At 41.1% G+C, this 72,089-nt stretch overlaps 1 protein-coding gene and 1 pseudogene across 1 annotated transcript; one reads left to right on the top strand and one right to left on the bottom strand.

Annotated features, from left to right (window-relative positions):
• Window positions 1-21,473: 21,473 nt before the first annotated feature.
• LOC102020854 lies at window positions 21,474-24,147 on the bottom strand (annotated as a pseudogene).
• Window positions 24,148-24,269: 122 nt separating this feature from the next.
• Vapb (VAMP (vesicle-associated membrane protein)-associated protein B and C) lies at window positions 24,270-48,695 on the top strand. Its single transcript, XM_013518235.1, has 6 exons — window positions 24,270-24,306; window positions 26,353-26,571; window positions 40,081-40,184; window positions 43,460-43,540; window positions 45,495-45,671; window positions 47,274-48,695. Exons 1-6 carry the CDS (start codon window positions 24,270-24,272, stop codon window positions 47,430-47,432), a joined length of 777 nt encoding a protein of 258 aa, XP_013373689.1. The 3' UTR covers window positions 47,433-48,695.
• Window positions 48,696-72,089: the final 23,394 nt, after the last annotated feature.

Genomic DNA, 72,089 nt, shown 5'->3' with positions numbered 1-72,089 from the left:
CCTGGAGTCACCCCCGGCGCCGCCCCGACCCTTCAGGGCCCTCCCTTGCTCTTCACAAAGTTTTAGGTCAGGTGTCACCCGTCCAGCAGCCCTGCTGTGACTCCCCAGCCCGTCGTGGGCACCTGCCGTCCTTCCCTAGCACATCACTGTTTCGCGGTCACCGTGGCACTGCTCGCTCCACGAAGTCACGGAGTTTCGACGCTAGAAGAGAAGCACACTGAGGACAGGATCCTGTCCATCGGCTGTTAAAAGCCCAGGACATGCGAGGAGCCTGATACGTTGAGCGACTTCATGATCGGAACCTCCTATTTTGGATGTTGTGTTTTGTGTTTTCTTATCCTATCTTGTCTCCTAAGATTTGCTGGGTCTCACTTAACTTTTCTTCTAGCTTCTTCGTGCTACTCTTAGGTCTGTGCAGTTGGGGGAGGCCACCCGGTCCTGGGATACTTTGTATCCTCAGAGCTGCTTGGAGCTAGAGCCAGAGATAACCGCAACAAATGTGTAAATGCGAAGTCAGGGCTCTGATGTTTTTCTCCTGCATTTATCATCTTTGTAATTTGTATCTTTGAGTCCTCTCACAAGCATATGTATGTGCAAATATGATAGACGTATATGTATTGAATATATGTATACATGTATGTATATTATACTATTTTTTCCTTTGCCATCGAAATGTAAGGGCCATGAAGCAACAGGGGCCCCGTCCAGCTTGGTCATTCCTTCTTTTTGTACGTGTTGAGTAAGTGAAGTGAACGGCGGAGAGTTGTAGAGCTCACCTAATGGGGAAGAAACAAACCAGTGAAGAGGATCACTGCAGGTAGTGGGAAGTGCTGGGAAGGAAATAAATAAAATGGACTGACTTGATGGCAATACACTTTAGTTTGCAGAGCCGGGTCACCACTGTTACTGCCTGCGTGGTGGCTCATGGTGGGTGCTTACTTAATTTCTGTGGAATGTCTGCTGGCCAGAGGAGCGCCAGTTTATTTGTATTGTGGATAAATAATATAGGGTAATAGCCTAAAGTTACCCAATTAGCAGATAATAACATGTGAAGTCAGACTTACTATCCATGATATTGTGACTCCGGGGAAATATTCCAAAGAGCTGTGGCTGTCGCTTTGACTCCTAGGTCATCAGTGTGAAATGATTCTGAGTATCTTAAGAAACCAGTGGGTTTCCAGTTAAAAACAAAATAGGACCAAAAAAATCCACAGAAGTTTAGTTTTGTGATCATACAGAGGGTGCTGCTCCTGATGGTTTGACCTAAGAGTTTTTTACTTTATAGTGGTGTGAAAGTAATGTGCGTTCAGCTGAAGCTATTTTGAATTTTGTTCTTTTTCCTGGTTTGCATTATGTAGTACGATCCTTCCTCTCACGCTGTGAGCTGGAGCTCCCAGTCAACCACAGTAATAAGGAGGAACAACTGACAATGTGCACAGTATTGTTTTGACTTTATTTTGGTTGTTGTGTTTTCGTATCCCATCTTGTCTACAAAATGTCCATCTATGTGTGATATGTGAGATATTCAACACATATTTAAAATGATGGTATTGTACAGTAGGCTTTGTGTTAAATGATTTCATGCAATGGTAGCCTAATGTATTTTGCCATACATTTCTTTTTTCTTTTTTTGGTACCGGAATTGAACTCAGGACCTTGTGCTTGTGAGGCAGGCGCTGGCGCTGCAGGCGCTTGCACCACTGATTATCTCCCTGGCCCGATATTCTGAGCATGTTTAAGTTAGATAAGACTATGCTATGATATTTGGTAGGTTCAGTATATTAAATGCATTTTGTACTTAGGATGTTTTCTGGATATAACCCTGTTGTAAATCAAGGAACATCAGTACTTGAGCTTGTGTAATCTCTGGGGCTAATTCTGGAGGAACAAGGCTGGGAAAGAAATCCAAGTAGCTAGGACCTGTAATCCCAGCACTCGGGAGGCTGAGGCAGGAGGATCTTTGGAAGTTCAAGACCAGCCTGGGCTACAAAGTGAGCCGCCAGCCTGAACTGCATAGGAGACCCTATCTCAAAAAAGACCAAAATAAATAAACAAATAAATAAAGTAAATGTAAGCCAGGTGTGCTGGCACAGGCCTGTAATCCCAGCACTTGGGAGGCTGAGGCAGGAGGATTGCCACAAATTCGAGGCTAGCCTGGGCTATATAGTTAGTTCAGAGGCAGCCTGAACTATACAGCAAGACCTTGTCTCAAAAAACAACAACAAAATAATAATAATAAAAAATAAGGTGAATGTAGTGAGCATAGTTTTCACTGGAGTTGTCTTGAAGTTCTGTTATCCAGGAAGATTGGTTTGGCTTTTCCCATGAATTGTCTCATTGATTCATTTAGTCCATAAACATTTACTAAGTACTTGCTCCATGTGTCAGATATCAGGAGAAGCCAAGTCATATCAGTTGTACTCCCACATTTTTCCTTAACCTGCTCCCTAGTACTTTGATGTGTAGGGAAAATTCAGACAGAAAAACTGGTCAGGACATTGCAGTGGTGTAAGGTAATCCAGAGGGCTTCAGGAACACCGTGGAGGTCAGCTTTTGAAAGAGGTGTCATCTGAGCTGAGTCACATAGGTCAAATGGAAGCAGGCTAAAATGAGAAATGGGTGGGGAGCATATCAGGCAGAAGTTGCATGCGCAGGCCACAAAGCTAGGATGCCTGCTTCTTTGGAATGCTACCATAGTTCTGAAGAGCAGCGAAGAGCATTTGCTTATGTTAGCTCAGTTTTTTTTCTTTTTGTGTTTTTTTTTTTTTTTTTCCAGTACCAGGAATCGAACTCATGACCTTGCACTTGCCAGGCAGGCGCTGTGCTGCTGAGCTAAATCCCCAGCCCTGAGCATTTGCTTATGGACAGGAGTGAGACCTTCGAAGGTCCTTTGTGCCTTGACCTGCCAGTGCCCAAGTTAAAGTTGTGTCGCTTCTCCTTAAACAGTCTTTTCTTGGATTTATTTCTCTGGGACTCCAAGGCCCAATACACAGTCTTCTAAAATGTGTTATTATAAAAATAAAATAAAATAAAATAAAATAAAATGTGTTATTATGGAGGAGACACTAACTTGAGAAAATTCAAGTTTTTGTTCCAGTTTTTTCACTTCAAGATGTTTGACCTTAGGCTATCACTTCATTCCCCAGAATCTGTAGTCAGACTTTAGTTAATGGAGCTGTCTATTTTGCCTTCTGTAGAAAGTTTTGTTTTTGTTTAGGAAGGAGATATTAGGGCCATTCAGCTGCTTTGTAAACACATATAGTTCTAAACAGAGGTTGATGGTTATATTTATTTGTTTTTTTTTTTTTTTTCCGGTACCGGGAATTGAACTCACGACCTTGCACTTGCCAGGCAGGCGCTGTGCCGCTGAGCTAAATCCCCAGCCCCTGATGGTTATATTTAGATAGCTGGTTTATCACTGTAGTTTCTTTACCCAAAAGGTATGGCAGTGTGATCACTGTAGCCTTGGCTTGGCCAAAGTAGTGACGGTCCAAGTTATTTGCTAGAGAAATGGTCCAGACTTGGTTGTGTCAAATTATTGAACATTGTTTATTTATTGAGGCAGACCTTACTTACCGTGTAACCCAGGCTACCCTTGAATTTATACTCCTAGCTTTGAGGACTGTGATCACAGGCTTATGCCACCATGTCTGGTGCTGTTGCTCGTAACTTTAGAAGTGATGTATGTAGGCATGCATAAACGATCTTTATCTTTAGTTCACTTTTATTTGTTTATTTATTTATTTTTTGTCTTTTTGAGACCGGGTCTCACTGCGCAGTTCAGGCTGGCCTTGAGCTCACTTTGTAGCCCAGGCTGGTCTCAAACTTGAGAGAATCCTTCTGCCTCAACCTCCGGAGTGCTGGGATTAGAGGCATGCGCCACCGTGCCCGGCTTTAGTTCATTTTTATGAGGTATTTTGTTTGTTGGTTTGTTTTAAGCTGAATGTTGAAGAAATACAACTAGAATAAAGATTTGGTATCTTGGTTTGCTGTGTAAAAACAGTTCACTTCAATGGTGAGAACTGACACATTAAACGTATCTCTTCCAGGTTTTTAGGTTAACACCGTGGTTTCTGGTGATTCCTCTGGAGGAATCAAACTTCTGAACTTACTTTGCTTAAAAATGTAATAATTACCAATCTTTCAGAGGAAAAAATTAACCAGCCTAAGATGATGGCATGGGGTTATATATGGTCATGTTCTTCATGATCTTGGAAATTTTTGTGGTGTATTAAATTTACAGGCTATATGACCTTGTTAAGTTTTATAGAAAGTGCAGGGTTCTTTTCTGTTAAATATCAAAAGGAAAGGATGGTGATTTCCTGAAAGAAGCATGGCATAGTGGGCTTTGTCTAGATTTAATGTCGATCTTCTTGAGATCTTTTTAAGAAGTTGACAAAGGTAAAAGCTCTTTGAAACCAGAGGACCATTCTGAGCAAGAAAATGGACTTAGAAACCTGTGGAGTGTGTTTTGAAACCAGGACCTTTGCACTGAGCTACACCCCCAGCTCCCTCTTCCTTTTGTTTTTTAATTTTGAGACAGTCTCACTAAGTTGCCCAGTCTAAGTTGTCTTTATTTTGAGACCCTATGTCCAAATAAAAGTAATAAAAAGAGCTGGGGAGGTAGCTCAGGGCAAAGTCTGTGGGTCCAGTTACCAGTATTGGAAAAGAAAGAAAGAAAAAGTGGTAGTCTTAGCTCGACCTGGTTGCACATGCCTGTAATCCCAGCTACTTGGAAGGCAGAGATGGAGGGATAGCAAGTTTGAGCTCAGCCTGGGAAACGAGCGAGAACTTTTCTTGGGTTCAGTGCCTAAGGTCGCCCACCCAAAAAAAGTCTTAGTCTTGCCCTTTGTCATTAGGGATAGCACCGTTGGATTGGGGTAGTTGATTACCACTTTGGGGGAAAATAGGAGCTTAGGCTGTAGAAGCGATAAGTAAGTATAGAGGCCCTTTTATGTGAGGAAAGTGGAAATAGAAGCATTGGCTTGGCCCTTCAAGTTGTTGTGTGTTTTAAGATTGTGTAGGAAATTTAAAAACTCTAAAACCTTGTGGGTAGAGTCCATTCGGTGTAGTAATTATCTTTCAGATGCTAAGTACAGGGGCTGGGGATTAGCTCAGCGGCACAGCGCCTGCCTGGCAAGCGCAAGGTCGGGAGTTCGATCCCCGGTACCGGAAAAAAACAAACTAAAAAACCAAACAAACAGATGCTAAGTACAACATTAATTCTTTAGCTTTAGGATAGCACTGAACATTTCATGATTACACAGAGCAGACTGCATTTTACTGCGCAACAAAATGTCACCAGCGTGCTTAAGATTCTTTATGGTAGTGGTTTAAATCCATCCTGAATATATTATCTTCATTTATTTAATTATTAACCAGCTGGCTTATCAAAAGTAAGTAGCACTAAATTTACAAAGCTTCAGTTAAACTTAAATCTTCATAAATAGTATTATTTACTTCTGAAATCTTGTTCATAGGAGAAAAGTGGAACTAGACATTAACTTCCTTTATCCACTATGCACTTCCTTTCCTTCACAGTTAGCTGTTGGGGGTGTGTGTACAGTTCTCAGCTACGTGCTTGTATTTGGAAAGTGGTGATGTTTTCTTGATGTGAGTGGTTATAACATGTATCACTGTTATCTTCATAATTACCTACTAGCTTTTCATCTGAGTGTTGATTTATTAAAATAATTAGTCTGAATTGATGCTTATTAAAGAGCTGGACTCTTAAACATTATTAACACTATCTTTTATTTATTAGAATTACATAGTGTCTTTCTTTCAAATGCTCAAGGCAAAATACTGAGCACTTTGACCCGGCAAAATTACCACTAAATAGTTGAAAATTAGGGGAGGAGTCGAAGGAGTAAATTATATTGGTTATCATGCAGATACTGTCCCAGGCTCCAGTTCTAAAACCTGAAACTTGAATTTTTACATGAAGAATTATCTCCACTGGGTGTGGTGGCACAGTCCTGTAATCCCAGCACTCAGGAGGCTGAGGCAGGAGGATCTTTGCACGTTTGAGACCAGCCTGGGCTACAAAATGAGCTCAAGGCCAGCCTGAACTGCATAGCGAGACCCTGTCTCAAAAAGATATAAATAAATATAAAAGAATTATCTCCAAGGTTGCTTCATATATCTCCCATTTGTTGAAAAATTTGCCGTCTAAAAGATAACTACCATTTGGAAGAAATAAATACAGCTTTCAGCAAAATGACAAGAAAGATGAACACAAGGAGTACTGAGTTCCATTAGTCAAAACAAGGTTGCCATAGACTGTACTGTTTTTAATAAAATAAGAGCCTCTGCACCATTATTTTTCTCTGGGAATTGTTAAAAACAAAGTCTCATTATGGTTTTCAGGCTGGCCTCCTTGTTTTCTGTCATTTTAGGCCTCTTTCAGGCTGTCATCAGCATATCATGTCCAGGATTGCTTTGGCCCTTGCTCAGTGAGTATGTGCCTTCTTTGCAGTTTTTACCTAACAGACCTGGGCAGCTAACTTTACAGAAACAAGAGCTGTTTAGAAAGCTTTGTTATGGAAACAAAGTTGCTGAACTTGACAGTCATTTTAAGATTATTTTTAAAAATAACAGTATGGCAAAATAGTGTCTGTAGACTATCCATTTTCAAAATGTCAAGTGCATTCTTTTACAGAAGCTGTCCATGTCTAGGAACAACACCTTGTGGGTGCTTTAGGGTTTTTTCTCCTTGCATAGGGTGAAAGTAGGGTTGAGAGAATGCCATAATCCAATATCCTGTATGAATTGCCCCAAACTGTAAAGCAGTAGAAATACTTTTCTAGAGTTCGCCTTCATCCTGTCGGAAGGGTTGTCGTGTTTTGATTAGCAGGTAGTGTTTCATCAGGCCTTTGGTGTGTGTGTGCGTCTTGTGGACACCTCAGCTGTCCTAGTGGGGCACACTGTGCTGCGTGCAGGTGTTTGAGTCGGTCTGCTGTTGGCATCTCATGGGCTCGGACAGTCTTTGCTTATCTGGGAGCAGGGTGGGGGAGGTGAATATTTGGAGGGAGACATAGACTGAGACTGCTGTTGTTTTGTGTGATTGCGCTTGAAGCCAGTGGACTCTATTCCTGGATCATTTACCTAGATTTTTTGGTGCTTGAGATATGCTTTAGAAACTTCAGAACATCATGGTCCTCAAGTTGCCTTTAAGGGTGCAGAGGTGCTCAGAGAATAATGGTGAAGTGAACTTAGGGACCTGGTAGCAGAGGGCATATTTGTAAGGTGTGAAGTAAGGGACGTCCTCCACCCTGAGTTGGGTCTGGAATTAAAAATAGTGATGAACACACATTTTACTATACGAAGGTAAAGAAAGGTAAGGAAATAATATTTCTGGAAGATAAATGATTCTTTTCCAAAAGATAGTGTACAAAGTTTAGAGACTGTGGGGCTAGATGCTTTATTTTACTATATTCTTTATCTTACTATTTAATGTATGTAACATCTTGTGAGATGATGACTCAATAACTATCTTGTTTCACAACAATGATGGTGTTGCAGGTATCAAACCTGAGTTCTCCATTACCAAGGCCCTTGTACTTTTCTGTATATTGCTGTTTTTGTTTTTTTTTTTTTTTAACCACAACTAGTTCTTTAGAGTTAACTCATAAAGGGGTTCATTTTTGAGAGAGAGAGGCAGATAACTTATAATTATTAAGGAAGTATTAATGACTATCAGGTTAATTTCTTAAGAACACCAGTTGAGTTGCCAGGCATGGTAGTAGGTGTCTACAGCTGTCTGGGAGGTTGAGGCAAGAGGATCATAAATTCAATCCTAGGCGTGGCAATTTAGTGACTCAGTGAGACCCTGTCTCAAAATAAAAAAAGGGCTGGGGATGTAGTCCAGTGCCAAGGTCTAGATTTCAAATTTCCTCTGGGGGTAAAGGGTGTTAATTCAGTTAATTTATGAAGAATATCTTCCCAAAAATGCTTCAGACATCATACTACAGTGATATGTGCACACCCATGTTTATAGCAGCACATTTCATAATAGCTAAATCCTGAAAGCATGCTAAATACCCATCAGTAGACAACTGGCTAAAGATGTGGTACCACTACATAATGGAATATGTACTTACTACTTGGGTATAAAGAAGGACAAATTCGAGACAGTCCTAGCAAAATAGATGCACCTGGAAAATATAATGCTGAGTGAAATAAATCAGACAGTAAGTTTAAGTAACTTATGGTATCTCTCATTTGAATAAGGCAAAGTTTAAAAAAAGCATGAAAGACTGATAGGAGATAGGGCTGAATTTCTTGTAAATGGGAAAGGTTCCAGGAATAAGGAAGTATAGAGACCAGGAATAAAGGGAAAGGGAAAAGGGGAAATAAGTAGAATAAAGACATGTCATATACAGCAACCTAATAACTTCAATGAATGTAAACACTACATGTCATAAACATCAGCTAAGATTAATAATACCAATGAGAATGTAAATGGGGAAAGGGTATTTAGAGGAGGAGGGAGGGAAGCGGGAGAGGATTGCAAAAAAGAAACAAGGCCAGGCATGGTGGCACCCACTTGTAAGCCTGTAATCTCAGCATTCGGGAGGCTAAGGCAGGAGGATCATTGCAGGTTCAAGACCAGCCTGGGCTACAGATTGATCTCAAGGCCAGCCGGAACTGCATAGTGAGACCCTGTCTCAAAAAAAAAAAAAAAAAAAAAAAAAGAGGAAAAGAAGCTGTGTTATGTACATGCTCCTACTCCCCAAGGTGATTGTAAACAGCATGTACTACAAACATGTACTAATAAAAAAAATTAAAAGAATTACTCTTTGAATTTTTTTTACTATGCTATAAAAAAACTGATGACTCCAAAGCATGCTTTGATTTATTTTGTGAATATTAATTCACTTTTACACCAGATTTTGATGATGTTTTATGATTCTGTGTATGTAGAAACCCTCACTTTGTGAATAACCTGTGGCTCTGCTGCACATTCCTGGGAAGTCACGGCAAAGCTTGTGTGTGATAGAGATTTTATAGATGCACAGATTTCTGAAGTGGAATTAGAGGAAATATAAAAATTCTTATTAAGATAGGAATGTTTAAAATGCATGGTCTATAGGGGCTGCTTTAAACTTTACAAGGAGATCTATTAAGCCCTTAGCCCTGTGTGCTTCTGACAGGCCACTGCCTTGGGCAGAGAAGTTAACACATACCTAGGGACTTCTCTCAATGTGGCAAAAGGTAGGTGTAAGGTGACGAGAAGTGCTGTTTTGTTCTGGAGGAGGCCTACCTTAGGAAGCCATCATTTCTCAGAATGATTGCATCATAAGCATAGAACTAGCTCAGGATGGATTTAGTGACCCACATGCCTGCAGTGATCGTGTGCACAATAGATGACTGTCCGAAGGGGAGATACTTGGGTTTTCTCACTTGGCACAACCAAGCTTTCCAGGTTTTCTTTGTGAACAGCTAACTCGCTGGGGTTTGACCCAGGGTCGTACCATGCGCTGAAAGCTTCCTGTGAGCCAGGCTTTAGTGTGGGCTGGGAGCCTGTACGTGCTTATTTATTTAATTCTTGCGGCATCTAGGAAGAGGGTACAGTTGTGATCCCAAAGTTCTTGACCCCAGGCCGTGAAGCAGAAATAGGGGTGGAGTTGGAATTTGAATTGAGATCTTTCTGACTGCACAACTGCGTTCTTTTCTTATCTTATGCTAGCTGTATTGCTGTATTTCCTTCTTTAAAGGACAAGCTGGGAGTGGACTGCCCGTGGCTTTCTTATTTGTGTGTTGTCAGGAAGATGGAAGGACAACTGGAAATCAGAGTAGGAATAGAGAAACGGGATAGAAAAAAGCAGAGGTACTAAATTGTAATTGTCTCCTTGGCACCTCTAACATGAAGTGCATAGTTGCTCTGGACATGATGATTGCAGCCATCTTTTGCTCAGCATGGTTGCACATACCTTTGACCCCAGCTACTTGGGAGGCTGAGGCAGAAGGAGTGCAAATTTGAGAACTGCCTCGGCAACGTAGCGTGACTCTGGGGCTGTAGCTCTGGTAGAGCAAGGCCCTGGATTCAATCTCAGTATCATCCCCCAAACCCCCAAAAGAAACAATTTTTCTACCAGTTCTGTGTGTTTTAAGAATTTATATCCTAAATTGAGGTACTTACTTGTGGTGAAAATTGTGTGCTAATACTACTAACTGAACCTTCCCTTTCGCCATTCCATTCCCTACTCTTAAGCCCTTTATTTCTTTATATATGTCACTCAGTGTTTTATTCCTGGGTGAATTGGGTAGTCTTTTAGCCTTTTAGTTGCCTCATTCAGTATTTTTAGCACAGTAGAAAATGGGAAGGAATAGAGTGGTACCTGCTGGGAAGTCAGTGTTCCTAGCGTCCTCTCTGAGTTACCAGGTGAGAAGATAGAGGTTCAGGACTTGGCTGGGTGTTCATTGGTGTACAGTCTCTCAGCCTCCAGGGCCTGAGTGTCTTAGAGTTAGAGCTGTCTTTCCTATCTTACTGTCACTCAGAGGCACTTAGCTAACTTCCTTTATGTCATTTCCTACTCTGTAGTATATAGAGGCTTGAAGTCAACATCTGTTGGTTTCTTGTAGCTCCAAGCTTGAGAATTTGAGATTAAACTTTAACTGAAGAACGTGGAAAGCCTCTTGAGGACCGAAAATGGGACTCTGGTTTCTCTCCGTACTTGGCACTACTGAGCTCCCGAATGTTTAGTATTCATTAAATATTGATCCTTCAGTTCATGTTCACAGACTAACTACTTCCGATCTTTCTTGAGCATTCTTGTAAATACTGATTCAGTTTTTTCCACATCACCTTATATTGTGTGAATTATGTATCTCTTGTATATTTTGCTTTACTTTCTGTTTGCTTCATTTACTTGCTGCCTTACCTCGCCTGTTAGAAATAAGCTTCGGTAGATTTTTGTTTCACTGTTTGCAGTAGTGCCTGGTGGAATATATTCTTACCTTACTGTTGTTTTCTTTTCCTAGTATTGTAAAGCAGGGATACATCCTGGACTTGGTCATCTTTTTGGTGTTTGGTGTGTTCATTGAAATAGAAACATATACGAGAATAGTAAGAGGAATTTGCTGGGAAATAAAAAAGATTTGTCCTTGTGGAGGCTTATTTGAATTCTCATTCTGTTGCTTGAATTGATTTCTTGAAGTATAGATGTATTCTGATGGACTTCTCTGAAAAATCTAAATCTATGCCTTTGACCTTTGTAAACCCAACACTGCTTTTCTGTGGGTGATAGTCATGGCTCACTCTTGAGAGACTCCCTCAGTTAGAACTTCATGTGATTTGAGTGCCTCCTAATTTCCCTCCAGCCTCATGCAGCACAGCAGAGGTGGAAGAGATCAGAATCTTCTAAAAGACCCAGCAAATCCTGATCAGCATTTGGGTCTTTTTACTTTATTTTATAATTATTTTTAAATTACTGCTTTTGTTGCCAGTCTCCTTCAAAGCAAGATTGTTTCTTTTCTTTCTTTACATATGTGTCACTGAGTACAGTGCTTAGCAATTAGTCATATTCAGTAAACATCGTAAAATCTCTTTTGCCTTTGAAAATATAAAACTGCTTCCTAGCTTATATTTGCCCCCTTTAGCTCTTCACTTTCTTCTTGTTCTACAAGCCTTTGGAGAGAGCACTCAGTGTCTCTGTGTTCTTAACATTCATTTACTCCTGAAATTGCCGAAGAGCCCAATTATTTCCTCATCACATCTTGTTGTGTGTGTGTGTTTTTATGTAGTGTCATGTGTGTGCTCTGTAGGATTTACCATCCTTATTGCCACTCTTACCTAGACCCTTCCTAGTCACTCTACTTTTTCCTGTGCTGTGTGACCAGTTTTGCCCACTGTCATGCAGTCCTGTCTATGATGCTCAGGGTTATAGTCCCTCTTTACTCCCAATCTCTCTCTCCTCTGTCCTTCCTCCTGTCTTCTCCCTGGACACCTCTGTCAGTACCTTTGGCTTCTGATACACTTACGTGTGACCCAGGCCTGAGCCAAGCCCCTGCATAGGGCCATAGGTTCTTTAAATACCGCATTTCACAAGCTGAACTTACCACTCACTTTCCTTCTTTATCTCTTCCTCCTGCTGTCTCATTCGATGTGCACCCACCTTCCTGTGCTTGTATGACACTATATATTTTCTCTCAGGTGGTGTTTAATATAGCCCCCCTGTTAAGAGTGTTAAGTCTGGGGTCAAACAGCTTGGGTATGAATTCTAGGTGTGCCACCTCAAAGTCATGTTACTTTCAATAAGGTATTTAATCTCTCTGTGCCTCAGATTCTTCACTCTGGGCAAAATAAAAAAACACATATAAAATAAAATAAAATGCTTAGAATAAGCCTACACTGTTAAATGTTAGCAGACTGTCACACTTGATTTTTTTTTTTTTTTTTTTGGCAATGCCATACATTGGCTTCCATTTACTGTACTTTGATACATCTTTTTCCCATGGTGATTTAGAGGATCTTCAAGCCAGTGTAAATATTTCATAGATATCTGGCCATTTGGGTATACATGTACATAAAACTTCCCATTTTTCTGCAGTAAAAACACCGAATGTGAGGATTAAAGGTCTGACACAACTGACTAGGTATAATGAGAATCTATACCAAGAATTTGTTGCTCTGAGGTGAAGGCACCAAATACCTGTTCACTTAAGAAAACTGTCCTTACAGTTCAGGACCCGTTTTTATCTTTAAGCAGGCCTACGGCACCTTAGCTGCTAATTAGGTACTGAAAAACAGCTACATTCTCAGCTTCTGCCACAAATTCATAGGGAATGGACTCCAGCAACCCAGGCTTATTCCCCTTGGTTCTCACAAAGTGTGCTTCTCTGGATGGGCAGGCTGGTGCTTCATTTAAAACCTAGTTACCTTTCTGTTTGGCTTTCTTTTTTTTCTGATCATTTTCTTCGGCATGTTTCAGGAAGCAGTCTCAACTTTTAGAGTACTTAATATGCACATAATTCTCTTGGCAAGTATCTTGCCCATAACTTGCTTGTTCACAGCAATGCCAGCAGCATGCTGGGTAGCATTGTAGACTTCCAGCTTTGGCATGGTAAGAGTTGCATGGCATTCCTTTTTGAACAGTACTTATTCCTTTGATGTCTACAATAACACCCTTTTTGTTGATTGGCATATATGTGACCGAAGGCATAACCCTGTATTTTCTAAAAGGCCTAAAAGAGCACATACCATGTTCCTCCCTTCTTCTCCTTTGTCTTTGTCATTTTGGCAAATTACTGGAATATGGTGGTGGTTCCAGCTGAAAGGCACATTTGATTTTTAAAGATAGAATCAACACAGAGTCTCAATCCCCGAGTTTGCTTTTATTAGTTCTAGATGGGCCCTGGAATGGTTGTGTAAATAGATTTACTGTTGTCTTCCCAGTGTTCTAGGTAGCTGCAGCAGTGCCCTGCTTTCCCTCTGGTCTGGGAGCCTTGCACAGAACCTGGAGCACCCCTACCCCCACCCACCTTTTCCAGTACTGGGCCCAGGATCTGTGCATTGAGCTACATCCCTAGCCATTCTTCCGTTTTTTATTTTGAGACAGGGTCTCACCAAGTGTCTTAAATTGCCCGGGTTAGGCTCAAAAGTGTGATTCTCTTCCATCAGCCTGCTAGAGTGCTGGGATTACAGGTGGGTGGCTGCAAGCTTGCATTTGTTATGAATACTTGAGAGGTTCAGGTGAGAAAACAGAAAATCTTTATTGAGCCCATCTTCTAGTTAGGAACATAGACTCTGAAGAAAAGTGGAAAATTTATATAATATGGTATCAGGTAAAGATAGGTGGTACACCAAAAAGGGGGTAGATTTGGGAGTGGGTTCTGCTTTATTTTTTTGTAGTGCTAGGGATTGAACCCAGTTCCTTGAACATGTTGGGCAGACACCCTACCACTGAGCTATACTCTCAGCCACTGGGATCTGTTTTAAACAGGGTGATGGCGAAGCTACCCCCTCAAGGTGATACTTGAATTTAGTGTGGGACCTGTATAAAGTGCATTGCAAACCCTGCAGCCCTTTGGGGGAAGAGCATTCCAGAAGGGTAATTAAGTGCCCTAGGTGGTGATGAGCTTGGTGTGTTCAAGAAGCTGGATGTGGTGGTGCACTCAGGACACTGAGGCAGGGGGCCAGCCTGAGATTCACAGTGATTTCATAGTGAGACTCTGGACCCTGCTTTAAAAAAAGAAGACAACAACAACAACAACCAAAAAAAACCTAGGGAAAAAGAAAAGCAGCAAGGTCACTGTGCCTGCACGGGAGTCATGGAAGTGCACACTGGGAGCTTAGCTCCAAGAAGAGGGCAGAAGTCCGAAGAGGGCAGGAGTCCTGCTGGTAGGCAGGACATGAAAGGGACTTTGAATTGTGTTGTGACAAGGTAAGCTCTGGGTGATTCTGTGCAGGAGCCCATTTTTAAAACAATATGGCTGTTGTGGGGAGAGTTGGCTGCATATGGGAGATCTGTGGTTGGTGGTATGTATGGAAGCCATATGGCTCGTCAGATGATCTAGGCTAAGGATATGAGAGACTTCGATGTGGACCCAGGTAGTGGCAGTGGCAGTGGCAGTGGTGAGAGGTAGGTGCTCCAATTCTAAGTCTGGTTTGAAGGCAGAGCTCGCAGAACCTGCTGATGGCTTAAGTGGAGGAAGAGAGGAAGCTAAGGTAACTAACTACTTTTGGCCCAAGCAGTTGGTTGAGTGGTGATACCTTGTACTGAAATGAGAAGCAGTGGCTTGGGGAGGAGTGTGTCTCACACAGACTCTGGACATGATGATGACACACCTGGGGAGAGATGTAAAATGGGCAGTTGAGTGTAGAGCTTAGGACCAGGCTGGGCCAGACTATAGATATAAATTTGGAAATCATCGTTTTCTTGTTAGACTATAGTATAAGGAGGAATTATTTCTTCTCACTGAAGGGTAGGTAAGATTTTTCCAAGAGAGAAGGCATTTGAGCAAAACTTTAAAAGATGAGCATAACTTCCAAAGTTAGAGAAAGGGGAAAGTAGAAGGTATTTTTCATCCAAGTCTCATCCCTTTAGTCCCCTGGGCCTCTTGTTGAGCTTGCTTAAGAAGCTGCTGACCCAGTTGATAATCTCTTTTCTAGCCATTTAGGTTCTCTGTTGAAAAGGAAACCAGACCAGATTACGTACTCATGGATAAACCACATTCTGCCATTTCTCATTGTTCACAATTGAAAATTCCAGTTAGACTGGAGAGGTACAGATTGCTAAATGTGTTCTCTACTTGTCTGTGTATCTGTTGTGGGTTGGGCAGTGCTCATTTTTATGTGAGACTTTTTGTGGGTTGTCACACTTTGGGGGAGGTTTTGAGGCTGACAGTATGCACTTGAACTGTTAATTTGTAACTCAGTAGAGGTAAAACAGCAGCTACAATCCTGAGAATAGTTTATCTTTTTATTTATTTTCATAGATTTTGAACCATTAATTTGAGATAGATCCACACCTGCAATTTTGACAAAAGCTTTTTATTTAGAGTAAAATTACTAAGATGTTTGTTAGTCGATGGAATAAAGATTGTACTTCTTTTTTTGTTTTTTTTTCCGGTACCAGGAAATGGACTCACAACCTCGTGCTTGCCAGGCAGGCGCTGTGCCGCTGAGCTAAATCCCCAGCCCCTGATTGTACATTTATTGATTGATTGATACTGGGAATCAAACTCAGGATGTTGCGCTTGCCAGGCAGGCACATTTGCCACTGAGCTGTATCCCCAGCCCCTAAAGATTATACATTTAAAAAAACTTCAGTTTATTGAATAATTTCAGATCCTTTTGGAATGGATGCATAGAATTCATCTGTGAATAATCAGCTATGGACTATAGTGTGTCGTAGTGCTAGATATAGGTAGAATGTATGAAGCTTCTGCTCTTATATGATGCTTATAGCCATTTTTCTATTTAGAAATATCTAGTATAAAGGAAAGCAGTATTTATCTTTAGATGAATGAAGATTTTTAATTTTCAAGTTCATAAAATAGCTTTTGTCAAAGTTGTAGGTGTGGGTCTGTCTTAAATTGAGATCCCTGCTTTGCTAAACTTGTTTTAAGTGATAACCTTGACTTTTATAGATAACATGGAAATGACCCTGTAAGTTTATTGTTTTGCAACTGTCCTCAAGTCAGGATGCCAATATTTTTGTACATACGGGGCATTCTGGGCAAGGAGAATTTTGTTTTTTTGTTTTTTTGTTTTTTTGTTTTTTTGTTTTTTTTTTTCAGAAGAAAATCATCAATCTCACATAAATGAAAGGTACTTTTCTTATTTGGAAGAAATTTAATGTAGAAATGTGCAGATAATGTGATAACCCCAATACAGAGTAAATGTTAATAATGTGTTGTGCTTCATGTCTACCTATTCATACTCCTTGCTTTTTCTTACTCCCTAGAAGAGTTTAATGTGAACTATTTCCGTTTTTCTAAATGACTTAATGAAGTGTCACTATGTATTAACATGTCTTTGAGACCCATTAATTGTTGAAATACAGATTGGGTTCATTCTTTTACACTATTGTGGTATATTCCTTCAGAAAGATTTGGCATGTTTATTATAAATAAGTTCCTTATATATTCTGAATGCTAGTAAGTTACTTATCTGTTACATAAACTGTAAATATATTTGTGTCCCAAGCTACTCTGCTGGTCTAATATCATGTCTTTTTCAGGTAGCTTTTCCAAATTTGATTTTAGTCTTCTCTAAGTAATCTGTTGAACTCTTAACACTACAGTATTGCTTTGCAGTCTGGTTTTCCCACCTGCGGAGGTGGTTTAATTTCTGCTCTGAAGGAGCTGGGAAACAGTGAATTGAGGAAGCAGCCTGCAGGGTTGGTGTATTCTGTTCAGTCAGGCTGCTCTAGCTGGTTTGGTGGTGTCATCAATAAGAGTTGTGGTGTTGATTCCCTTTGCTATAATAATGGGTGTGATGCTTCTCAGCAGCCAGGTAGCTCGTGGGGATATGGGAAAGTTACTTTATTAATTTAGAACACTTTGCATGCTAAGATTTCTTTAGGAAAATTTTGTGTATGTAGGGTTATGTATATGTGTTTATTTCAAAATAAGAGCTGCACAATAAGGCTTTCTGCTGAAATATTGGAATACAATGTGCTTCATTAAAAACACATTGGTTGCAAAGCTTCATTTTTGTTTCCAAGGCATTGATTTAATGTGTGAGCTAACAATTTCAATCAAGAAAATAGATTTTTAAAAAAAACTCAACTTCTCCAATTCCATACTCTTGATTTATGGTTATTTAAGAGCTCATCCTCTTTGAGTATCTAGTACTGTGCTATCTTTCAGTTTTTAGGAAAGGGGCAGTTTTAAAAATCATTAAATAATTATGATGAAAACATCATCAACACAAGTGAACATTTTTTTTTTTCTTTTTTTCTTTTTGAGACAGGGTCTTGTTATGCAGTTCAGGCTGACCTTGAGCTCATTTTGTAACCCAGGCTGGTCTTGAACTCACAATGACCCTTCTGCCTCAGCCTCCTGAGTGCTGGGATTACAGGCCTGCATCACCATGCCTAGCACAAGTGAACATTTTAATGCCTTCAACCTGTATATGGACAGGACAAACTTAAAATGACTTCAAATTTGAGTTTTAAAGGAGGCATCTGTTTACAGGACATGCAGCAGCATCAGAGAAGAATTACTCTGAAGTCTTGCTGTTAGTGCAGCCCATGTGTTACACACTCTCTGCATGTTGCCCTGTGTAGACTGGGTATAAGGATGAGTAGGTAGACATAGCCCCCCTCACTTGCAGACAGGGAAGAAACACAAAGTGTGTTGTGTGCAGAAGGTGAGAGGAAGGATAATGCTTAAAAGTGAATGGAGTTGTCTCAGTATCCTTCACCCAGTCTGGATGCCTATAGGAAGAATAAAGCCTCAAGTACAGTAGATAGAAGCATGGCATGGCCATTCCCTTCTTTAGCAGATATATTGAGAATCTGTTCTATGCCTAGAAGTGTTCTAGGTGTTGATGATAATTTGTAAACAAGAAAAACAAAAATGTGTTCATAGTTTCCATTCTAGAAGAGGAAGTCTTACATAAACAAAGGAAGTAATGTGGGAATTGGTGCCTTGCAGATGGGTAGGGAAAGCAGAAAGCAATAGAATACATTTAATGAAAACAGCAAGTTTTACTTTAGAGGGTCCACATTTCCCTATTTTAATATACTTTTCCCATGTAACAGGGTCTTATTGTATTGCAACCTCAAGCACAATTTTATTGTCCAAGCAAAATCCATCAAAAATCACAGGCTTCTGGAGACAGATTATTACTTTCCCAGAAGGTAATCTTTTTAGAATTGAAGTCAAATACGATACCTTGTTTTTTGGAGGGATTGTGAAAAGGAGAGATACTGTATATTTATGAGTATAAAATAATGTAGCTCTTTTTATGCAGAATGAAAAAAGCTGTTATGAAGCTAATAACTTTAATTTTAGGTCTGGAAAGCTGAGACCTGATAGATTATGTATCAAACTGGCATATAACTTTTTTGGTGGCACATACAGTGTGAGTTTCAAAGTACTGGACTTACATCAGGAGATAAATTATAAAGGAGGGTATCTTTAACACCAGAATTCCATGAACTCCAGAAAAGAAAGAAAAGCAATCTCTTTGCAAAACAGAGCATCTTTATTCCTTCTTTCACGTCAGTTCACACATAGTTTTTCAAAATCTCAGAATGGCAGGGGTGCTACCAAAAGTAAATATAAGCCCTAAACACCCCCTTTCTTCCTTTCTTCCTTTCGTTCATTCCAGGAACTGAACTCAGGACCTTGTGTTGGCTAAGCAGGTGCTTATGCCACTGAGCTATATCCCTAACCCACAAATAATTTTCATAGAACATGGGTAGTCTACATTAGGATTCTATCTTGATGTCATATGGGTTTGGACCACTGCATGATGACGTATCCACCATTACAGTACCAGAATATTTTCATTATCCAGAAAACTCTGTGTCCTCCTTTTGCTATCCCCCATCAACCTCTGATCTTTTTACAGTGCCCATAGCTTTGCTTTTTCCAGCTGTCATATAGTGAAGTCATACAGTGTGTCGCTTTTTCAGATGATTTCTTTCATATAGGAATATGCATTTAAAATTCCTCTGTGTCTTTTCATGGCTTGATAGCTTATTTCCTTTTTGTTCTAAATGCTAATTCATTGTTTGGATGTATCAGTTGGTTTTATCTACCTACTGAAGGACATTTTGTTTGCTTCCAAGGTTTGGCAGTTATGAATAAAGCTGCTATACACATCTGTGTGCAGGTTTTTGTGTGGACATAAGTTTTCAACTCATTTGGGTAAGTACCAAGGAAAGTGATTACTGGCTTGTATGGTGAGAATATGTTGAATTTTATAGGAAACTGCCAGGCCATCTTTTAAAGTGGCTGTACCATTTTACGTTCCTGTTAGCAGTAAATGAAAATTCCTGTTGCTCCACAACTTTTCCAGCCTTTATTGTTGTCAGAGCTTTAGATTTTGGCTATTCTAATAAGTGCATAGTTGTATTTCATTTTTTTAAACTTGCAACTTTCTAGTGACATGTGATAAAAACATCTTTTCATGTGCTTATTTGCCTTCTATACATCTTCGATGAGAAATCTGTGCAGATCCTGTAGCCACTTTTAAATCATGTTGTTCATTTTCTTATCGTTGAGTTTTAAGAACTTTATGTATTTTGGTTGATGGATCTTTTTCACATATGTCTTCTGCAAGTATTTCCCCCTAGTCTGTGGCTTGCTTGTCCTTTCATCCTCTTGACCTTGCCTCTGTAATCCCCTGGACACTGTTGCAGCAGATGTTTTAAAAAATTTTTTTAATGAAGTCCAGTTCATCATTTATTTCTTTTGTAAATTATGATTTTGTTGTTGTATCTAAAGTTTTATAGATTATATTTTAGGAGTTTTATAGTTTAGTATTATAAATACATTAGAAATGAATCTGTGAGTTAAAAATAAAATTATATATTTACTCATTAAAACACTGAATCCTGTAATTTAATAAATAGTTGGTACGGTTTCTGGAATCCTAACAGAATCCCAACTCTGGGGGTTCCAGTGGATCAGGTTCAGCCACCCCACAGGCCACTTGAAAAGAGGAGTAGTTGTCAAGGCAGGAAAGGAATTTATTATCAAAGTGGGAAGAAAAACAGCAGTGTAGTGACTTAAAATCTGTTTCTCCCAGGTACCAACAGCAAGCAGTCAGGTTGCTGGTTTTCTTTTCTTTTTTTCTTTTTTTGGTATCAGGAATCAAACTCAGGACCTCCTGCTTGCCAGACATGTGCTGCACTGCTGAGCTGTATCCCTGGGCTAGTTGGGTTATATAGGGGAGGAATTGGACCAAAGATTGGAAGCTTGCGTAAATGGTATCTTAGTCAGACTATGGTCTACCTTGTTATCTTAGGATAGTCAAGCAGGGCTTCGTTGGTGGTAAGAAAATTGCTACTGTCTAGGTGTAGTTTCTGCTCTAGTCACAAGATGTTTGTGGAGTCCAGGGTGACTGCAGGTGAGAATAAATCAAGGAAAGAACAATTCAGAAAGGCAAGATGGAGTTAGCCAAGTCAAAGCTTGGCTATAAGTCAATATGATGTGCTTGAGTCATACAGGTAGGAAAGGGCCAGGCTGAGTTTTGAGTTTACTGGGAGCTTTCACTCTTTCCTTTTATAGTTGGTAGGCACAAACTCTTTAAGTTATTCTTTCATAAAGATGATACTTACAGTTCCTAAAAGGATGAGTTTTGTGTTAGTCATGTGTCTCTGAATGATTACAGACAAGAAGTGCTTAAACCATGCACATACCAGGAAAATACTAAGGAGTTAACGGAATACTTTTTCCACAGAATCCTGTTAGATTTCCTGATTGATACATTTATCTAGTCATTTTTAAAATAATACTCAACACCCAGAACCTGTCCTCTTAGGGTTGAGAAGTTTGCTGGATTGTGGCCATCTTCTTTGGTCTTTAAGTCACCACTTTATAACTTTTAAGGTTCCATTTTTGTAACTGAGACATAATCTTTTCTCCTTTTGCTTTTAATAGTATGCACATTTCTGTATATCATTACTGTAATACTGTGTATTATTACTCAAATTGCTTTTTAAAACAGGTCAGCTCTAGGGCTTCCTACTTTCTTAAGAAATATACTTTAAAAGGACAAAAAGCCAAGCAGTAGGGCCTGAGGTAAGGTGGAAGAACTAGTTTATGCTGTGCCTTGCTTTATCTTTTAGAGCACATCAGGAAGTTCATGTTCAGTTAGTTAATACCATCTCATGAGTGTCTACATCAAATGCAGGTAAATTTTCACAGGTGAATGTGTGTATAAGTCATAAAGAGCACTATTCAAATTGGTTTTTTTTTTTAAACAAGTGAAATTACTTGATTTTATTTTACAGTGAGTGGTGGGCACAAAGCAATCCTCCTTAATAAAGCTGACAATTAGTTTCACTCAGAACATTTTTAATAATGCACATTAAAAAAAGTATTCATCTTACAAATTGTTCTGCAATCCAAATATACAACGGCTTGAAAAACAACGTTTAGAAAACAAAACCCAATGTAAAAAGACAAAGTAAAACAACTAGAACAATACAGGTTTTTATGGCTCAGGTTCTACAGTTTTCTTACTGCATCATCAATGTCAGAAATCTGCTCCTTCAGCTGGCTCCACTGCTCTGGATTTAAAGAAATATTTTTCTTCCTGGTTTCATTTCACCTCCTGGATCCATCCAGTATTCTCTAATATCAATTAAACTTTCCCTTTAAAGTGCTGAACACTGGCATATCTCATTTTCCCAATCTGAAACATGTTATCATCTCTGCTGCTGGTGCTCTGCTTAGAAGATGACAGAGCTCTTGAAGTTTCACCAGTCTTTTGCTTCTTTGTAGGTTTTTCTGGAGCAACTTGCTTTTTCCTCTTTAACTTTTTGTCAACTTCATTGTCAGAGACTTCTTCAAGCGCCCAAAGAGCTTGAAGAAACAAGTTCCCTTGATTTAGGCGTTGCTCCGCTGCTGCAGTCGTCAGCCTCCTCCTTGCTTGCAACTATTCAGATTGTTAAACAGAAGAATAAAAATTTTAAAGAGTATTTTTAATTACTCCCAAATTCATGTTGCTTCATATTTTACCTCCTATTTCATATTTGAGATGCTTAGTTTCTAATTTTGTCTAGACATCTGAATAAGGAATAAAAAATTAGAAAAATGGTTAAAAGTAAGTGTGCTTCTAGAGGCACAAATCATTTTTTTTTACTCTTGAAAGAAAAATTTTAACTTTTGAAGGAGATTTCATTTGTAAAATTGACTTTGTACTTTATAAGCAGTGTTTAAATTCATTGGTGATAAATGTGTGTGTTTGCATAGTAAAATCCCATTTTTTACATAATGCTTTAATGGAAATGGCAGTTTTATGAAATGAAAGTGACTAGTAAAAATCTGAATGATGTTCATAAGCCTTTATGTCATTTTTATTGAGGCTTTTGTGTATCCTAATTCATTAAAACGGGAAAAGGAGGACACTAACATGGTTTATCTCCTATAATTACTCAAATCGAATGGGATTTATTTTCAATAAAATTCTTATAGTAAATTGCCCAGAGTGGAGAGAAAGTTTGCTGTTTTATCAATAATGTTGTTCTGTTGCATATATTTTCAGTATTTTACTCTTTCTAGGTTTTTATAAGTAAAAACTTGGGTCTAAGAAGCCCTGGTACATAAAGACCTAGGATTGAGTGTTAAGGAGAAAGAGGAGGTGTTTGTTTTATCCTGCTTTTTGCAAATATTACTTGTCTTCTAAAAAGTTAGACTCTTTAATGTGATTCATGTATAAATTGGGATGCTGCTTAGATTGCTATGTAAGAGATGTACTGGGGAAATTTCTCCAGACAAGTTAGTGTTTACAGTTAAATTTGCCTTAATTTTGTAGAGTGCTTAGAAGAGGTTGATGTAATGGATAATGAGTTACTTAAACCTGGGCTCCCCCAACCCATCCTCATAAGGGAGTAGGAGGAAGAGACACTAGAGTTGGATTGGAACTCATAAATACTCTCAGTTGTACCACACTGAAAAGTATGTATGTGTTTAGGGCCATTATATATTCTTGGCCTTATGATCTGGTGACTCTTCCGTGTTCTTGAGGCAGAATCTTGTTGAAGCTAATGACCTTGAGCTTATATCTAGAAATCTTTGAGGACTGATAGTGTTTGACTCACATATAGTCCACTATTGAATTCCTTTTTTCCCCTAGGTTTTATATTTGAAAGCTGATCTCTTTCAAGTGTCACTTTTGTAGACACATGTTTTTGTCCACCTTTTCTTTTTCTGCCCCCAGCAATAAAGAGCAACTCGAGCTGTGCCTTGCTTACATGGAGTTATGATTGGCTGGGTTTATGTGAGAGGCAGGGAATATATGTGTGTGGTCATTTGTTTGTGTTTGTGTAGGTTTGTATGCCTTATTGCTTTCTTTGGCCTTGTGTGTAGCTAATCTTCTTTTAGTCTGTGCTTGCTGAGATGATCCCCACCTTAAGCAAGTCAGAGACTTGATGCAGAGTCGGACTTTCTCCATCTTCCTTATGAGTCAGACCATATGCATTGGAGAGTGGAACAGAGTTGAGTCCCAGAGAGCTGCCGCCTCCATAATCCCCCTGGATACTGTCTCAGCACCAAGTATCCCGTTTCTCTCTTGATGCCAAGAACTTGTTGCAAGGGTGGAGCATTGTCAGCACCTGGCTGTCCCTCATGGTAGCTGAAAATCCTTTGGGCCACAGGGTACCAGCTCTCATATGTTCTTAGTAAGGAGCTGACTTCGAGTGTAGAGAGAGGCTTGTTTGTGAAGTTGGTAGCTGAGGTGAAATACTAAGGACTTTGCCTTTCTCTATGTCTGGCTGTAGTTACACCTCCAGACCTGTCAAGAACCTTTCTCTCTTCCAACCTAATTCCTAGGGCACTGAAGGAAGGTTTCTTGGAAAGATGATAAATTCTTTCTAGGCATTTCATTCTTGAAGGTGAATTCTCATGGGATGAAAATAGCTTTCAGTATAAGTAATCTCTGAATAATAGATGATTCAGTAGCATAGTCAATTCTACTGTAATGCAGCATGTATATAAAATTACCATACCATACCACATAGTGCGGTAAAAACCATAGGGTGAAGGGAGGAACAAGGTTAGATCTACAGTACTCAATGATTCTGTTGGTGATGCCTACACAAAATAGGAGCCTAAGAAGAGCAGCAGTTGGTACAGTAGAGATGACATTTTACCTGGAAAAAGACCTGGAGTTTGCCTGTAGAGGTGGTGTCAGCATAGTTGCAGTCTGCAAGTCACAGTGACGGGGAGGAAGGAAAATTGCCGGAAATCAGTGGAAAATTGCAATACCAGGTCTGGCTCATGACTTGAGCCACAGAAACTGAGATAGCTTGTATATAGGTGGTTGAGGTAGGTGTGTGTGTGTGTGTGTGTGTGTGTGTATCATATTTCTTGGCAGCTAGGTTGAGCAGGGTGCAGTTTTCTGTGTTTGCCTAAGGTTTTTTGCAGACAAAATTATTCATAAGCAAATGTGAAAATCGTTTTATGCTCAGATTGTCCCCTTAATATGCACATCAATCACATTTGGACAAATTTGTGTTTTCTTGTAGCAGAATTGGCTGTACTTTATTTGATTTTTGGAATTGAGTCCCCTTTCCTTTCTTCCTGTCCACCATTATTGATTTTTTAATATGTATTTAAGTTAAACCCATATCCAATTGATTTTTCATACTCTGAGCACCTCTAGAGGAAACCAGCCTGAGATTTTAATTTTGCTAGAGATAATCCACAGGTAGTGTCTTTCTTGGTGAATATATACACATATCGAGACCTTTACTTGATGTCAGGCACAGTGCTGAGGATACAGGGATGGATTGTGCATAACCTTTGTCCTCAAGGGCTTAGAATTTGAATGAAGAATTTTCTTTTTTTAAAAAGCTAATTTAATTGGTACACTTTTGATTTATATATTGATCACATTCATCATAGGGAATTTGAAGCTATACATAATATATCTTGATTCTTTTTTCCCCCATTCCCCTCCCTCCCTCCAACCTTTCTTCCTCTGAGTAAAGAATTTTCAAAAAAAAAAAAAAAGAATTTTCAAAGCACAGATTTAAATATCTTCGTTGGTTCTTCGCAAATGGGGTAAATGAACCATTATGTATTTCTTTGTGATCATAGGAGCATACATTCCTCCCCACCCCAACTTCTGCTTCCTTATAAATGCAAAAGTAGGAATCACAAAGATATGAATCACATATTGAAAATATGTAAACATGTGAAGAACGGAAAAGGTTTTGTAATTGAACCCCTCCCGCTTGATCCCCTAAACCTAGTGATTAGATAGTCATTGTAGAGTGAGAAATGAAAAAGCATTTGTAAGATTAGTGTGAATAGTCAGTTCTCGTTCTTGTTAACCCCTCGTATGTGTGTACATAGGTATGTGTACTTTGTTGGTAAGCATAGATGATGTGGAAATGTCTCTCAGATGGTTAATATTACCTCAGGAGGCAGAAGAAAGCTTATTAACTTCTTTTTTATACATCCTTTATTGTTTGGTTTAGGAAGCGTGTTTTACTTTTTAATTAAAACTAATAAAGTAGGAAATGAATAAATAATAGTAATAAAAATATCCTCAGGGCACAGAGCTTTGTTTCAATCCTCCCAATAGCCTGAGTAGTTGATAGTGAATGTGATATGTCAGGTGTGGGCTGTCCAACAGGGCTCTGAACTTCTTGGTGTAGTTGTAAGATGATACTAACTTTCCTGGCAGCAGTACTGTGTTGTTACGGGTTTCTGTGTTCATAGACCATTTATACTCCAAATTCTTTCTGACATCTGGTACTCTTGGCACACTCTGCATTTGAGTTATTTGGGGACCGAGAATATAGCTCAGTGGTGCAAGTGCCTGCCTGGCAAGCACAGGGTCCTGAGTTCCAGTATACCGCCCCCCCCAATAAAAGAGTTTTTTGGGACCCATGTCTATTCCTTTATGTTCCCTGTTAGATTTTATCTTGCTGTTGTTAGTTTAGGTAAGAACTGGCCTTGAATTGAGGCCTTCTAGTTGCAGATCCTTGCTACCACTAACTAGTATGAAAATGGGACAAGCAACTTGTCTTCTCTAGCCATCTTTAAAAGAGCAGTAAAGTTTCAGTGTGATGCTATGTGTCAGGATGTTTACTGGGCACCTTGGGAAGTATGGAGAACATGATAATACCTGTTGCTACTAGCGCATTAACCTCATCTCTCCCATCTATCTACATGGTAATGAGATAATTCGACCTTCCCTTAACTGTGTTCCAGATCCCTCCTGCCATACATGTAATCAGCCTTTTGAGCTTTCCTCACAAGATCCTTCTCACTCCTCAGGTCCCTTCACTGATGTTGTCACCACCAACCTGAAGCTTGGCAACCCAACAGACCGCAATGTGTGTTTCAAAGTGAAGACCACAGCACCACGTAGGTACTGTGTGCGGCCCAACAGTGGGATCATTGACGCTGGGGCTTCAATCAATGTGTCCGGTAAGTATGGAAACTGGAGGTCAAGGAGCAGGGCCAGAAGACCCTGGAGCCAGTGGGCTTTCTTAAAGCTTGGATTTGCAGTAGAGCACAGTAAGGTCATAGGCTTTTCTCTACCTTTCCCAGCCTTCTGCCCTCACTAAAAAGCTTGATGGTCCAGCTAGGATACACACCTGTAGTCTCAGCACTTGAGAGGCTAAGGCAGGACAGTTGCCAGCCTCGGCTCTACCTAGTGAATTCAAGGTCAGCCTGAACAACATAGTGAGATCTCGTCTTAAAAAAAAAAAACAACAAAACAACAACAACAACAAAAATCTTGGTGGTCCCTGTCACTTTTGTTTTCCGTAATTTATGCCTTTTTGTTTTGATGCTTGCAGCTTTTTGTACCTCAGCAGAGCAAAATTAAAGTGGTAACTTTAGACTTGACTTCAGAATAAATTTGGCTTTCACTCCCTTGAAATTAAATCTGCCCTTTGGCAATAAATTTTTAAAAAGGCTACACAAACATAATTTTAGTTTGTGGGAGAGGGCTAAATAGAGTTATTTTCTTATTTAAGTGGAATGATTTCTAACATTAAGCTCATGTCATTTCCAGTGATTGGTAACTGCATTTTACTGATTGTGAAAAGTTACGGGAGATGAGGACAAAAGACATTGAAATATATTCATGGGTGTAAGTTTTGTGCATGTCTGAAGGCACCCCGCTTCTGTCTGAGAGTGCACATATTTTTCAAAGTCCAGCTTTGGAAAATAGGCTGGTAAAGTACCCAAATTGAGAGTTGGGTTTCAGAACTAAGGAAGTACAGATGATGAGTTTGAGCTTAAATTTATTTTTTAGAAATGGAATAAACTTTTAGTTCATTAGAACTTCTGGAGTCAAGAAGGAACCATGGGGAAGCGTGTACTTATCCTTTAAATATTAGGTGATTTAATGTCACAGAGGCTTCTGCATCATTAGAAGCTACTACTCATTTGAAATGAGTACCTATCTGGCTTTTTCCATGATAGATTTTGATTGCGATATATTTGGCCATTCATTTGACACCTAAAAGAAAATGATTCACTTCTTTTGAAAGATACAAGGTGTTTCATTATCTGATCGTTTCTGCAAACTTCTATTCCCTGAGTCCCTGGGTGTCTCATTAAGGCACACCCATACCAGCTCTCCCCATGTGTGCTTCTCCCTGAACTTACAAGTCCTGCTCTTGATTCTTGAAGCAGGTTCTTGTCCAGGAGCAGTTGAAAGGGTGGAAAGCAGAATTGATTGAAGGTTCCTCTGTGCTGGATCTGCATATATTCTGTGTCATCTCATTGCTGTTGTCTGCCCCATGAGGGATGCATTATTACCTCCAGCTTACCAAGGAGGAGACTTGGTGGTTGCAGGATCACAAAGCTGGCAAGTGACAAAGCCAGAGTGTGGCCCCTTCTTTCTGGCTTTGAGGTCCACGCTGTGTGCACTGCAGTGTGCTGCAAGAAAGGAGCAGCCCCCGGTGCTGGCATTTCTGGATCCATGTGACGTATTTTTCTGTTAAAATCATGGGAGCTGAAATCTTTCATTCGCCTCTTTTAACCATTCTCCCTCCCCTCAATTTTCTTGTTCGTATCAGATTTGAACAAGGTTGTTGGTAGATAAAAATGTCCAGTATTCAAAGTAAATATGAATAAAGCAACATGGTTTTGTGAACAAAATAATCTCAATAGAGTTGTACAGAATAGGTGTGCCCTCTGGAATTAAATACAAATACGGGTTTGTCTGTCTTTTCAGAAAGAGCATCTCCTGTATCATGGATTTTTAAAAAAGTAATAACTGCCTCTTAGCATTTATTTTGAATTAACTACTTAAGGAAGGCTAAGATTTTGTGATTCTGGCCTTCCCTTTCCAGATGAGAAAGCAGGTATATGACGCACTGAGGGTCCATGTGACTGATTAGTGGTAGAGCTCACATGCGAAGCCAAGTGTGTTGGCTCCTGATCCATGCAGTGCTCTCTCTGTGACCCTGCCTTGCCTTGGTAGAGTTAGGGGATGACCACACTTACAGAGGGCTTGAAAATATAATGTATTGGGGGGATATAACAGTTGAATACAGAAATGTCCATGTGTCTATAGGCCTTCCCCCAGATGAGACAGTTACATTTATGAAAGAAAAAAGATTGCTTTGTTTTTCTTTGGTGTTTATCTCAGTGCTTGTGGGAGAACCTGGGGAAGCCAGATATCAGTGCATTTCCAGGACAGCCACCCCGCTTGGGAAAGGAGGCTAATCCCATGGGCTTCATTCAGTTTGATGAGCCGAGGGGCGACTACATCATTTATTAGATACGCATACCTTAGGATAAGAAATATTGTCCTTGTCCAAAGGTCCTCTTGAAATACAGCCACATGATAACACTGTAGTGAGTCAGAGTTCACTGGCTTCTTTGGAGAGGTGTCCCCACAAGTACATTGTCCAACAGCCACCTTTCCTTTCTCCCCAGAAGCACACACAGCCAACTGTGGCTTTACACACTCTGGTCAAAGTTCACTGGATTTGAGGTCAGGAACCTAGAGCAGGAAGCTCAGCTCTATTCTTTAGCCAGCTGGCTGATCTTTGGCTAACCTATTAATCTGTGTAGGTTGTACTTTTCTCATTGTAAAATGGGGGAAATAGCGTTCATCTCACAGAATATCTACAGATACTACATTATTGAAAATGTGCATGAGTGGGATTGCATTATTCTTCCACCAGCTTTGTCAAAAACTGAGTAGTTTTTGTTGACGATGGATAGTTTAATATTTTAATTACCTTTTTAGAAACCAGTTAATCTTATACATTTTATTAATTGATGAACCTTTCAGAATTTTTGAAGAAATTAATAATTTTTTCTTTCTATAAAATAGGTGTCTGTTTTATATAATGAGATGTTACAAGTAAATTTTCAAATACAATTTATAAAAATATGACCATCAAATTGACTTAAAATACTACCACTGTCTCCCTGCTTACCACACAGAATGTCACAACATTCTTGAAAAAGACATGACTAGTGCATTTCTTCCATTTCTGAAAACTGTTGGGATATGCTAGCTGTTAAGACAGTTATAAATCTTTCTTTGGAAGAGAGAGGAAGGGAGGCAGGGAGGAAAGGAAAGAGAGAGAGAAGAGGAGAAGGATGATGATGATGATACCTGCCCATGGAGGCTGAGGTTTTTAAAGTACACAGATCTGGGTTGTAACAGGCAGAGCCATACCTTGTACAGCTCTTCTTACCTTTCAGATTAACCTGATATTCAAGAGACCTTACATTATGCTTCAGAAGTTCAGGCTTTGACCTGTCATGCTGTTTTCTTCAGAACATGACAGATCACTTACTCACTGGATCCTTAAAAAAAACACCTCCCTTTTGTAAACTCAGTCAGTAAAGCAACAGTTGGATAGAGGCATAGCCTAAACTTTTTGTTATAGTGGAGTATAATGCATGGATGATCCCTCAGGCTCATGGTTTGGAGTCCATTTAGTAACCCCTTCTAGGACCTATGCTTGTTATAGGAGGCATTGCAGTAGGTGAGGGGCCGGGTGCCCTCTGTCTGTAGTAATTGGCCCAGAGTTTTGGTTTTGGCTCTTGCTCCTTGATACACATCACCCATTAGAGCTGGGTTTGAATTATTCAGATCTGGACCTCAGCAGAATAGGCACACTTAAATGGAGATTGTAGAAAGGAGATTGGATTTTCCCCCTGGAGCTCTTACGTGCAAGGAAAATAAAACTTTTTGAGTTAATGAATTGTTTGAGGCAGTGGGAGGTCTTCCCATTTGTTCCAGCTTTACAAAATTAAGCCTATATTTTGAACCGTATGGTAGAACATTTTTAAGGTAGTTTCTGAAAATGTCTTTGTAGTAAGCGCTTGGTGGTTTTGGAATTTCTTTTTAATACTGCAGTTTAATAATGAGGGAGTTTTCCATTAATATTCCAAACCATGTTCAGTGGCAGATACAGCAGGTGGGGTGGTAAAATTATGGGCCCATCAAAAATACTTACGTTTCCTGTAATATGATATTAAGTTTAATATTTTTATAACCTTCACTGAATTCTAATTTCACTACAGTAGCAAGCGCACTTCCATTTGCAGTTCAGTTATGCACTTTGGTTGCTAGTGTACCAGGCAAATTAGAAATGCAAAACGTCTATGGGAGGAGCACTGGAAAGGGTCATTAAAGATACCAGTGTTTAGGTACAGATGCACTTTACTAGGGTACCCTGGGAAGTGGAAGTGGATTAAAGACAAACACGCACAAATCTCCCAGTGTCAGAATCTGTATGTTAGATTAGAATTCAGAGAATTAAGGAACAGTATTCATTCCTGACATACAGCCCTCTGCAACATTCTTTTCAATATTTAAAGCATAAAGTTCCTCCAATAAAATCCTGAGAATAGAGAACGAGCATCAGCAACTCTTCTTAGATGGAAACATTGGTCAATTAGTGTAATTGGGCAGGATACAATTGATAATTAATCCTTTTAAGATTTTGCTGACTCAGTGTAATGTAGCTATTTGGTGGCCCTGGACCAGCTAGCCTTAGGTGCAGCTTTCCGATGATTAGTGCGGAGTAGTAGTGCGCTTCATCGGAGGAGAAGCCAGGCGTTCATTCATCTGGTACTGGCTGCGGCGCTGGATGGGGAGTTTGGGCGTCTAACAACAGCGTTCTTCTTTGTTTGATACTTTGCTTTGAAAGTCTCTGATAAGTGCAACCTTCTTATAAATGGTTGTCATGAACCATTATAAGAACAACTCACATTTGTACTTAAAAGATGTCTTTAATCATTTTCATCAAATTCGATTTGGGCTTTAAAAAAAGATAATTTCCAATAAAAATTTAGGTTAATTGTGCCTTCAAAGATTTTAAAAGTTTACTGCGGTATTTCGTTTTCTTAAAAATAGCCCTGTTTTTCATTTTTTGCGAGTATAGCATGATTCTTCATACTTTCAAAGGTCATGATTGAGAGGACTGGTCAAATACATGTAACAAACCTTGCTTAGTTGAAAGTACCTTCAATTCTGAGCATGACCAAGAAGGACAAAGTCAGCAGAGTCTCTAAGCAGCCAGAAGGGATGTGCTTTTAGGCCCTTTCGTGCTTGTGCCCCATGCCACGCCTTGAGTCTTACCCTATTCACTCTTACTTAAGACACTGCTACACCTGTTCCAGTTTCTACCTCATCCAAGAGGAAAGGAACAGGGCTATAGGGGGCCTGCATTAAAAGGGAAGTTCTTGACAATACACAGCACAAGTGAAGGGCAATTGCCCAGGATGAGCCTACCGAACAGGGGAGAGAGGCTTTGGAAGTATAACCGGAACTGGAGTTGCCCAGGCCTCAGGTCACACCGTTCTCCCTGCTGGAGCTGAGTCAGGCCTAAGAGACATGGCTTAGGAGGCTTACTAAAGGTAGTGTCCAAGAGTGGTGCATAGTCACATACAGAAAGAGCCTATGTTGCATTCCGTTATTGAATTATGGAAGGTAGGGATGTTGAAAAGGTTTACATTAAGAAAGATAACGTTGGGCCGGGCATGGTGATGCACACCTGTAATCTCAGCACTTGGGAAGTTGAGGCAGGAGGATTGCTGTAGGTCAAGGCCAGCTTGGGCTATATATAGCAAGACCCTATCTCAAAAAACCAGAGACAAGATAAAAAAAATGAGAAGAAAAGGTAATATTAAAAAAAGATAAGTGAGCCTTGTTATTTGACAATGCCTGTGTATACCATACCTCTTCTCTTGATCCTAGAGAAAGGTTTAGAACATTTGTACTAGTCTCTGCACAGATAAATTAGTCCAACTGTGAGGAACTTATTATCCAAGACATAGCACACAAAGTGGAAAATCTTACAGAAAACAACAGAGACAATTCAGTGTTAATTTATATGTAAGCAGGTAAAATTATTTACCTGTGAGACAGTTTCATCCACGGATCCCTGAATAGACAAGGGCCCAGAAACGTAGTCATGATTTCCACATGTTGAGAACCCTAAAGGAAATATATTTTCTTATGATAAGGGTTCATAGCACTTTGTTTTAGCAAGGCCCCTGGGTGTTGTGGACAGGGGCTGCAGCTGGGACACCCCTTCTCACAGGCTGTGGCAGTGGAAGATGTGGTATACTGGGCATGGATCGGGTGGGGAGTGTCAACAGTAATACGTTGTATAGGGATGCCAGGATGGGGATGATTGGGAGGACAGGAGAGCATCAGGGTCTGTAGGGACTTGATGCAAGGCTGTTGGACTGGAAGGGAGGCTTGTCATTGGGAAATCTGAGGATGATCAGATTGTGAAGAGCTGAACTGATTTCATGCTGCTTAGGAACTAGTTTTTGTATGTTTGTTTCTAGTACATGTTTGCAGTACATAATGAATACGTTCATCATAGGGAACATACGTACCGCATCTTAGTCCTTTGGAAAATAGTTTTTGTTATGGGGGATTTGATCTAAGGTGTGGATATGGTATGAGTAGTGTTGCGGGGAGACTAAATTTCTGGGGCTTATGGGGATTATGCAGGGTAATTTGGACGTGAAGGAAATTGTGAGAATGTTAGAAATTCCCCTAGTTGGGAGAAATCCTGAAGTGGGTGCCCGAGCTGATTGTAGGCATGTAAAAAGTGGAAAGAGACATTTCCGAGATAAAATTCTGAGATTTAAAAATAAATAAATAGTGTGCTGTGGTGCTTGTTAGACTTTTATCCTTTTGCTGTGTTACCATTACGATGTAGATGAAAATGATCTGTGACTTGCTTGGATTCTTGGAAGCAGCTTTTATGCTGCATTTAATCAAGTCGTCATTTCTGTAAGGGAGTATGTGTCTTAAGTAGCATATATTCAGATTTCTTCTCTTTTGAAGAAACTGTAATCTTACTGATCTAGTGTTTCCCGACCCTGAAGGCCCTTTCTTAACAGGGTCTCACTTTCACAGTCTGTAATGCAGCAGATATTATATCCCAAAGTGTTAGTGTGGATGAGTAGTGAACGGTCTCCAGGCTGTCTCCTGGTAACAGGCTTCTTTTAATGTACTATCAGCAGATACATTTTAAAAGTAGGATAGATGGTTCAGTTAAGAGGGTTTTATCATCAGTGTCTCTAGTATTCAAGTGAAATAAATTAAGTTAATGGGAAGCTCTTTTATAGCCTACTATGGAAAAAAATACATAATTTCTGTCACAGTTTGCATGTATGGAGCTGAAAGAACAAACGATTAACAACATTTATTCTGTCATGTTCTCATATAATTTAGCTAGTAGAATATAGCAAATCGAATTTGACACAAGATGTTAATAGCTAACAAATACAAACTTTTTGAGTTAGGTTTCATGTTAAGCAAGATGTGGCGGAGGTGTGCCAAGGGTCTGTGGAGTAGCACACATTTTGGGTGGTCACCTGACTTTAACTCTGGCTTGCTGATTTGGGAGCCCACTAGCAAAAGAGAGCCAGTAGACAGCAGATACCTTCTCTACTTGCTACCAAAGGGAAGGCGGAGTGCCTACCTTCATCTGGAGCTTCCTGTCAGCTCTCTCTCTGGCAAACTATGACTCTCATCCCCACTGAAAAAGTTTCTGCTCACCAGATATCCCCAAGGTACTTGGGCCCCATGTTTATACCTCACTCTGTGGTTGTGCTCTGGAAGGGCAGTTGGACCTGCTGCCTTGGGCCCTTTCCAGAGGTCCCCTTGGGTTATTGGCCACCACCCATGCCCCTGCTGTGTGTGTTGACACTCTTCTGCCTGCCTGCTCCATAAGTGGTTTTTGAGCTCTATGCTGTGGGGACTGGGGTGGTGGGATGCTGTAGGCCTGGAGCTGTGCTGGTGACATCTGTAAGGTAAGGTGACAGTGGGTCTTGGAGCTAACACTAGACTAGAGGAGCACAGGCCCTGATCCCTCCATAAGAGGTGTTTTTGTACTTAGACTGCCACCTGAGGCCCAGTACACCCCAGAGGCTCTCAAGCTTGGTTTGTGTCAGGCTCCTTTCTCTTAAACTACATATTCTCCCAAGAGGGCTACTATAGAGAACCATCAGTGCATTAATTTGAATTATTCAACCAGATCATTTTCTTCCTAAAGGGGCCTATGAGGCAGTCTGGTGTAGAATAACAGTGTTTAAATGTTTTTGGTCTCAGGAACCCTTTATACTCTTAAAAATTAAACACCGAAAGAGCTCTTTTGTTTGCCCAATATTTTTATATTAATATCTATTATATTAGAAATTAAACTGAAAAGTAAAGAATTATTCCTTTAAGAATAGCAATACATCAGTTACATGTTAGCAGTGACACAGTTAATGAAAAGTAACTATTTAAAAAATTAATGGGAGCTGGGGATTTAGCTCAGTGGCACAGCACCTGCCTGGCAAGCGCAAGGTCGTAAGTTCGATTCCCAGTACCGGGAAGGAAAAAAAAAAAAAAAAAAAAACAACCAAAAAATTAATGAGAAGACTAGCATTGTTTGACTTCATTTGCAAGTTTCTTTGTTGTCTTAATAGAAGACCAGCTGGGTTTTTATATCTGCTTTTATATTCATTCTGATAACTGATGCGTTGTTTTGGTAAATGTGTTACCACAGGTAGGGATTGGAGAGGGAAAGTCTGCTTAATAAACTTTTCAGATAATTCTAGACATTCTGCTTTGATATTATGGCAGATCTTGATAAGTAGTACTTTCTTATTTAACTTTATTTTTTGTAGTGCTGGCTGTCATACCCAGGCCTTTGCACACATTAGGCAGTGCTCTACCACAGCACTACATCCCTGGCCCTTTCCTTCACCTTTAAAAAAGTATCATTTTTCCCCCCCCAGAGGCTAGTTTTTCTTTAGTCCTTAAGGACTTAGCTCCTTAACGGGCTTTAGAGGCCAGGGGGCAGCATCAGCAGGTCTAAACGGGGGCAAGAGTGTTGGTCTCTTCAGGTTTCATGAAACTGGTTACTGACCAAATTTTCAACCACTGGACTGGACACAGACAACTCATGTAGCGTTGTAGCTTCACACACTGCTTGAGATGCGCACGGGCAGAAAGACACGTACTGCAGAAAGGCTCTTACTGCTGGGGACCCCCACTGTGTCTGGAAGGGTGACCTTCCTGGTGGCTTTATTGTTGGTGCGGTCTGCAGCTCTTTCACGGGCGGACACCCAGTGAACATGCTGCCTGTGGCTGCAGCCCTTGGGTGTGATGGTTATCCCTTTATTTATCATCTTGGAAGCAAGGACCCAAGAGAGACAAGCGGCACTTTCCTAAAGGGTATTGGTATGATGTGGGGTCCTAATCCACATACGGGAACTTTTTACATTTTGTTTCACTGAAATACATTGGTCTGTCTTGCACTTTGAATGGATTTTGTGATGTTGCCATGGATCATTTGTAAACTATTGATTAGCTGGGTTATATAGAGCTTTCAAATGTTGACATAGTTCATCATACAGTATTTTAAAAAGCACATTCTTTACTGTTCCCTCTGATCTCATTGGAAGAATATTTATTTTTATTTATTTATTTTGTTGTGCTGGGGATCAAACCCATGACTTCATGCATACTTGGCAAGTACTTTACATTGACCTACATTTCCAGCCGGAAGAGTCTTTACTTGGAAAACTATGAAGCTCTTGGTGACATGTACAAGTTTTCCACAATTACAAGTTTTGCTAGAAAGCGTAGATTTTAGTGCTGGCGGTAAGCACCACAGATTGCTTTCCTTGAAGTGACAGGGTTACTTCATTTTCAAGAGAATGTATGCCACATGCCAGAGTCTGAGTAACCAGAGTTTGTCTGTCAGTTGTTTATTCAAGTGAGAGCTGGGCATGGTGGTGCATGCCTGTAATCCCAGCACTCGGGAGGCTGAGGCAGGAGGATTGCTGTGAGTTCGAGACCAGCCTGGGCTACAAAGTGAGCTCAAGGCCAACCTGAACTGCATAAGGGAGACCCTGTCTAAAAAAAAAAAAATGTGTAGTTATTCAAGTGAGAGTTTTCTGCGGGAGGCAGCCAGTCCAGCTCACAGCCCAGACAGTTGCCTGGTGCTTTCTCAGGGCAGCATTTGGATTTAGTGGGTAGCAGAAGTGTCATTTCATTGTAAAGAGTATTAAAAAGATGTGTTGTAAAGGTCTGCATTTAGTAAAATTAATATTTCTCTTGCTTTGTCAAAGATATTCTTGAATGAAACTGGCTTAAAAAAATCAAACAGAAGGTGTGTAGTGGTACATAATACAGTGGCATTAAGCACCATTTGCTTCCACAGCCTTAATCTTTGCTAAGATGCCATTGTTGTGTTTACACCGTCAGTGTGAGTATCAGCACAGCAGTAAAGGCATGTGATGCTTTGCTATTATTCTGACTATAGTTTTGATTTCATGTACCAATGAAACCTGACCTGGGGCAGGGGCCAGACCTTCAGAGTCTGCAGATCCCACATTGAGAATCTGTGGTATGGGAGTCTGACTGTAGAGTCAGAGCCAGGTTGGAACCCTGGCTCTGTTATTTAATACATTGGCCATTAGGCTGCTTCCCTAGCTTCCTAGGTCTTTGTCTTTTCATCTAGAAAAGAGAGACATGAGCTGCTTTCCTGGATTATTGTGAGGATTAAATGGAAGGCCTAAAGAACCCATGCCTTCATTAGTAGCTCAAACCTAGCAGTAAAGGTTATTTTCCTTCCTTTCCTTCTTGGGGCATGATGGAAGTATTGGGGTTGCGAAAAGTGGGCAATGCGGATAGATGAGTAAGAAGAATTGGCCCTTCGCTGGGGGGCGTGCCTAGAACCCTGGCAAATTTAGGGCAGAGTGCACTTAGCTATTCTCATTTGCACTGCTGCAAAAAAGGGGAAGAGGAACAAAAAGGGGGCTACCCAGCTTCCTGAGCCCTTTAAAAAACCCAGATGTTGTAGTGTACGTCAGAGCTCTCTTTTTTCCCCAGACTGTTTGAATTTATCCAAGCTGTGACCTGAAATCCTCAAAACTCAATTCATCTTACTTTTAAAAATGAATTTTGTTCCAATAGTAATGTGAAGATTGTGTCCAAATTCTGAAAAAGGTTGATAAGCACTGTCCAGGAACACTCACAATGCATGTGGAACAGAAGGGTTGCTTAGTTTATAGTGGTATTTCCACTAGGGGTAGGGAAAAAAACCTGGTGGAAATTGCACTTTGAGAAGAGTGAGAGCTTTGACTGGCCAGTCTGGTCATTTGTTCCAGAGGTGAAGAGTCAGGCCCAGGTGTGTAATGATGTTCTGGGTCCATCTACAGGAAAGCGCTCCCTAGCTTGGTGATCGCAGCTGAAGAGTTCATTGTCTTCTGAGTCTGTCACCACTAGCAAGGCCTCTTCTCTTGGAGCAACTTTGCCTTTACACCTGCAAGAGTAAGATTCCAAGAAGAGGCCCTTGTATTTTGCAGTGACCCTTTGTTTCCTCGGTTGGTAGTCATACTATCTGAATTTTGGGTACCTAGGTGGAGAATTCTTGTTTTACTAGACAGACTTGGTGTCATGCATATATATATATATAAGCCCTAAGTTAATATAGGGGTTGTTTTCTAACATTTGTTGAATTGTGTCCTGAAGAAGTCTTCTGGCAGGGCCTCTTGTAGCTCTGAGCACTCAGGTGGGTGTTGTGGCAGCAGAGCCACCTGGTGACTAGGTATACCCATGCATTTCAAGCCAGTGAGTTGTCAGGCTTTTATGGACTTTCTCTGTCTCCAGGGCGGAAGAATTCCTGCCTCCAAGATGGGTGGAGAATGGATGTTTCTGTTCCCTGCCATGCATGGTTCCATAAGTTCTGCCGTGGAGCCTTGGTGCATAACGTAACACCAGATCATGTTAGAGTGATTGGCGACTTGGAAAGACTGCTTGACTATGCTCAGTCATAAGGTTTTGACTCCTTTCCTGTTTTACTGCTTCCTAACATTGTTACTTGGAGCTAGCTACTTTGTGCAGTCGCACGCTCTTTATGCATAGCCTGGGGCTAAAGACACCCGTATTTCCCTTTATATGCTGCAGGGATGGTTGGTTGTGAGGCTTTAGAGGAAGAGGAAGCACCTGGGAAACCCTAAGGTGGGATTTAAAGTTGGAACACTGGTGGATACCCACGAGGAAAGGTCAAGGAACCCACACTGGTCGGAGGGCCTGACAGTGTCAGAGGACACACCATTGGTCATTTGTGGTTATTGAGAGCATGCGCTCTCCGTACAGACTGAGTTTGTGCTCCTTAGTGGTGTGACCTTAGACGTGTTGTTAACTTCTTTGTGCTTCAGTTTATTAATCTGAAAAATAGGCTTCAAAGTAACACCTCACCCCCGCACCCATGCACACAATAGTACCAAACTTTTAAGGACCAAGTGAGGAAAATAACAGACCTAAGAACAGATCCCAAGCCATGTACGGCAGCACATACCTGTAGTCCCAGCGCTAACAGAAGCTGAGGCAGGAGGACTGCAAGTTTAAGACCACCTGAGCGAGTCAGTGAGACTCGATTTCAAAGTAAAAACAGCAGGGCTGGGAATGTAGCACAGTGGTAGAGCACCACTGGTTCAGTCCCCAGGACAGGGAAGGTACTGGCAAAAAAAGACCCTAGTTTCCGGCACACGGGAGGAAACGCTCAGTACATGTTGGCTCTTGTGGTCAGGGCTGCAGTCTTTCCCTGCATGTGAAATTGTTTTCAGGAAATTAACTGGATGTGTAGTTTAACCAAAGTCTTGTAACATGTGACATTTTAAAGCAGCCGTTGTTTAACAGGAGTAATTCCTAGTTACCCAAGGAGGCCCCTCAGTGCCGTGGAGGCAACTCATCCACAGGATCGTCTTAAGATTCTTCTAGGATCTTAGGAAGAAAGGGAAGTAGTGTGTGAGTTGATATGTGTTGTTTTTTTTTTTTTCTGTTCTATGAATGTTCTGTTTATGTGTGTTCTCTAGCATTCTATTTTATTGCACAGTTGTGAAGCATTACCTTGATTAGCTGTGTGAGAAATGGGGTAGAGGGAAGCTGAAACAGTTTTTTTTTTTTTTTTTTTTTTTTTGGTTTTTCTCCGGTACCGGGAACCGAACTCACGACCTTGTGCGTGCCAGGCAGGCGCTTTTGCCACTGAGCTAAACCCCCAGCCCCTGAAACAGTTTTTTAAATGTCTTATGTTACTCTATTTTAGTTCCTGACAAATCATTCAAAGTTATATTTTCTTGAGCAAAACAGGGATATGGTATTCCTACCCAGTTTACCTATTCTGCAGGGCAGATGTTTATGGTTGGTTTGCAGGCATGCGAGACCAGGGAACTAGAACCAGGAAACCTGAGTCCTAAGTCCTCAGCCTTTCTCCCACCTTTGCTACTACCTGCTTTCTGACCTTGGGCAAGTCCCCCTACCTTTTTGGACCTTAGGTTGGTGACCTGTGAAGTGGAAGTGTTATCATCTCTTCTTGCTTCCTCACAAGGTGTGGTGGGGGGCGAGCTTTACCTCACAGCATACGTGTTAGCATGACAAATGGCACTGATAACCAAGTTCTGACCCTCCTAATGAAATATTTTCTTTCTCAGTGATGTTACAGCCTTTCGATTATGATCCCAATGAGAAAAGTAAACACAAGTTTATGGTTCAGTCTATGTTTGCTCCAACTGACACTTCTGATATGGAAGCAGTAGTAAGTACTGAATGCTTATTTTTTTCAGTAATAGTAACAAAAATCACTTAGGTACAGAATTGTGTGGGTGCATGCATTTCAAAATTGTTTACAGGGGAATGGTGTTTTCCAGGTTTATGTTTGATGACTTTTATGGTTTTTCTAAACTTTGATGAATAATTTTAACATTTTATAAAGTTTTCTAGAATACTATTTTTTTCTGACTTGTATAAATTCAGTTTGCTTTAGCAGTTTCTTCCCCTGATGGAGTGTATCTTGAGTGACTGGGGACTGTTCCTTTTCTTCCTCCCGTCTGTTCCCCAGAAGAGAGAATTCTTCATTGTTGAAAAAGTTTCTTGCCTCCCGAGTCACTCCCCTAAACCCAGAAGGATGTGAGAGTCCTTTGCAGCTTACACTTTCTTTACCCCGTTTTGGCCTGGTTCTGCTAAGCATGATTCTTTGTTTTATTATTCATGGAGCTGAGAGGTCCTCGTGTGTGCTAGGGAAGTGCCCTCTCTACCACCAAACTATAGCTCCAGCCCAATTCTTTTTAATTTTTTTTTAACCCTAATCCCTTCCTTGCATAAATACATGTTTAACTGAAAATTAGGATGACTTCACTTTTAGAAATTAAATAGGCAATCTTATTGATGTTTTGGTAAAAAGAGAGATTATAATGGGAATTCTCCCCAAAGCAAGCTTTTGAATGAACACACACATTTTGGTGCTGTGTGAATCACACTCTGCAACCTTACAAAACAGTGGCAGCATTGGTCCTCACAGTCGGGGAAAAGAGGGCGGGACTGACTCCTTCCACCTTCTCTGTGTCCAGTTTTGGCAGCCCAGAGAGAGGCCCAAATCATCCAAGAGATGTCAGCAGGTTAGGGTTAGCTTTACACTGTACTGTCGTTTCCATCTTTCCAAATTTTATTTTATGGGCTGTTTCATGCAGAACACATCTTCTTGCCCAGTGTCTCTGCTCAGTTTTTTCTCTTAGTCTTAGAAGAGCATAACTGACCATCTTATTGAGGTTTCACTTGGGGACAGAAAAGGAAGGGCAAGGTAGGTGTTTTTAAGTTGAGATCAGTGATAACTGGTTGACTTTTTCCTGAGAATGATCATTGAGGCATTCATTTCTTTCTCTTTTATTTCCTGGAACATGTTGTGTCACCTAATGTTAATTCATGTGATCAAATAAACATAGGTACAAAATAGGTAATATCCAAGAGTGTTCTTTCTGGCTTTCAATGCAGGACATACTGAAAGTGCGGGAACTTGGTCATCTTGATTTTGAAGCCGAGTTCTGCCTTCTGTTGACATTGTGGCCTTGAGCAAGTTTGAGAAACTCTCTTGAGGTCTTGGTTACCTATATAATGAAGATAAAAATTCGGCTCACATGCCTGTGAGGAGTGATGTGGTGTTTGTAAATTCCTGACCCAGTGTCTATTTGTTTATCTGAGTGTCATTTAAGGGTCATTTCTCTTTCTACTGTGATTATTTTTATAACAGTTAAAAATTATTTTTGTACAAAAATATATTGTAGGAACATTTGGAAATAGACAGTTGAACAAAAGCTAAATCTACTAGTGACCTGTAATTCTTTCATCCTAGACCTAATCAGTATTATGAGAGCCTTGTGCTTGTTTTTGAGATATTTTTCCTTTCATTTTGGTATACATAGTACAGCAACCACTCACCTTAACCTAGGTTTGCCATTTGTTAACATTTTGCTCCTTTCTATCATGGACTTTCTTTTCTGCAGAGCCATTTACATGCAAGATGTACAATTCATGACACGTCGTCCCTAAGTACTTAAGAACAGTCTCTTACAGAGCCATACTGCCATTAGCATAATCAAGAAAATGAGCTTTAATTCAGTATTATTATCCAATAGAAAAATCCATGGTGGACATTTTTCAGTTTCTCAAAAAATGGCCTTTAGTACTTATTCTAATAAAGGACGCTCTCCCTTTTTGTTTTTCATGACTTTGAAGTTTTTAGAGTGGAAGCTAGTTTACTTGTAGAAAATCTAATGTTCTGGATTCTTCTGATTATTTCCTCATGATTAAACCCAAGTTAAATGTTTTTAGCGAGAATGTGCTCTAGTTAACATCATGGATGCATCGTATGAGAAGGCATTTCATGTGCAGGGTTGTCCCTTTGTTAGTGATGCTATTTGATCACTTGTCTCAGGTGGTCACCAACAGGTCTCTCAGTGACAAAGCATAGGTAATAATAGGTAGTTTGTGACAGTCATCTGATACCTTGAAACCATGTCAGTACCCTGCTCACTAACAGTCTGTCGTGGGGTGACATCAGCATCTAGTGATGACCCCTGGCCGATCCTGTTTTGATATACACACATAGGCACATATGCACTGGAACATGTGCACAGAGGAATGGGTTTCGATGTAGTTTGTAATTTCTTAATATTCTGCCACCCTTCCCTGTGTAATTGAATGTGCTTCAGTGTCATTTGAGTGGCAGCATGCTAGTCCATTGAATGGCTCTGCCTTAATTTGTGTGGCAGTCCGCTGGTGTCAGACACATAGTTTGTTTCTTGTTTTTGGTTTATTGTTGCTCTGGCTCCCTCTTCTTTCAGATTTTGGGGAGGCTATGGAAGGGGTGGACTCCTTTGTCTGTTTTGTAACCTGCTGTGCTGGTCTGTAGTTCTCAAAATAACCTAGATTCCCCTCCTGCACTGCTGAAAGCAGGGGTAAATCAGGGGCGGAGGTACCTCACCAGCAGACTGGAGGGGGCAGGTATGGGTTCTTCAGAGAGAGGGTCAGCCCTGACACAGCCGTAGTAGGAATGGCTTACTGGTTGATAAGCTCCTTTGTTAGTTGGCAAGATGGTTGTGAAACTACTCCCAGGTGGTACCTTCTTAGACTTTCTCCGGAGGATGTGCCCTCAAAGGAAACTCCATTTTCTGAAGGAGAAGCAGTTACCAGTTACCTCTGGTTTTTAGGCCTGATGTGAAAGGTCCTACCTGGTCCCGCGGCCCTCACTGTTCCTGTGCTTCCAACAGACCAGTAATGTGAGGAGCGCGGGGAAACTGTGAGAAGTCAGGCAGCAAGGCTGTGGGTTTGTGAAGTGTGATAAATACTCAGGAAAGCTCATATATTTAATCATGTCATGTTAAAAATATTGAAATCTCAGCAGACTTAAGTTCTTTATTTGATATACATCAGGGCCTTCTCATTAAGAGTATTTTTCTGAAATTGTCAGTTATAGTTGGAAAATTATTCTTCCAGCAGCTTTATAATATCCTGATTATTAAATTTAAACTGTTTTAGTGGAAGGAGGCAAAACCGGAAGACCTTATGGATTCAAAACTTAGATGTGTGTTTGAATTGCCAGCAGAAAATGATAAACCAGTAAGTATGTTTATCGTTAACAGTAATTGAATGTTGCAAGCTGATGCTTATTTGCATACCATCTCCTGCAAAACCAAAATGTAAGTTGGCAAATTATTTTCCTTTCTCTAATGTCTGAAGAAAAAAATAAGCTGAAGTCAACAAATCAGTGGGCCTTTATGAAATCAGCCTTTGAAAGTTTTGTAGAAAGACAACTAATTGAGCCTATAATCCCAGCACTTGGGAGGCTGAGGCAGGAGGATCGCTGCAAGTTCAAGGCCAGCCTAGACTACAGAGTGAGTTCAAGGCCAGCCTGAACTGCATAGCGAGACCCTGTCTCAAAAAAGACCCCTCCAAAAAGACAACTAATTGAAAGCTTTCCCCTTGGAAAGTGCAACCTGTTGACTGCTGAGATGTCATAAATCCCAAAGCGGTGCTTTGGCTTACCAGAGTTATGGGTTAAACAGTGGGCGAGACCAGAATGGAGACTCACTTGCCTTTGCTTACTGGACAGGTGGTAAGCTCTTGGTTCCATTTTACAGAATAGTTCTGTCAGCTCTTTTCCTTAGCGCCACCTCACCTTTCTCCTTTTCCTCACCTACCTCTTCAGTCAAAAACAGCCGAGATGAGGATTTCTAACCCTCAGCACTAGCACCGTTTTGAGTGGGCTCGTTCTTTGTGCTGGGGCTCTCCTGTGCACTGCGGGGTGCGGAGCAGCACCCTTGCCCTCTGTGCATCAGACACCAGTAGCATCCCCAGTTGTAACGCCCTGAAAGGCCTCCAGACGTGGCCATACGTGCCCTGCGGAGCAAGGAGCGCCTTTCCCAGCAGGCAGCTCTCTTTGTTTCCCTGCGAAACCAGAGGTGAGCTGGCCTTTGCCTTAGCTGTGACCAGTTGAAGAGAAGAACTGTATTTGAAACGCTCGTCTGGACTTCTCTTCAATCTAGTCAAAAAGATTCAAATTATATTTAAAACTCAAGGAATTTAAAAAAATGAAGCATCTGAAACTGACCTGGCCATTAGTAGTTGGAGTTGGGACATGGAAATGTTCTCAAGCATTCTAGTAATACAGTGTCATCCAGAACGATCTCCGGGAGTGCCTTTGACTTGTGTCAAAGCTATGTAGCATTTTCTTCCTCCAACTGACCACTGTCATTATCTTATTTCTTTGAATGAGCAGTTGTGTCTCTCTTCTCCACTCCGAGTCCTCCCATTGTGTATTTTGCCCTGAGAAAGTCATTTGGAAAAGAAAGACCTGAATTCCAGTTTCAGCTCTGCGAAAGGTGGACTTGGTAGCCTGGGGCCTTGCCTGTGAGGGCTTCTCTCTGGGAAGTGAAGGGTAGAGCCAGATGGCTAGGTTTTTTGATTGTTCCCCAGATTCCTCAGGCAGGGACCCTCACATACTTTCCCCCCAACACCTGAGCATTTCCATGCTCTGACTGTCTCTACTAAACCTCAAGATACCACAGCATAGTCTGCAGGGGACCTAGGAAGTATGTGTGGCCTCTCCAGACGGAAGCACAGCAGTGTGGGGAGCCCTTCGTCCCTGCTTTCCAGTTCTAAGTTGGTGAGATAGATCACCCCTATTAGTGTGCTCCTGGGCCTCCCACACCAGATCTTCCCGGCGACAGTAATTTGTGACTGATAATTCTCCTGAGCTTGCACAGTTACAGTATGCTAATTTTTACATGGCAGGAATTCGATAGTGCAATATGCGTCACCCTTTTTCTCTTTGTTTGAAGTATTAGTCTCAGCCCAACTTCATTATTTGCCCTTATTCATAATTTCTAGGGCCCAGTTGCTTTATTCAGATTATTACATACTAGATAAAGTGATCCATTTTTAAAATAAGTGTGACATTTTACCGTATGGTTGAAATGTTACCTTGTGTGGTATTTACTGAGAAATACTTTGCATTAAAGATTCTTTTTTTACATAGTTGATGATACTTGGGCTTTCATTTATTTCTGAACAGCATGATGTAGAAATAAATAAAATTATATCTACAACTGCATCAAAGACAGAAACACCATCAGTGTCTAAATCTCTGACTTCCTCTCTGGATGACACTGAAGTTAAGAAGGTGATGGAAGAATGTAAGAGGCTGCAAAGTGAAGTCCAGAGACTTCGGGAGGAGAACAAGCAGTTCAAGGTAACAGTCGTTTATTTTTCCATGTACAGAAAAATGACCATTTTCATTAGGGTGTTTGGAGGGAAAGTTGGAGAACCTCTGAATTTGAAGGATTTTATTTTTTTATTTTTTGGTACCGGGAATCGAACTCATGACCTCAGGCTTTCCAGGCAAGCACTTATGCCACTGAGCTACATCCCCAGCCCTCTGGCTTTTTGTTTTTGAACTATTTTTTCTTTCCTGGGGAGAAATTTCTGTGGTTTTCATCAGGTTCTCAAAAGGGTTCTTGAATCCCCCCAAATTAAGAACCACTGTAGAATAGTAATCTAAGCAGGGTACTCTTCGGTTCCCCACCATTTATGGGAAAAGCTCTTTAGAGGTTCAGCCAGGTTCTTTGCATCCTTAGCCACATCCAGCCCCATGGATGGGGCTGCAGGGAGAGAGAGAGGCAAAACGGATTACAATTCATGTGAAAATGGTCCCACAAAGAGGGCAGATGGCAGGGAAGGTCCACTCTATGGCTCATCACCTATGAACTTCTGGAGCACCCAGGTGCTTGGTGAATGTGAAAGCAGCAAAGGGAAAGAACAGAAAGTGGCACTGCTATGTGAGATTCAGGGCTGAGCAAGATAGAGTAATTAGCAAGAGGTCTGGCTGCAGAAGGGAGTCTGGGCAGATCAGAAAGACCCTCATATTGGCCCTGTTCGGGAATGTGGGCATGGTCCAGAGTTCATAGGCAGTGGCCTCAGAGGTCTGCAGAGTAACTTACAAGGTATTCAGGCAGTACAAGACAGTGAAGGCAGGAGAGTGGAGGCAAATGAAGAAAGAAGTTTCTGCCCCTTACCCATCCATGTGGTTGGGGGAAGATGTGTTTAGGTATCTTTATATATAAGAAAAAACAATGGTGCTCCTTTAATGAGATGCATGCATGAAGTAGAAAATATTTGAAGTAAGTGAATGAAGGTCAGTCACATTTAATGTCATTTGATCCAGCAACCTACGTGTAACTTCTCAGGTATCAATTACATATAAAGCTCTACATTGGACCAAAAAAAAAAAAAAAAAAAAAATTGGGGCTGGGGATTTAGCTCAGTGGCAAAAGCGCCTGCCTGGCAAGTGCAAGGTCGTGAGTTTGGTTCCCGGTACCGGAGAAAAACCAAAAAAAAAAAAAAAAAAAAAGCTCTACATTGGAAGCTTCAGGTTCCCCATTTGTAGTTTCTTGTGATTTGTACTTGTGTGTGTTAGGAAATGCCTGTGACTTTAAAAGTCAGCAGTGATTTGATTAGGGAAGCCGGATCATTTGAGGCAGGAAGGACAGAAGATTGGGGTTGGATACAGGAAGAAAGCATAGGCCAGGAAAAATAGATGTGGCTGAGGTTGCAAAGAACCTGGCTGAACTGCTAAAGAGCTTTTTTCATAAATGATGGGGAACCCAGGAGTACCCTGCTTAGATTAGTGTTCCAAAGTGGTAGGACAGATAGAAGAAAAGAGGCACCTCTGGTTGTATCTTCTCAGTAGCCTCAAATGGGTCCTTCTCTGCAGGAGTCAGTTCCTCTTTTGCAGAGCATAGTGGAACCGTATCATCTTCTGCCTGATTTCTGAAATATGTGTTTGCTCCCATAGGAAGAAGATGGACTTCGGATGAGGAAGACAGTGCAGAGCCACAGCCCCATGGCAGCACTTGCTGCAACCGGGAAGGAGGAAGGGCTCAGCACTCGGTTACTGGCTCTGGTGGTTTTGTTCTTTATTGTTGGTGTCATTATAGGGAAGATTGCCTTGTAAAAGCAGCATGCAAAGGATGGCAAATTGGATTGATGGATCCACCATATCATGGGATTTAAATTTATCATAACCATGTGTAAAAAGAAATTAACGTATGATGACATCTCACAGGTCTTGCCTTTAAATTACCCCTCCCTGCGCGCGTGCACATACACACACACACATGTACACACAAATATAACAATCTTTTAGAAAGTGAAAAATGTATAGTAAATGATTGAGGGGAAATGAATGATCTCTGTTAATGACAAGGGAAACAGTGATTAATGCCACAGGGCATATTGTAACTCATTTGAAACATTGATAGACCTTGGTATATGTTGCTGGATTACCTCTTAAAACAAGACACTCTTCCGTGCCTGTGGGTGCTGGCCTGTGGGAGCTGGAGCCCAGTGCGGTGGGGTGTGCAGTTGTGTCCACAGTTTCCCCACACAGCCCACTCTCACCCGGACTGCTTTTCCTTGTCTTCAGTTCTGTGCAAGCCATCGGTTCCCTGGGACTGATGAAAAGCAGCAGAAGCCGAAAAGCATTGTGCCGTGGCAGCATGGGGTGCCTTGTCTGGAGGCGAGGCGCAGTTCTACTGACCCAGCACTTCAGAAATTAGAGTCCGTACTTTGTTCTCTTGAAGGGACCAAGCTAAATGACCTTTGGTTCATGTAGTGAGACTGAACTGCTATTTGAGATGTTTAATGCATATATAACTTATTTAATGTATTTCATCTCGTGTTCTTACTGTCACAAGAGTACAGTCCCTACTGGGGCCTAAACATCACCTGTGCTGTGGAGCACCAGTGGATCTGGCTGGTGTGGCTGCTGGGGCTGGGGCTCTGCCTCTGGAGGTTCTGGGTGTTAGAGGGTGGTCATCTAGAGCCAGAGAACATCAGCCAGTGTTCTGGGTGTTATAACAGTTGTCATAGGGAGGGACAGTCAACTCTGGGTCACCTTTTTAATGGAGAAAAGCAGCCGGTCTTCTAGGTTTGCCCACCACCTTGCAGCCACCACTCACGGTTCCTTCACAGAGGCTCGGCCTGTCCTTCCTGCCTGTTGGACCTGGCTCAGAGTTAGGGCAGTTGGGCCGCAGGGAGTGAGGGTGCTAGCGGGCGAGTGGGACGGGACAGGGCGATAGGGCTCCTCGGCAGATCCATCTAGCGGTAATGGAGAGTCTGACTGTGAATTACTTTTATGCCATCAAAGACCAATCCAATTCTGTTCAACTATGTAGCATCTTAAAAAGGAAAAAAATAAAACCCCAAAATGAAGAATTCTTTTGTCATTTTGTCACGTTTGCTACAGGGGGGAATTAATTTGTTACTATTTTGTCATTGGAAAGCTGATTTTAAAATGAGCTCCGTCAGTAAGAAATACGCTTACTGATTTAACTATACACACGTGCACACATATATATGTGTATATATTTTTCCGGTTGCCTTCAAATGACAGAATGAAAAATAAAACTGCTGAAACCTCTGCGCCTGGTGCCCTTGCCCTTCCCCGCCCTCCCTACCTCAGTAGAACGCGTCCCCACTGTGGTCGGGAGGTTGTGCCAGAGACCAGTGGTAAATGGGTGCCGGGCATGCCCTCAGAGAGAGAGTGTGTGCGTGTGCGTGTGTGTGTGTATTTTAGAGAACAAGCTCAGCAAAAGGTTCTTAGAAGTCACATGCCTCAAGCCGCATTGCTCCCTAGCCTGGCTGTCGGTGAGCTGGGCCTAGGACCTCGAGACTGGCCGAGCGGGAGGCTGTGGTTGGTCTGTACAATAAGTACAGTAGCTGGAAGCAGGCCTGGTTTTCACCAAGCACCTATTGCTTGGATAAAGATGAGCGAATAGGTAAGGCCACCGTACTGTAGACTCCCTACTATAGACTCCATGTGACCTCTGGTACTTAGGAAAGGGGGTGAAAAGAAGTGAGTTGTGAGGTGTCTTTCGTCGTTTCATTCTTGGTATGTGCATTAAAGTTTGCTAGTTAAAAGTGCTGCACCACATCACTCTGTATCGCTTTCGGCCCATGGTGGCTGTGAGAGGCACGATTCTGAGGACCTCCAGCAGCAGCTGGGGTGCAGAACAGCCCCATGTGTGGGTCTGCAAACTTAAAAGACAGGGCCATGTGATGATAAAATGCCATCCATAAGGACAACCAGCTGGTGGGATTTAAGGAGTGCCTAGGAGGCTGCTGTTTGGGTCTGGGAAGGTGGTTTAATATTTTATGTTCCTCTAAGGGAAGGTACTCAGCTTCTCAGAGGATGCGGGGATTTTGGTCATAGCAAAAACAAAAACAATACAAAAACAAAACAAAAACAACAATAAAAAATGCAAAGTTGTTAAAAACAAAGCAGAAGCATCTTTCTTTTGACTGACCTTGCTCTGCAGTCTGTTTCCCTTGTAGAGGTTAGAACTTGCTGAATGCGTGTTCGTTTATGCTGCTGCTTGTTTTTTGTTTTTGTTTTTTTGAGACAGTCTCGCTATCTAGTTCAGGCTGGCTTTAAACTCATGTAGCCTAGGCTGTCCTTGAACAAGAGGCGATCCTCCTTCCTCAGCCTCCCAAGTGCTGGGAGTACAGGGGTGCGCCATGCCGAGTTTATCCTGCTTCTTGACTGATGGAAGAAGGAAACTCCAAAGGGAGAGAAGCAGGGTAGTGTTGGGAATGTGGGTTATTCTGAGACATTCTGGTCAACAGAGAATGTGCCAGGGGAAGAGGATGTGTGTGGAGCAAGTGCTGCTTTGGGGGCCTGGGGAAGACCCTGAGCACTCCAGAGAACACGGAGGCGTGGTGCGTTATGAGCGTCTTTTCTGGAGTGACAAAGAGGGGAACCTGAGGCAAAGTGGAGGTGAATGCACGGTTCTCTCACAGCAATCTCCTCTGCGCACAGATTGCAAGCGTGGGATAACGGAAAGGGCGAGGCTGGAACCCAGTCAGGTGCTGGCCAGGAAGCCACCCAGTCAACCTGCCCTTGGGCACTGGTCCTGCGGCGCCTTTGTTGGGAGCCTTGGATTTCGAAGCACCAGCCAGTGTGCTCACAGAAGCAGTAACAGAGCTTTGTAAATTTTTATTGATCTAATTTTTAAATCGATAATTTAAACTCCCTTGGTGTGATACAAAGTGCCTATTAAGGACCGCAGGCCGCCGGTATTTGTAGGTGTGAGGACCTGGCTTTAGTTCTTTTCTCCTCTTAGTTTGCATGTTTTTCCTCTCTAGTCTTTTAAACTGCTGGCACTAGCAGTAATAAATATTGATAAAATCAAAATTGATTTTTACCACTGGACAGTTTATGCCTAGAGAGACGGCTTATACCTAACACAGAAGGGGGGGAAATGAAGAACCTCCAGTGATCCATGAAAACCTAAATGCTTTCAAACAAATCCGAGGAGCAGAATTGCTATCGAAAGCTATCAGTGCCCAGCTTGCAGGCTGTGTGGAGTCAGATAGAGCTGAATGTAGTGAGAGCTCGAGCTAAATAGCCCTTCAAATTAATTTGAAAACAAACTGTGTGTGTGCGTGTGTGTGTAGCATATGTACCATATGTAAGTAGCTTGACAGTTTTCAAATGGTGCCTATATTTTTGCACACAAATCTGTATTTGCAAACTCAGAATCCATGCCAAAATCCAGTACCATTTGTCATTTTCAGTTCTTTCTCAAAAGAACTGGCCCATGTACAAATTTCTGGCTGTGGTTTATGAAGCCCTTGGTTTAAAAGAAGAAAAAAATAATCAAGACATAAGGGCCTGGGCCTCTACCTTGCACATCTGAGTTACAGTTTACCTTCCCACTTGGGACTCCGGCGTTGAGGCCAGTACTCGCCCTGCTGGTGGTGCCACCCCTACCTCTTGCTGGGCCTGTCTGACTTGAAGGGAAAGAATGAAGTAAGATGCTGGAATTAATAGAAAGGTACTTCTCAGAGGAAAGTTATCCTAATCCCACTTGGAGCCGTGTTTGCTGTTGCTGAGAATGAATGCTTGCCGAGGTGAGCAGAAATGGAATCGTGTTTAGAGAGTCCCTGTAGAGTGTGGATGGATGGGTGTAGTTCCCGGGCACACGAGTCCCGTGAGGCCAGCCATCACTCTTTGGGAGCGCGCAGTGCAGCACCGAGGTCACGTGTCCCAACAAAGCACGCTTCCTCGGGGTTCCTTGGCCTGATTAGGTTTGGAGTATGCTTTTTCCCTGCTCAAACGGACCTGCTCCGATGAAAGAAACCTTTCCAAGGAAGTTGCCGTGTCAGTTCCGCTGCTGTTCGTGCAGAGCATCTCTAGCGCGTGTGTGCATGGAGCTCAGTCCCAGGGAGGGTCTCTGCCCGGCGTGAGGAGATGAAGGCTCTGGCATGATAAGCTGGGCCTGTTTAGAACTGCTCAGAATCTCTGGTTTAGAACTAAGTCAGACTCTGAAGGTCTACATGCTCAGACACTCTTTGAACCCTAAAATTCACTGGAGGGATGAGCTACCCCCATCACTGCCCACCCGTGCAGCTTTTCTCTGTGTTTGCTTCCACACATGGCCCAGTTACTTGCAAGCACAAGCAGGGAAAATTAGGACTCCAGTTCAGATGCCCCTTCTTTTTCTTTTGGAAGCTGCACTCACTTCAGACAGTGAAGGAATAGGCCTTTTCCATTTTCTTACTGCCTCCACATCTCTGCTTGATGCTCCTGGGGAATGAATTTGGGGACTTTAGAGAGAAAATTACCAGACTGGCTCAGCGAGGTGACGATGGGAATGCTTTATACTTAACTCGTAAATTAAATGTGAATGGCAGCAGTTCATTAAAACTGGCATTGCAGAAACGACCTGCTGAGGTTTGAAAACAGGCGAGCTGCTGGTGTCTCAGTCCTCTTCCTGAATTAGCGCTTCATTTCTCCAGGAAATCATCAAAGGGAGCAAGTGATGGAAGACCACGATAAGAGAGGCAAGCTTGGGAGGCTGTGAGAGGAGCTCTGCGGCAGGACTCATAGCTCTCCTGCTCCAGCTTTGCGTGCTTAGCACACAGGGGTCAGCTGTCAAAGTTCCTGGGGCACACAAAGGTCACCCACCTCTGTGCTGAGGGACCCAGACCTGGGGGATTTGTGGCCACGTATACAACCCTTAAAAATAGAGGTTTCATTTTCAGTTTACTCATTACAGAAGTATTTTGAAAAATGTGAAAGACAAGAGCACACATAAACAGCCATGTATTACAGCTAAATGCGAAATCAGTGGAAGTGGATGAGAAGTTGTCTCAAATATAATTATTTTAGATTTTTTTTCCTTAATGGAATTAACTCATTAGAAAATGTCTGAATCAAATCCTTAGAAAGGAAGAAAAAGCTAGCAACAAAAGTACAGCTATTATCCAACTTGACATAAATATTTGCAATTACGATACCTTGGAATGTTGCCATGATATGGGTTGCTCTGATTAAAAGATGTCAGTTGAATGAAACAGTGCTGTGGGAGCATCATTTGCTGTTGGTGGATAAAGGCTGATGTTTATTTTTAAACCAGGAAACATTGATCCTGTAACAATGCCCTATTACAGTTGCTTTATTACGCCACAGGGCTGATGTGGATTTAATCATTTGGCTAATGGATATGGGTGTGGGGCCGGCGCTCACTCCCTGTCCTGCTCCCCTGCTTGCATTCTGATGAGCCTCAGGAGCTCAACCCTGGTTTCCGCAGGCGCAGGCAGAGAGCTGTGTTTCACTGATCCCCAAAGCCACGTCTGGCTGAAATGAAATGGGTTCCTCTTAAATTCTGTTTCCCTTCAGAAGACACCAACTAAGGAAGACAAATCAGATCTTTTAACACAATCTCATTAAGGCTTAGTGCTAACAAGAATGCAGAGCTTTGTATGACTTAAGAAGATGATAAATTAGTGTGCATGTTTTACACACTGACTCTGGTTTTCCTCGTAATACAAAGAGACCCGGTTCATTTTATGAACGGATTGCCTTCATTCCCATCTCTTTTGTTGTTCAGATGTAAACTAAATTCAGCTGTTAGCCTTCTAGTGCAGCATTCATTTAAATTTTTTTTTCCCCATGGAAGCTTTTACATGGATTCAAAAGTCTGAATTTATTGTCTATAATACTGAGACCATGCGTACTACAACTGCCTTTTGCTTTTCATGACTCACATATTTAGCATTTAATAAGTAGCTCCTATATGTTAGATACTATGTGAGGGGCTGAGAAAATAATCAATGGAAGTGACTTTGGCTTTTTTTATTTTTTCTTTTTCTTTCTTCATTTGTGAGTAGCCTAAATTTGGTGATTGAAGCTCATACAGGGAGAAAAAGCCAAATGCATTAGGTTGTCATTTCTTTTCCCTCCCTTCTTCCCTCCCTTCCAAGACAATTTATAAACTGGTGCCATTTCATTTGGAACTTCCTGTAAGAAACTCAAAGTGATCTATTTAAATGATCCTTTCACTGATAGAAGTTGCAATAATGCATGTGATTCCTACTCAGCTTTCCATCTTTCTCCCTGTCCTAAAAAAATCTGCAATTTGTGATGTGTGTGTTTATTCTGACTTCAACATATGTTAACATTTGAGGAACTACGTATGCCTAGGTGGCTTAGAATGCTTTTGTTTTCATGTTTCCTTTATGCATTTTAAGTTGTATCTCCTGTTTTGACACAGAACTCATTTTAAAAGTTGGTTCAGGAAAAGACTTTATCATCATACATTTTGGTTATCTGATGTGCAATAAATTCATGGTTTTATGGCTGGATTTACTTTTCCTGGAGGGAAGGAGATGTATTTCTGCAGGGTCCAGATTGAAAGAGCATTCACAGCATGTTCTTACATGTTCTGTATCAGTCTGATGAAACCTACCCTGCCAATGCATAAACTTTTGTATGAGCTGTCTCCATATTGTGTTCAATAAATTCTGTGCTCTGAATATATTTAAAGGATGCTTCAGCGTAAAATTATTTTAAATGGATGGCTTAAGAGTGTTTAGATATGCTTTGGAGAATGTATTGAGAGCCCATTGCTCGGCTCTCATTGTTTCTTAGGAATATGAGATTGGATTTAAGGAAAATAATAGATATTTTGCATCAGAAGACAGATGTAAGAGATGACTTAGGCCAGCTTCCTCATTTTACTGATGAGGAAACTTCCGCTCAAGAGCTTACACACAAGTGCCACTTGTATTCTAATGGGGGAGGCAGCGTCATTGATTGACAGAGTAATCACTGGTGTAAATCGCTTCCAACTCGGAAAGGTGAGGTGGCTTCTGTCTTTAAGTAGTGGTTGACAGTTCTCTGTCTTACAGTATTTTGTTACAAATGCATTACTGAACAGTTTCGACTTCTTTCAGAAAAAATAACCTGGGCAAATGGTTATTTCGTATAAATGGATTTCATATAAGGCCGCAGGGTGCACAGGACCGAGTCATTTCTCCTCTAATACCAAAGCCATTTCTTTCTCCAGAGACAATCCAAATTTCCCATTTCATTTTTGATCTCCAAAGATGCTGAGAAATTATGCCCACGTGTGTCTGTGTGTGTATAACCTTGCGTTTTCTTAAATCACCAGCAGCAGCAGTACTCTGCCTGCTTGGTTTGTATGTTGCTTTTCTTTTTTGGTGGTAGTAGGAGTTGAACCCAGGGTCTTTTCAATGAGTTACATCCCCAGCCCTTTTACTTTTGAGACAAGATCTGGCTGAGTCACTAATTGCCCCTGATGAGCTTGAATTTGTGATCCTCTTGCCTCAGCCTCCTGATGAGCTAGGCTTACAGGCAACCGTAATTCCTGGCTGTATGTTGCTTTTTTGACTTTGAAATATATCTTGGAGATCATTTCATGTCGGTAGGCATAGTGCTACTGTCATTCTCCACGGCCCTAGTTTTCCTTAGAATGCAGTGCTCATAATTGACTTAATCAGCCAAGGTGCCTTTAAGCAGTTTCTAGTCTTGTTGATAGCAATAGAGCTAGAGCGCACACCCCTACAAATGAGCAATTATCATTAGTCAGTTCCTAGAAGAGAAGTGATTGGGTCAAAGGATATCTGCATTTTAGATGTTGTTAGATGGCTTCCCCTGCTCCCGAAGGATGTCGCAGTTCTTAGTAGCATGGGACCTACTGCCTTATTCCTTGGGTGGCATTTTGCACTGCCTGCCTTTTGATCTTTGCTTATCTTGATTTTAGTTTGCATTTCTTTCCTTAAAGTTGAGCAGCTGTTCATTGACTAGAGACAGTCCACAGAGACCTGCGGTGAGGTCAGGTCAAGGGGACGGAGACCTGGCACATGAAGGTCTGTTGGCAGAAGGAAGAGTCTAGGGATGTAGGTCATGGCTGCAGAAACAGGAGTCAACATCATTTTAATTGTAGGGAAACTTGCAGCAAAGTGTATAGAAATAGGTGGGGTAGGAGGAAGTAAACGCTATGGTAGGCGACCAGTGCTGTGATGGTTGACCTCTTCTGGCACCGTCACTGCTGCACTGTTAGTCCCAGCCTGTTTGTTAACCTTGCATTGCTGGGGGTCTTTCTGACCTTGGTGTTCACAGGGGACACTGTCCGTAGGTAGATTCTGGGTGGCGACTGAAAGGGGGACAGTCTTCAAAGTGTAAGGACCTAAGTTGCGAACTAGGAGTTCCCTCAGCTGCAACAAAAGGAGCTATTCTGAAGAAGTAACCACACGGATTCACCGTTACCTTTTGTCAGTGCATTAGAAGAAATCTGCTGCCTGAGAATTTGCCCAGGGTCCTGTCGTGGGAGTGACATGCCCCATCAGAAACTGAAAATATTCTCTGAAATTGCACTTATTGTCCAGGCTTTCTTTTTTTCAAATAGAATTTCTCTTTTCTCGGTAATGTTCAACCGCTAAAATCACTTCAAAGAAGAAAAGAGGGTAAAAATTGGGAGAAACACAAAATTAGTATTATGGACTCTTTGAAAAACCTGCCTCTATGCTACCTCAGAAATGTTAAGAAAATGTGTAGGAAGGCAGGAGGCTCTTTAAAGTCAAGCCAAGACCCACTGTATGTTTAACCCCTTCTGCATAGTCATGATATCAGCCCTAAAAGGGGCTCCCAATTACAGAAAGCATCCGTTAGTAATGATAGAACCCCCCCACTAGTACTCACATATCTCACCAGTGTATGAGGAGCTGGTGGCCTGTGGCCAGAGCCCTATCATTTTCCACTTCTTCCCCCTATTTCCCATAAATTTAGACATGTAGGCTGTGCACCCTTTGCAGTACCCCCACCCCGCCCCATGGTGGTTGTGTTTTGCAGAATTGGGAACAGGACCTTATGCTTGCTAGGCAAGCATTCTACCAGAGTCACGCTCCCCAGCCTGTTTGCACTGTGTTTGCCCACTAGCTGTAACTGCCTGTTCTGTGAGCCACTGCTCCTACACCTCACCTCCCCAAGCATTTGAAACCCTTCAGCAGAGTCCACCCTTTACTGGATTGAAAACAATTTGAGAGGAAGTTCTAGCTTTTGGTATAGGGATGATGTAGGACCTTCAAATAATCCAAATAATATAAGGGAAATATTACTGCTGACCTGCTAGATGTCCAGTATACCAAGTTTGTGTCCCCTAAAATTGAAGAATGAATTCTAAGGAACAGGGCTGGGGATTTAGCTCAGCAGCACAGTGCCTGCCTGGCAAGCGCAAGGTCATGAGTTCGATTCCTGGTACTGGAAATGTTTCCTAGGTGAAAAAAGCTTCTGCCTGAGACAGGGGAACCTGGAAAGTGGGTTACTTCTCAGGGGAGGGGCTGAGGATTTAGCTCAGCAGCATAGCGCCTGCCTGGCAAGCACAAGGTCGTGAGTTCGATCCCTGGGGAAAAAAAAAAGACCACTTCTCAGGGGAAGCTTTGTGGAATAAAATCACGAGGTGGGTATAGCGTGAGACAAAACTATGGTCAACTAATAAGATTACAAGTATAGTCACTTAGGCAGTATTGCTCCAGTGGGGAAGCAAGTCATGTAGCAAGTGTACATGGAGGAACAAGGACTTCTCTTGGAGGGGGTGGGTCAGGGACTCTTCCTGGCCCCCTCCCAGGTGATTGATGCCTACTTAGAATATCAATCATTATTGTTATCCCTAGGAGAAGCATGTAGGTGTAGTCATTTTATCTTTTGTCTGGAGGTCTGGCCTCTAAGGAATGTGCCTCCACCCACAGTTGCAATGTGTTCCCATCTTCTGCCCTGGCTCTGTTGAGGGCCTCACCCTGTCTGACTGTGTGTAATATTTCCAACTAACTTAGCCATCTGTAATATTCCCCCCTCTGAAGAGGTACCCCTAACTGCTGTGAGGGGGAAGGGGCAATAACTGGTCCTTCTACTTCAGGCCGAAGGAGGTTGTAGTTGTGATCCACAGTCAGAGATACCCCAGAGGGTCTATTTAAATACCCTCATAGACACTAGGCATTTTTATCTTGGGGGGTCATATAGTTTTAAGTCTGGAGGAGACAAAGCCAAAGAAACAGTTAAGTACGCATGGGCCAAATAATAAGATCAACAAGATTATTATGAATACAACTAACAAAAATTTCCACCAGGAAGAGCCAGCAATAGCCTCGCACAAAGAGGGTGAGGAGAAGGTCTAGGGAATTTCAGAATCTGACATGGCATTAACCTATTGTTTAATGTCTTGAATAGCCATCGAGATATTAGCAGAAGGATCAGGAAGGTACATACAACATTCAGCTTTTACAATTGCACAAATATCCCCTTGTGCTATTGTTAGAATGTCTAATGCCATCCGATTTTAGAGGATGGCTTGTTTCATTAATTTTACTTTTTTATTCAGAAGAGAGAGACCAGCCATGGTGTCATTTAAAGCCTGTTGAGCATAGTTAGTCAAGGCCTTGATGTATTGCATGACATCCTATAATCCTAGGGAAGGGATAAAGATAGAAGCCAGATGATCATTACCAGTGAAACACATTTCTAGACCATCGATGTCATACGTGGGGTAAGTTTGCAGGTTTGTCGATACTTTTGACACTCCTGTCTTGTAACCACACAAGTACCACTTTGCAGCTCTCTATCCATTCAGGGGGTAGCCATGGCCACAAATTGGTTCCACAGGACCAATGAGTGCCATTGGGGGCTTCCTATCTAATTTCAGGGTGATTAAACCAGTCTGTTGCAAACCAGTCTCTGCCCTGTAAAGTTATGGTATATATACACTGCTCAGAGGATGTCTATCCCACATGTTTAGTAGAGTTAGGCCAATGAGAATAACAGTAATTTTTGTTCTCAACATAAAGAGCCTTTCTATTATGTTGTCCTATCGTTGGAGTTAACCACATATAATCACCATCAGTATAAATACTGACTTTCTGTCCTTCACTGAGTTGTAAAGCCCTGGTCAGAGCTATGAGTTCTGTTAGCTGAGCAAGTGAGGAACTTTAGGTGTCTGATGTAGAGTCACTACTGCATCCCCTGCCTTCCTTGTCCCATTTCCTAGGAAGGAACTGCCATCACAGAAGAGGGTTAAGTCAGGGTCAGTAAGGGATATGTCTAACAAGTCTTTTCTGGCTGTATATGTAAGAAGAATTACCTGTTTGCATTCCTGTCTTTCAGCCTCAATTTCTTTTTCCTCTAGTAGAAAGGTGGCTGGGTTTGAGGACGAACATGTCTTTTTAGAAGTAGAGCCTGGGCTTTACAGGGGGAGCACCAAGATAGTGGAGTGGTAAGCAGCAAGGAAAGGTCCTCTCTCAGAGTTGCCGTCTAGACACTGGGATACAGCAATATAAAGAAGATGAGAAGGAGGGAAGTGGGTCCCCTGGACCCAGGAAGGATCTGTAGTGTGAATTGAAGCCCACAAAGAGAGTGAATAGAGAAACTTCAAGAAGAAGGAGGTAGCCAGTGGCAACTTCTCCCTGAGATAGAACTCACTGTGTGAGAGGAGAGATACAAACCTCTGGACACAGGGTGACTGCTGGCAACCCCAGAGGCCTCCACAGAGAGACATAGCAGGGGAGGGGAGCAGTGGATGTGAAGGACTGCACTATCTGGCAGTGAGTGCTAAGGGCTCAGTCATCCCACATGAGAGAGCTATTGGTTGGGAACCATCTTGGAGAGGAGCTCTCAGAACTCAGAGTGGCTACTGGCTTCATCTAGCAGTTCCCAGCTGGGCTCAGGCCCACAGAAGGTACATTGACAGCTGCAGGCTGAATGAGTCTGGTCTTAGCCAGAAGGTGCAGGCTCACTGAGCTTATCCACTACCCTGCCAAAAAACTATTGCTGGCTTGCTGGGGTAAATCAACACAGCTCAGGACTCTGGCTCCACATGTTGTCTACCAGTGACAGCAGAGACATACATGGTGGTGGTTTTGTTTGTATTTTTGTTTTTTTTTTTTCTCCTTCATTGTTTCATCTTGAATTTATATGAGTATGAACGTGGTTTCTAGCCTTTTGGTGGTTCTTGTTCTGTTCTGTTTCTTCTTTTTGTCTGTTCCTTCTCTCTTTCCCTCCAGTCTTCTGCATCTATTTCCCAAAGGTAGCATGATCCCTTTGTCCTCTAGCCATACTTCTAATCTCCTCCTCTTCTTCTACTTCTCTATTTGTTCCCTAACCCATTTTAATTTTAACCTGAGGGCAAAGTCAACATATTAAGAACCTGTATATTGCATATAACTTTCTGGTTTGTTACATCATGCAAATCTAGTTCATACAGTTAATGGTAAATTAATAGGTAGCTCAGTTTGTAATTTTCTAGGCTGTGTTTAATGCTGTTGTCCTTGCTGTTAGTACCACTGTAGCAAAAAGTGACATAACTGTTCTAAACAGCTGTTCTTCCTGGTATTCCAGGACTGAGATTGACTGAGGGTCACAGAAAATACTGTGGCACCATGCCAAAGAATGAGGGGCTGGGCCAAACAGGCAGCAACTTCTCATCCTCAACAAATTCAAGAGCTAGGATCTTGCAACAGACTCAAAACCCAGAAACTAGCTATACCTAGAAGATAACTTGGAGCAGTAGTCATTTCCTGAGGGTTCTAAATACTAGACATAAAGCTACCTACCTTCATAAATTTACACATATCACCCCAGGAATTAAATTAGAAAAGAAAATGAAAAGACATTTAAACAAAATGCAACCCCAGACATCCAGTTTACCAAAGGCAAACCCAGGGGGCAATGAGAAAAAGAATTTGACACACAGTAAGTGAGGAATATAGAACTCCAGTTAGCCACAATAAAAAAAAAAATCTACAGCCAGACACATCATAGTCAGGATTCCAGAAGTTGAACACAAGAATAGAATCTTAAAAGCTGTTAGGGAAAAGAAACAAATAATCTATAAAGGAAAACCCATCAGAATCACAGCTGCTCAGCACAAACCTTCAAGTCAAGGAGAGCTTGGAGTGAAGTATTTCAAGTTCTAAAAGAAAACAACCTTCAACCCAGATTGATGTACCCTGCAAAACTATCTTTCAAAACTGATGGAGAAATAAGATACTTCCATGATAAAGAACACCTGAAGGAGTTTATGATCACCTAACCAGCACTCCAGAATGTTTTGAAGGACAGTCTAGAAAGAGAAAACAAGGACTACAACCCCATAAACCCCAACAGAAGGAAGCCATTAGGCAAGGCAAACAATTCAACAGAGGGAAAAAACATAGGGGGAGCCAACAACAGGAAAATAACATGACAAAGATAAGTCAATACGTATCAGTTACAACCACCAACGTTAAAGGTCTCAATTCACCAATCAAAAGATATGGACTGGCAGAAAAGATCAAGAAGCAAGATCCAACAATGTGCTACATACAAGTAACACATTTAATTCAAAAAGCAATTCACAAACTGAAAAATCAAAGGATGGAAAACAATACTCCATGCAACAGGAACCCAGCAAAAAACAGAGGTAGCTATTCTGTTTGCAGACCATGCAAACTTCAAACCAACAACAATTAAGAGAGATAAAGAAGGTCACTAGATCCTTGTAAAGGTAACAATCCAAAAGGAGGACCTAACAATCATAAATGTATATGCAATAAATACCAGTACACCCAACTATATAAAACAAATATTAATGGGCATGAAAAATCAAATAAGCACTAATATAATTGTATTGGGGGATCTCAGTGCCCCACTGTCACAAATGATCAACTAGACAAAAAAAATTAACAATGAAATATTAGAACTGAAGAAAACTTTGAATAAATGGACTTAGTAGATGTCTACAGAGTGTTCCACCCCACAGCTTCAGAATGTACATTCTTCTCAGCTGCACATGGGATGTTCTCCAAAATAGAGCACATACTAGCTCATAGAGCCTGCATAAGTAAGTGCAAAGGAATTGAAATTATCCGATGCATATCATCAGACCCTTGTGCAGTGAAATTGGAAGTCAATGGCAAAAGAAACCACAAGAACTTCATAAACACATGGAAATTAAATAACACCCTCTGAACAACTAATAGGTCACAGATGAAATTGAAGACATTAGACAGTTTCTATAATTAAATGATAATGACAATACAACATACTGGACACAACATTATGGGACACAATGAAAGCAGTCCTACAAGGGAAGTTTATAGCAGTGTATACCCATATCAGGAAAATGGAGAAAGTGCAAATAAGCAACTTAAAGGTGAAGCTCAAACTTCTAGGAAAAGAAGAGGAGCCTAGGCCAAAAGCACATACGAGAGTGGAAATTATAAAGATCAGAGTAAAAGATGCATTAGAGATTAAACAAGTAGTACAAAGAATCAATGAATCTAAGAGTTGGTTCTTTGAAAGATTAAAATCAACAAGCCCTTATCCAACCTTATCAAAAAAAGGAAAGAAAAGCCTCAAATCCATGCAACTAGGAATGAAAAGAGTGAAATTACAGCAGACCCTGCAGAAATCCAGATCATCTGCACCTACTTTGAAAACTTGTATTCTAATACAATGGAAAAGACATAAGAAATGGACAGATTCCTAGATACATATGAATTACCAAAGCTGGATCAAGAAGCTATAAAAATTCTAAATAAACCAAGATCAATAGATGAAATTAAAGATGTAATTAAAAACCTACCAACAAAGGAAAGTCCAGGCCCTGATGGATTCACTGCTGAATTTCTACAAGAAATTTAGAGAAGACTCATCACTACTACTTCTCAAACTGCTTAATGAAATTTAAAGGGAAACAATACTCCCAAATTCATTCCAGGAAGCAAGCATTACCCTGATACCAAACTAGAGAAGGACCCAACTAAGAGAGAGTGAGTTACAGGCCAATCTTCCTAATGGACATAGATACAAAGTCCTCAGTAATATACCGGCAAACAGAATGCAGAAAATCATCAAGATTATACACCATGACGAAGTGAGATTTATCCCAGTGATGCAGGGATGGTCCAACATATGTAAATCAACAAATGTAATATACAATATTAACAGAGCCAAGGACAAAAGTCATATAATCATCTCAATAGATGCAGAAAAGCTTTTGACAAAGTCTAGCATTCATTCATGATTAAAAAACCCTACAGAAAGTTGGAGTAGATGGTTTTTTATCTCAATCTGATAAAAACCATCTATGACAAACCAAGAGCCAACATCATACTAAATGGACAAAAATTGAAAGCTTTGTCTCTAAAATCAGGAACAAGACAAGGCTGCCCACCATCTCCACTCTTGTTCAACATAGTCCTGTAAACTTTGTCCAGAGCAATTACACAAGAGAAAGAAATAAAAGGAATAAGGAAAGGAAAGGAAGTAGTTAAATTATCATTATTTGCAGATGACATGATACTCTAAATAGAAGATCCCAAAAATCCTTCTTAAAAAATTGCTAGATTTAATAAGTAAATTCAGTAGTGTAGCTGGATACAAAGTCAAAAATCAATAGCCTTCCTGTACACAAGTAACAAACTCACTGAGAGAAATCAGGGAAACAACACCTTTCATAATAGCATCCAAAAAGAATGAAATACCTAGGAATCAATTTAACGAAGGACGTAAAAGATCTCTACATTGAAAACTACAATACTCTGAAAAAGGAGATTGAAGAGGATAGCAGAAAAAGGAAAGATATCCCTTGCTCTTCAGTAGGAAGAACCAATATAGTGAAAACGGCCATACTTCCAAAACTGTTACACAGATTTAATGTAATTCCAATAAAAATTCTAATACTATATGTCACAGAATTAGAGAAAGCAATCCTAAAATTCATTTGGAACCAGAAGAGACCTAGAATAGCAAAGACAACTCTGGGCAACAAAGGCAAGGCAGTGGGCATCTCAATCCCTGATTTGAAATTATACTATAAAGCTACTGTGATAAAAACAGCATGGTACTGGCAAAGAAAAAAATGGACCCAAAGATCAATGGAACAGATTAGAAGATGCAGAAACAACTCCAGATATACTCAGCCACCGTATGTTTGACAAAGGTGCCAAACACTTCCACTGGAAAAAAGATAGCCTGTTTAATAAGTGGTGCTGGAAAAACTGGCTGTACACATACCAAAGACTAAAACTGGACCCATATCTTTCACCATGCACTAAACTAAATTTGAAATGGATCAAAGATCTAAATATTAAAACAGAAACATTAAATCTACTGGAAGATAGAATAGATAAAACTCTTGAAGACACTGGTGTAGGCAAAGACTTTATGAATAAAACCCCGATTGCACGAAACTATCACAAAGAATCAGCAACTGAGATCTCATCTTATTAAAAACCTTTTGCACAGTAGGAGAAACCACCAACAGAGTGAAGAGACAAGCCGCAGTGTGGGAAAAAATGTTCACCAGCTGTTCCTCAGACAAATGATTACTATTGAGAACATATAAAGAACTAAAAAAATCAGACCCCCCCCCCAGTTCAAAGACCCAATATAAGAATGGGCATCGGAGATGAATACACACTTCTCAGATGAAGAAATACAAATGGCAAATAAATACATGAAAAATGCTCAACATCACTGGTCATTCAAGGGATGCAAATTAAAACAGCACTGAGATTCCATCTCACCCCAGAAAGAATGGCCATCATCAAGAAATCCACCAATAACAAATGCTGGGGGTGGGGGAACGTAGGGAAAAAGGAACTCTGCTCCGCTGTTGGTGGGAGTGCAGACTGGTGCAACCACTGTGGAAATCACTGTGGAGATTCCTCAAAAAGCTAGGATTAGAGGTCCCATTGGACTCAGTTATTCCGCTATTGGGTCTTCCCAGGAGAATTAAAAATATCATACCACAGTGATATATGTACACCCATTTTTATAGCAGCACAATTTGTAATAGCTAGATCTTGAAAACAACCCAAATTCCCATCAACCAAAGAATGGATTAAAAAGATGTCTTTTTACACAATGGAGTAATACTTGGCCATAAAGAAGGATAAACTGGAGACTTTTATAGGTAAATGGATGCAATTTGAGACCATACTTATAAGTGAAATAAACCAATGCACGTGTGTAAACATTGTATTGTCTCCCTAGTGTGAGAAGCTGAAAGAGTAAATAAGATCCAAAATGTACAATGGATATTGTAAAATGGGAAGAAACTTCAAAGGGAAAGAAAAACTGGGATGAGGGAATGGAGAAAAGAAGGAAGGGAAAAGCAAAATTAAAACAAAACAAACAAACAAACAAAGTTAAGCCAGGGATGTAGCTCAGCAGCATAAGAACTTGCCTGGCAAGCCTGAGGTCATGAATTCGATTCCCAGTACCAAAAAAGAAAAAAAAGATAGTTAAGATAGTTATACTAATTTTTCTTAGTTCACTGAGAAGAAAGGTTTGTGTTAATATTGTTTGGACAACCGTATGCTGATATCTTGTACTCTGAGTAACTAATTTAAAAATAACAATATGCGATGTATTAACCATTGTTACCCTCTTATTATCTTGTTTTGAATTTTTTTTCTCTTTAAAATAAAAAAAAGTAGAGCCTGTTATTTAAGAAGTCAGTTGTCTGATAGCCATAGGCTGTCTTAGGAAGAAAGAAGTCCTGCTACATTGTGTGTATGCAGTGAGATTTTTGCCTAAAGTGAGCTTGGGTGCCTCTGGTACTAAGAGAACTACAGCCACAGCTCTCAGGCATGCAGGCCATCCTTTGCTACAGTGTCTAATTTATGACTCAGATACCCTGTTCAGTAGACTGGTCCTCAATCCTTGTAGCACAAACACTCCCAAAGCCATGCCCTACCATTTATTTATTTATTTATTTTTGGTACCGGGAATCAAACTCAAGACCTTGCACTTACCAGGCAGGTATTTATGCCACTGAGCTATATCCTCAGCCACCTCCCCCCACCCCCACCACCGTTTATTAATGTACAAATTGGACTGGTATTCTGTCAGCAGGCTCAATGCTAGGGCATTTAGAAGCATTTGCTTAAACTTCTGGAATGCAGTTTGGGAATCAGGTTCCTAGGTTAAAGTACAGGTATCTATCTTTTGAGCTTCCTTTACATGCTGATAGAGGGGTCACACAGTCTCACCACACCCTGCTATCCAAAGATAAGAAAAGCCTATAATTCCTAGGAATCCCCTTAGCTGTTTTAGAACCTTGGGCTTTGGGAAGGAAAGTACTGTTTTAGTTATTACTTTCCCCAGCCTTTGTGCTCTCTTAGGTATGTTAAGCCCTGAGTATTTTACCTCAAGGCTGCAGAGTTATCCCTAGAAACCTTATAAAACCTGTCTGCTAGGAAATTCAGCAGAGCATGTGTGCCTTGGCTAGAGAGCTCTTCTGAGAGGGCACATAAGTGTATACTATCTATGTATTGCGAGACCGTGACCTGTGAAAATTCAAAACATGACAAGTCATGGGAAAGCACTTGCCCAGAAAGATGAGGACTGACTCTGAGTCCTTGAGGAAGCACAGTCCACATTAGTTGGGAGGACTGGTTGTAAGGATTTTCAAAAGCAAAAGGAAAGTGGGAATCTGTATATAAAGGAATACAAAAGAGAGGATCTTTTAAATCTAACACTGAAAAACAGCCAGCATCTTCTGGGATCTGAGAAAGGAGAGTATGGGTTAGGTACCACTGGGTGGGTTGGACTACTGCATTAGTTATCAATCTAAGGTCCTGTGTGAACCTCCATTCCCCACCGGGGTTTTGAATTTCCAAGACTGGAGCATTGTACTGGCTATTACACTGTTTGAATAGTCCTTGTGCACTTACCTTATCAATCATAGGCAACAATCCTCTCTTAACTTCAGACCTTAGAGGGTATTGTCTATGGTGAGGAAAAATAGTAGGATCTTTGAGATGTATTTGCACCACAGCAGCTCTTATTATTCTATCTGTTCTACCTTTAGTTGTCCATACTTCAGGATTTATTTCTGTCCCCATGTGGAGGAGGAAACATACCTGACCTAGGTGCATATATTACAGTATTCATGCAAGAGAAAATATTTCTTACCAGGAGTGGAACTGCACTTTTAGGCATAATTAAAAAGGAATGTGTAAAAAGAAAACCATCCCCATTATAGCCTAAAGGTTGTGAGAAATAGTGAGTTACCTCCTCTCCAGTGATTCCTTTCACTGAGGTATAATGCCTGGAAGGAACGCCAGAGTTGAAAGGAAGGACTGAGAGACATGCACCAGTACCCAGCAATAGGGTAGTTTCTTTTCGCTCTATAGTCATGATTTCCAGGTCTCCCTGAATGGGGATGATAGTCTAGCCAGAGGGAGAAGGCAGAGGGTGCCCTGGGGCCCTTGCTGGACCAGGTGGTGAGATGGGTCTGAGCTTTGGGTCCTCTGCCTCAGAGTGTAGTTTGACTTCCAGTGGTCACTTTTGCTTTCAGGGTGTGGCTCAGGGGACCCTTATGGCAGTTCCTCTTAAGGTGGCCTAGCTTTCTTCAGTGGTAGCAAGTGAGTTTGGTCATCAAGCTCTGTTTGGAACCCTGAGAATTAGACATAGGGTTTCTTTTAAGCCCACAACAAAGGCAGGCATTTTCTCTTGGTCTCTTTTTTTCTCCTCTTGGCTTCTTCCTGGCCTTGATTAAAAAATACTGAGGAGGCAATTTTGACTAAAGTAGCAAGTGTGCTACGTGGAGCAAAAGCCACCCTTTGCTGCTTTTTCCTAATATCTGGGGCTGACTGGGCAGTAAATTTGCCTTTAACAAAAATCTGTCCTTCTATCGAATTAGGAGCTAGGGAGGTATGTTTTATCAGTGCCTCTCACAAATGATCTAAGAAGGCAGAGGGGGTCTCAATGGTTGAAAATTTAAAATAACGGAAAGGCTTAGTTCTCATTCTTTTTATACCTTTAAGAATACATGTCTGAAAATATCTCCTATTCCGGTCTCCCATCTGGTTGGTAGGCCCGTGGGGGTCTTCTATAGAGTCCCTTGGGCTCCAGTAGGAACTGGCTTTCCCTCTGGCTGCCTGTCTTCTGATATCTTAAAATGAAGGTACTATTCATCTCTAAATGTAATAGCAGCTTGTAGTGCTGCTTGTGTCTCACTAGAACTCAAAGTCTGACTTAAGAGTAACATTACATCTTTCCAGTTCATAGGTCTGAATAAGCCCCTGAAAGACCTCCACCCTCCATGTCTTTATTAGGGCTGTCTGAAAACTTTCCTAGATCTTGTTTGATCTGGCTTAGGTCATAAGAGGAAAACACATATGAACATGAGTAGTCTCATAGTTGCCACTCTCCCTGTGGCTTATATTTACATTTTGAATACAAATAAGAATTATTTCTTACTGCAAAAAAGTCTGAACATAAGGCAATTCTGACCATTTTCCCTCTTTCTTACAGTATGATTCTAGTTGTGAAATAGTATCATAATTACTACTTGCCTCTGCATTCCATTTTGGCTCCAGAGGGTAAGCATGCATACATGGGTGCAGAAAAATATTAAATCACTTTTTCTCAATATGTGAGGGTTGAACATTTTCCAGTGTTTAAGAATACATCCTAAAAGAGTAGGAGATTTTGACATTGAATCTCCCCTCTGAAAATACAAGAGAAAGAATTGGCCCCCTTTTAATTTCTACTTGATTTTCTCGTCCCCAAGGCATCTCCTGAGGTGACCCACTCAAGCAGGTGGCTGCCATCTGGACAGAAAGCAGAAGTTAGGTTGGGTCGGACTAGCCCCTGGCTCACGATCCTATCTTCCCTAGGAACTCAAATTTTTGACTCCAGCAGGTGCTTCTAAAAGCACAAGGTACAATTGATTTCAGATGTAAGAGTCATTTCAAAGAAGGAAGCATTGCTAGCAAAACCAATAATCAAGAGATCTGAACAACTACTTTCCAATTCTTTGGAAAAGAGTGAGGAAAATATCAAGGGCAAATTGGAGCACTTTTCAGCCTGCAAAAGAGATCACCCTTAGAGATAGAGTCAAATAAGTGGCTCAGAGAAACGCTGCCCTGAACCCTAGGGTGAAGAAACCTCTAATACATTTGTGTTATCTACCTAGGCAGTCTTCCTGAGCAGCAAGACAAGGCTATGCTTTATTCAAAGCTCAATCTAAAATTACTAATCTCTGAAGCTCACAAGTTAAACTTACCCTGATCACTTAGCAACTGCAATCTGCATGTGAGTAAAGGCACATTTATCAGTTTTCTACATGCAAAGAAAGAAGGGAAAGGCTGACTAAAATCCTTTCTTACTCTTAGAGGCACAAGTGCAAATCACTTCTCTGATAGTTGCTTTTCTCCACAGAAGGTGAACAGTTGTTGCAAGCTGCCTCAGCTTGACCTCCTGGAGGGAGCGGCAGTCTAACTACAGGGTGGTTCTAAAGTTAACTCTGAGTTAGAGGAAAAACTTAGGGGGTTCTAACCTACTAGCGGAGACAAAAGTATGATAGGTAAGTGGGGATTTTTCTGCTGGTTCCCCATTCAGGCTGTTGAGAGCTAGTGTCCACTGAGGAACTTTTGGGTATCTACCAGAGAGTCACCCTGGCCATCAGCTTTCATTGAGGTTCATCTCTGGATGGGAATCCAGCTCCCTGTCTTGTCAACATTCCATTGGCCATTGACTTCAATGGAGATTCACCAGAAGATGCCAGGGAATCTGCCCTCTGCTTCAAGAGTGGCAGCTGGTCTAGGGCATTTAACCAGTTGGCAGGGTGACCACTGATCTTTAAAGTTCTATAAGGGATAGATAAAAGCCTAAGCCAAGTATAGACTAGATTTCATAAAAAGACCCATTTTACAGAATTTTATACCAAGTCTACTACAGGGTGTTCTAACACTGCTTTTCCCTAGTGCTGCTAGGGAATGATTAAACACACACACACACACACACACACACACACACACACACGCATGTACACATACACATGGAACTTAGTAAATCCCCAAACTAGTCCAAATGCAACATATACAAAACAGGAATACAAGACTTTACCCATAAAATCAAATCATCATCTTTCCCATGTTCCGAACTTAAATTTATCATCATTTTAAACAAAGGACAATGTATAAAAGAGACAAGGCATAAGTAACTGGCATAAGCAATTGACAAAAAGAAAGCATAAAATTCCAAGTGTAGGCAATTGAGAAAGACAAGGCATATATTTAAGGAAAAATTCAGGGCATAAGCAATTGACAAAGACAAGAATGACAATTTTTGAATATCTAACCGGGTCACAATCCAGAATCTATGAAACAAAAGCAAACTGTTACCTCTGTCCACTTCTCTTGGTTTGGACTGTTCTGGACTCGCAACCAGAAATGAACCAAATGGTACCGACCGGCAAACACCAAGACGCACAGACCGCCAATTGGCATTTAGGACGAGCCTTTATTCCTGGCCAAGGACTGACTGACAGAGCTTCCACGCAGGGAAGGATCAGACCAGTCCCGATAAAGGGATGAGAGCAGTTTTTAAACCCTAAAACCGCATCCTGTTTGGCAAATACATGTCACATCTGTAACAATGAGGAGGGGATTTTTTATGGGAAGAACAGTACATTCTGAGAATCTGGGAGGGGTAGAACAATACATTTTGGGAGTCTGAGAAGGGCAGGGCATTTACAACCATATATTCTGGGAATGGTTAACGTGAAGATCTAACCACACGGTAGGGGTGGGAACTGGGAATTAAACCAGAACCTTTTATGTCTGTGGTGGGGCTTTTACATGGACCTCCAAAATGTTATAGGGATGATACCAGACCTCCAAATAACCCAAATAAGGGAAATATTATAACTCCCATCCTGCTAGATGTCCAGTACACCAAGTTTGTGTCCCCCAGATTGAAGGATGAATTCTAAGGAACAGTGGAGGTTAAGAGCAGGAAATGTTTACTAGGGGAAAAAAATCTTCTGCCTAAGAGAGACAGAGGGGGACCTGGAAAGCGGGTTACCCACGAGCCCGCTTCTCAGGGGAAGCTTTGTGGAGTAAAATCACGAGGTGGGTATAGCGTGAGACAATACTATAGTCAGCTAATAAGATTACAAGTATAGTCACTCAGGCAGTATTGCTCCAGTGGGGAAGCAAATCATGTAGCAAGTGTACATGGAGGAACAAGGACTTCTCTTGGAGGGGGTGGGTCAGGGACTCTTCCTGGCCCCCCTTGCAGGTGATTGATGCCTACTTAGAATATCAATCATTATTGTTATCCCTAGGAGAAGCATGTAGGTGTAGTCATTTTATCTTTTGTCTGGAGGTCTGGCCTCTAAGGAATGTGCCTCCACCCACAGTTACAATGTGTTCCCATCTTCTGCCCTGGCTCTGTTGAGGGCCTCACCCTGTCTGACTGTGTGTAATATTTCCAAGTAACTTAGCTATCTGTAATAATTTTATTGTTCAGTTTGGTTTTGAGGTATTTTATTTATTTGTTTGTTTGTTTGTTTGTTTGGAGGGTATTTTTATACCAGAGCATTTTGTGTGCATAATTTTTAAAATTTTTATTTTTATTAGTACATGTTTGTAGTACATAATGATTATATTCATCATGGGGAGCTGATACACGTACACAGCACATCTTTTTATATTCCCTTCCCCCCCACCTCCTCCCCTCTCCTTCTGTTTGGGTGCGTAATAAAAAGTCCAAATGGTTCTAATGGGCTCAAAATGAAAACCAGCAGTTCACATCACTCTAGGCTTCCCCTTCTCAGAGGCAGCAAGGCTAGCACTTTGAACTGTTTCTTCTGTTATTAACTCCCACCCCCATTCCAAGCACAGATCTCCTCCCTCTTCTCTCCTAAAAGTTCTGCCATAATTTTGGCTATGTCCACACAATAAAGACTATGAAAATATTTGCAGCTGTGCTTTGGATGACTTTTTATGATTACACTGACATTTTATGCATAACCCTTTGTTTTCCCTGGAGTTACAAATCCTCTTTTGTTCCTTTAGTTTTCGATGTATCCATCAAGAGTTCAGCACTGAAACCTGACAAAGGTGTGAATCTGCTGCACACATTCCCACACATCAGGCAGTGAGTGATTTGTATGTATTGCTTTGAGAGGTCAGTTCTAGATCCCTCCATTCCTTTGCTCCTCTCTGGACTGACTGCTATCGAGCCCTACCACTCAGTTTATTCTTTTTTTTTTCTTCTTAATTTTAAGGAATAAAAGAAGGAAAACATATTAACAAACAGACATTCATTTATAAAATAGCATTAGAACAATACAAACAAAACAGAGTTACAGACAAAGTTGTAGGAAATTAACAATTGTTGTATTACTTATTGATATCTTCAAAGTGGTTTCTCAAGAAAACAAATAGAGACATACAAGACTGATCAAACAAGTAATCATTAACTGTTCCTTTCTGTAGAGCAATAGAAGACAGTCCTGCATATACATACTTG

Source organism: Chinchilla lanigera, unplaced genomic scaffold (assembly GCF_000276665.1).
Source record: "Chinchilla lanigera isolate Chin_1 unplaced genomic scaffold, ChiLan1.0 scaffold00044, whole genome shotgun sequence".
Taxonomy (NCBI): domain Eukaryota; kingdom Metazoa; phylum Chordata; class Mammalia; order Rodentia; family Chinchillidae; genus Chinchilla; species Chinchilla lanigera.
The sequence above is the reverse complement of the archived record's forward strand: the minus strand, read 5'-3'. Positions and strand labels throughout refer to the sequence as shown.

Coding starts and splice junctions, on each gene's coding strand:
- Vapb (XM_013518235.1), top strand. CDS start 24,270: ATGACATTTTACCTGGAAAAAGACCTGGAGTTTGCCT. Junction 24,307..26,352: donor AAAAGACCTGGAGTTTGCCT/GTAGAGGTGGTG, acceptor ACTGTGTTCCAG/ATCCCTCCTGCCATACATGT. Junction 45,672..47,273: donor AGGAGAACAAGCAGTTCAAG/GTAACAGTCGTT, acceptor TTGCTCCCATAG/GAAGAAGATGGACTTCGGAT.